General features: G+C 48.6%; 1 protein-coding gene across 3 annotated transcripts; it reads right to left on the bottom strand.

Annotated features, from left to right (window-relative positions):
* Positions 1–841: 841 nt before the first annotated feature.
* On the bottom strand, positions 842–47493 carry vegfab (vascular endothelial growth factor Ab). Of its 3 annotated transcripts, XM_080193011.1 has the most exons (9): positions 46889–47493; positions 46642–46738; positions 43489–43525; positions 28953–29149; positions 25555–25631; positions 24114–24146; positions 21919–21990; positions 14688–14819; positions 842–2099 (listed from the first exon to the last, which is right to left on the bottom strand). In XM_080193011.1, exons 2-9 carry the CDS (start codon positions 46705–46707, stop codon positions 2078–2080), a joined length of 636 nt encoding a protein of 211 aa, XP_080049137.1. In that variant the 5' UTR covers positions 46708–46738; positions 46889–47493; the 3' UTR covers positions 842–2077. The 3 variants fall into 3 exon arrangements, with proteins under 3 accessions (XP_080049137.1, XP_080049138.1, XP_080049140.1); XM_080193012.1 differs by having other exon boundaries at positions 46642–47493; XM_080193014.1 differs by lacking the exon at positions 21919–21990 and having other exon boundaries at positions 46889–47490.
* Positions 47494–61395: the final 13902 nt, after the last annotated feature.

Raw genomic sequence — 61395 nt, 5'->3', positions numbered from 1 at the left:
GGTGAGAGGGGGAGGGGGCAAAGGGCAAGAGAGTGGCGTCGGTGCGTTGAAAAAGGTGGGTTGAGAACTGGGAGCGAGGGGTGGGCCGGACAGCGCCGAAGGAGTCGCAACAGGGAGCGGCCACGCGAATTGTCATGACAACCGTACAACATCAACGTACACTTAACACTGCTTCACGAGATTCACTTCTGCTGCGCTGAAGACTTTTGACACAAATTTACACATTATATTCTTAACGATTTTCGCGCACTGTCCACCCCTCTCTCCCCCTTCCCCCCCACCCCCCAAACGCACATATACACACACACACACACACACACACACACACACACACACAAACAAAAAATCCCAGAGGGATACAGGTTCGGGATTTATGGAGCTCCAGTGACATTATCTTCAGTACGCGGGCACTGCTATTTGGCGCTGGGTCTGGCGCCAGTCTTAGTGTCCGATCGTGTTTGGGTTGCCTTCGCCCACAGCGGGAGGCCCCGTCGTTAGGGATGGACCACAATGGTGGCGTCAAAGGCACTCCCTACCCCCTTACCCCCCTCTCACGCCCTCTCCTTATTTAATGGAATCCACGCCCTTCACAAACGCCATACCCGTGGCGTTCAGTCCGCCGCGAGGGATTTTCGGCTTGCGTGGGCTGTTTGCTGTGACCTAACGGGATCCGCCCAGTTTGGAACGCCGGTGAACTCCAGAGTCAACCGACCGCAAGGTTCTCGTCCCGGGTTCAGCCACGACTCACCGCCTGGTTTGACAAGCTGGGAGTGGACTTGTTCTAACTTTCAGGCGGGATACTGCCCCACGGCAGCGCTACTGCACCCCCACCCTACCCACCCTACCCACCCACCTCGCGACATCCTTACCCATCTATCATTTTTCAACGATAAAGTCAATTGACGTAAGATCACAGCCAGAGGTCACATACTTTGGATATGACACCAATAGGTCGGCGCTGAACAGAATAAAACCATTTACTGCAGTGGGATGGTGAAGGGTGTTTATAATCCCGAATAAATCCAGGCAACCGATTCAGACTGGCTCCCCATACAAGACAGTATCTGGCCTTGAAAAGCAGCCTATGTGGCTAAGCCAGCAGCGAACCACACACGTACAGTCTCCTTTCCCACAGAATCTGCCTGTCCCGCTAACTCCATTGTCGGATCGCAGACCTCCACAGACATTTTTATTTTCTGTCGCATCTCTTGCCCGCTCGACAGGCACCCGGCGCTCTCCTTCGCCAGGACGTCTCAGTGACCAGGGTTTCCGTGACTTCTCATCGGCGACCGAGTTCGGGCAGCTGGAGGGAGTCAGGCTGGGGGAAGGGCCCTCCAAACCAAGAGGAGTTTGACGGGTACATCGGTGGCGCGGGCTGCCAGCGGGGTCCTGTCTCCGCTAAGTTCAGCCCTTCCACGTTTGGTGGCGTGGGAGCCAACAGGCCTCCCCATGGCGCCAAGGGATTGACGCCATTCCAACGGTATTGTCTTCTTAAAGGAAAAGCAGAATCCTGAGGCGTATTTTAGGATTTCATTGCGCATTCTTCTCTGAAGCCCAACCCTTCCAACCGGAACACCTTGTTTATCATTCCCGGGAAAATCTTGGGTCCTACGACACGAAGCTCTAATGCGGTCCGTGTATTAATATATAACATAGATTTTCATTCTTCAAAGAAGTCTCCCACCAGCCTTGTGTTTTTCTGTATATATAGCTTTATATTATATATATATTTATATATATATCTTTTTAAACATGACCCAGAAATCCCAGATTCATCATTTTGCCATCAGTTTTCCAAGTAATTTTCTCAGCTTTGTTTAGCAGCATGTCTTCTGAATAATACTAGGCCTTTCAATAATAATATCGGCACAAATAATCACAGAAGGCCTTCTTCCCAGGAATGACTCTTTTTGTTTATGTTTTCCTCCAGACGTCTTATTGAATTCAAAGTGCTGTGCTCATTCTATCCTTCATGTCTATGTCTTCTTCTTTTATCAAAAAAAAGACGCATTTTTTTCTTAAAAAAAAACAACAATTAGAAACCGACAGAAATTGTATCTTGTTTCGATATTTCCACTCATCTCCTGGGTTTTTCACACCTGCGAGAGAGGAGGAGAAAAAAAAACAGGGGGTCAGTTGGATTTTGACAATAGCGAACCGCTTCCCCAGTACATTGACCGTTTTAGCTGCACTCTTGACAAGATTTGCCTCACGTCTGCCTCTTTCATCTCTATGACGTGGAGATGCCGGCTGGGGTAAACACAGTAAGAAGTCTCACCACGCTAGGTTGAAGTCCAATGCGTCCCTGCCCTTTTCTCGCTAACTGGCCTCTTTCCCGTGGCTTGCGGCCTACTTCTGCAAGCGAGCCTGACCAACAAGGCCGGGTTCGCCCACCGCCACCAGAAAGCAAGCCCAGTGACGCTCCAATGGGCCGCTTTCGTTAGAGAGATTGGAACGTCTGGTTTAAAGTTCAGCCAGCTTTCTTTTAGGGTCTGGAACAAGGTGGGTACAATTTTGTCTTTTAGAACATAAGAAATAGGAGCAGTAGGCCATCTAGCCCTTCGAGCCTGCCCCGCCATTCAATAAGATCATGGCTGATCTGTCGCTGCTCAGTTCCACACTCCCGCCCTCTCCCCATAACCCTTAATCCCCTCTCTTATCAAAAACCCATCAACCCGCTTCTTAAAAATATTTAGCGAGGCAGCCTCCACCACTTCAACGGGCAGAGAATTCCAGAGATTCATCACCCTTTGAGTGAAGAAGTTCCTCCTCAACTCTGTTCTAAACCACCCCCCCCTTTATCTTGAGGCTGTGCCCCCTAGTCCTACTGTCTTTTTTGAGTGGGAAGAGTCTCTCCACCTCTATCCTATCCATCCCATTCATTATCTTATATGTCTCAATGAGATCTCCCCTCATTCTTCTAAACTCTAACAAGTACAAGCCTAGTTTATTCAGCCTCTCCTCATAGCTCAACCCCCTCAACTCCGGTATCAGCCAAGTAAACCTTCTCTGCACTCCCTCCAAGGCCAAAATATCTTTGCGTAAGTACGGCGACCAAAACTGCACACAGTACTCCAGCTGCGGCCTCACCAATGCCCTATACAGCTGCAGCAAGACCTCCCTACTTTTATATTCAATCCCCCTCGCGATGAAGGCCAGCATCCCATTCACCTTCCTGACCACCTGCTGCACCTGCAAGCTGGGTTTTTGCGACTCATGCACAAGGACCCCGAGGTCCCTCTGCACCGTCGCCTGCTGCAGTTTTTCGCCACGTAAGTAATAGTCCTTCCTACCATTCTTCCTACCAAAGTGGACCACCTCACACTTGCCAACATTAAATTCCATTTGCCATTTCCTGGCCCATTTGCCCAGCCTATCTAGATCCTTCTGCAGACTCTCCACACCCTCCGCACAATTTGCCGTTCCCCCAATCTTGGTGTCATCAGCAAATTTCGACACCCTACACTCGGTTCCCTCCTCCAGATCATCTATATAAATGGTAAATAGCTGAGGCCCCAGCACCGACTCCTGGGGCACCCCACTAGTCACCAACCGCCAATCCGAATAGCACCCATTGACCCCCACTCTCTGCCTCCTATTTGACAACCAATCCTCTATCCACGCTAACACCCTACCCCCAACTCCATGTCCCTCGACCTTCTGCAATAACCTTTTAAAAAGCATTTGGACCATTACATGGGTAAGATGGGTATAGAAAGATATGGGCCAAATGTGGGCAATTGGGATTAGTTTAGGGAGTTTGAAAAAAAAGGCACGGACAAGTGGGCCTGTTTGAATGCTGTAAACCTCTATGACTATGAGGGTAGGGCGGGGTGGCAGGGTGAAGTGGTTAGCACTGCTGCCTCATAGCGCCAGGGACCCAGGTTCCATTCCCGGCTTGGCTCACTGTCCTTGTGGAGTCTGCACGTTCTCCCCGTGTCTGCGTGGGTTTCCTCCGGGTGCCCTGGTTTCCTCCAATAGTTCAGAAGACGTGCTGGTTAGGGTGCATTGGCCATGCTAAATTCTCCCTCAGTGTACCCGAACAGGTGCCGGAGGGTGGTGACTCGGGGATTTTCACAGTAACTTCATTGCTGTGTTAATGTAAGCCTATTTACACCAATATAAATAAACTTGGTAGGCGACAAGAGGCTGGAGCTGGGAGAGATATCGGCCGGAATTTGGCCGTTCATGCCAGTGGGATGCTCTGGTCCTGCCAGCTGTGTGCCCCTCTCCGCGGATTCTCCCACTGACAGCGGCGGGGTAGAGTATCCCGGACAACGTTGTCACCTCACAGCGGTGGGAGGCATCTGGATGCCTGGAACTTGTTGCCATGGGAGGTAGTGGATACAGATACGATAGTGACTTTTAAGGGACAAATACATGGGGATAGAGGGATACGGTCCCCGTAAATAGGGTGGGGGGTTTTAGTTAAGAAGGGCAGCATGGTCGGTGCAGGCTTGGAGGGCCGAAGGGCCTGTTCCTGTGCTGTAATGTTCTTTGTTTGTTTATATATGATTAGCAATGGCAAATCTTGTTACTCGATTGTAACCCCTGCCTATTTCTTCCCGTAACACACAATATTTATTTTTGATTGTGACCTCGCAGTCTGTCACTGTGCAGCTAAAAGGGCCACTCTTTTTTTTCCCCGCAGACAAACCTTCACTTAAAGGGACACCATTCTCATGACGAAACACTGGCCAAGAGCTTTGTTTATGTTCCTTGTAAGCTGCAGTTATACACAATAGATTCAATGACGCATTCTGTTGTGATGTGTCTTGCTGAGTTTGCACAGCTGGAATGAACTGGTTTGACATGATCTTTCCCAGAGAACGATGTCCCTTTAAATACCGTCTCATTAGTCAACTGCATCTCACTCGAATACCAGTGTTACTATTGGCTGAAAGCAGTTTGACGGGGTCACCCTGAGGTGGTGGGGGGTGGATTTGTCTGGTCTTGAATAGGAAGGCGTGACTGACTCCGAGCCAGCTGCGAGCAATGGTGTACACCATCTTGCACGCCAAGGTTCAGACGCGAACGACCGCCGACCTTCCTGACCCGTCGCATCACTCCATTGTCACGCGCACCTTGCCCTCACACATGAGATACTGGACGGGATTTTCCAGCCGCGTTTACCTCAAGACCAGAAAATCCCACCCGAGGTCAATGGACCTTTCCAGGGCCCGAGTCCCATCTGCTACAATTCCCGCGGTGGGCGGGACTGGAAAATTCTGCCCGCTTTCTTAAACGCGGGATAAAGGAGGAAGGCAAAGACTAAAAACAAACTAAAATTATTGGAATACATTTTCAACGTAGGTTGTTTCCTTTCATGAACAACAATTGGTGGTTAGACTGTTGCCATGGAAATGAGGGGATACTCTACGCCCTTCCGTGAGGTAAAATATCTACCGCTCCAGACAGGTTAGGAGATCACCATAGAATTATCGAATGATAGGGCACAGAGAGAGGCCATTTAACCCATCACACCCGTACTATCCCTTTGGAAAAGCTTTCCAATTCGTTCCACTCTTCCTGCTCTCCCTCCCTGTCACTTTTCCCCCACCAATTTGAAGTATTTATCCAAATCCCTTTTGAAAGTTAGTACTGAATCTGCTGCCCTTTTCAGAAGGTGCATTCTGGATGAGGGCGACTCTCTGCGCAGAAAATAGAAGCACTTTGAGAAGATACGGCATCTGCTCAGATCCATGGGACAACAGCAATCATTTGTGGTGTAGTTCTGGTGGTGGATAACAGGTTAGCACGCTTATCTAGAACGAGGGGAACCATTTTAGTTCAACACAAGTGGCAAGGGGCATTGTGGGAACAGGATTTCCTGTGGGTGACATGTCTGCTGTTTATGAGTAAACCCAATGAGATAAAGAAAAGGTTTCAGCGATTGTACAGGTCTGCAGTGCGATATTTTTCTAGTGCTTTCACTGGATGTCAAATGGTTATGGGCATCACGTTGGCACAATGGTGAGCACTGTTGCCTCACAGCGCCAAGGACCTGGGCTTTATTCGGTTCCTGGCCTTGGGTGACTGTGCAGAGTCTGCACAGTCTGTCCATGTCTGCGTGGGTTTCCCTCTGGCTGCTCTGGTTTTCTCCCACAGTCTGAAAGAGGCGCACTGGCCACGCTAAATTCTCTCTCAATGTATCTGAACAGGCCTCGGAGACTAGGGGATTTTCACAGTAATTTTAATGTAAATCTACTTTGACGCGAATAAAATCAAGAAAGAAAAGAGGAAAGCGGAAATGAGTTTTTGAGAGCGAGCTGGTCTCCCTCACCTCAACACCGTCCCTCACCCCAATATCCACGGGTCTCAACTCCAGCACCGAAGCGGAACAAAACTGACCACCCACAGTTTTATGGTGACGTCAGCAAATCCCCAGCCACCCTGGCTTGTATAATCTCCTCAAAACCTTCCTCAGGACGTGCAGGTTAAGTCGGCCATGTTGAATTGCCCCGTAGCGTCGGGGGGGGACTATGTGAGGTGAGGGGGATAGGGCTTGGGTGGATTGTGGCCGGTGCAGACTCGATGGGCCGAATGGCCTCATCTGCACTGTAGGGGATTCTATGAAGATCAAAGGACTGCAATGGGAATGTGGATGTGTTAGGAAGGGGGTGAATTATTAAGAAAAACACAGCAGTAATCTAACTGGAGCTGCCCTCGTGGCAATGATCGTCTTCTTGATCCCATCTTCTCATTTTAAGCCTTTCATTCTCCTTTCTACCTCTTCCTCATTCCCTTATCCCTCCCCCCTCCCCCTCCAGTCCTCCGCTCCCTATTACTCGCAATTCCTCCGTATTTTGCTCCCCCACCTTGTTTTTCCCCCTGGAGCGGCAGGCTCCTGGCACGAGGTGCACCCGCCTGTCACAAGGTAACGTTAATGATTGAAAGACAAATAAAAAAAATAATTTCCACTTCCATTAAAACCACTAATGAAGTCCTTCCACTTCATTCCATGTGATTATTTCCAAACATTCTGCCCTTTTGTGTAAACTCTCGTCGCAAATACCTGCGACGGCTATCAAAGAGCTAATAAAGCAGCTTGAAAGAATGTTCGCACATTCCGGCAGTGCCCGAGGCCCGTTTAATCACCCGAGGTCCAAAGGTCTCATGTATATTCCACTTGACAAAGTGGGGCTTGCTCACTCAGAGCTATTAACTGTGATCACCTGCACAAAACAGAGCAGACCAAGCTCCTGTTCTTTGTGACCTCTCAACCACAAATTGCCTTTTAATACATGTGGCAAACCCCTCGGGTTCTTCTTATTGACGTGTGGAACTGGCTTGGCCAGCAGTTATTGCCCATCCCCAGTTGCCCCCTGTGGTGTGGCGGTTGGTTTGGGGTGTTGGGACGAGGGGGGCCGCCGTTTTGGAATGACCTTACATTGGCTTCCCTTACTGGGTGGGAAAGCTTCCCATTTCGGCTGGTCTTTCGCAAGAAATAGGAGCAGGAGTAGGCCATCTAGCCCCTCGAGCCTGCCCCGCCATTCAACAAGATCGTGGCTGATCTGAAGTGGATCAGCTCCACTTTCCTGCTCTCTCCCCATAACCCTTAATTCCCCTGTCTCTCAGAAACCCGTGACTTAAATATATTTAGCGAGGCAGCCTCCACCACTTCAACGGGCAGAGAATTCCAGAGATTCACCACCCTTTGAGTGAAGAAGTTCCTCCTCAACTCTGATCTAAACTGTCCCCCCCCCCCCTTCTCTTGAGGCTGTGCCCTCTAGTCCTGCTGGGAGGTGTCTTGCTGCAATTAAACAGGGCCTTGGCGAGGCCACACCTGGAGCACTGGGTGCAGTTTTGGTCTCCTTATCTGAGGAAGGATGTCCTTGCTCTTGAGGGAGCGCAGAGAAGGTTTTCCAGGCCGATTCCTGAAATGGCGGGACTGGTTAATGAGGCGAGGTCGAACTGGTTAGGATTGTATCCGCTGGATTTTAGAAGAACGAGGGAGGATCTCTTGGAAACCAGTAAAATTCTAACAGGATTCGGCAAGATAGATGTAGGGAGGATGTTCCTGATGATGGGGGGTGCCCAGGACCAGGGGTCACGGTCTGAGAATACAGAGTTGAGACAGAGCGGAGGAGAAATTTCTTCACCCAGAGAGTGGTGAGGCTGTGGAAGTCACAGAAAGTAGCTGAGATCAAAACATTGTATGTTTTCAAGAAGTATATAGCACTTGGGGAGAAGGGGATTGAAGGATATGGGGGTGAAGGCAGGATCAGACGATTGAGTTGGATGAGCAACCATGGTCATAATGAATAGCAGAGCACTCGAAGGCCCGAATGGCCTCCTCCTGCTCCTATCTCTATGATTCTATTTCAAATCGCCTGTCAGGTAAAAGGTAAGTCATGTTTCAGGGAATCGGGACTTGCCTCGTCCTTCCTATTGATTTAATTTGTCATCTTTCAGGCAAAGTGTTCTTCAAGGAGCAAGTTTTATTTTTTGCTCCCCGTACTGGCTCCGATGTTCCTTTCGGCTTTTCTTTCTGCCCCGGGGATAGGTTTGGAGTCAGTGGGATCAGGTCCACTGGGATTCGAATCATAGAGAGAAGCCTTGCCCTCAGTGAGGGAACACACCTATCCTCTTATCTTCACCTCATGTGAGGTGAACGGTTGCTTCAGGCCTCGCTGAGTGTAAAGCTCGGGGCCTGACTGTGTCTCCAGCCTGCAAAACAGAACCACAAGACGTCACTTAGGAGTGAGAATCCCAAGACGTGAAGAGGCCCAGAGGTGACAGAGTCTGGAATTTTATCATCTCACCCACCACGGGAATCGTAATGGACGGGACGCAGACTAAGCCGTGGTCCGTTGACCTAAGATGGGATTTTCCGGTCTTGGGGCGAAGACAGCTGGAAAATCCCCAAACGGGATCTCTTCACGGAGGGAGCTCGCGGATTCCAATCTCAGGATCTCCTCACAGAGAGAGTTCACGGATTCAATTAAACTCCACTTCAAAAGGCAGTCAATGTACAGGCGCTCCGATTCAAGGTGGCGGAGACTCGGGCACTGCGAGGGAACGTCACTCTGTGGTCCTTCACCTGCCGGGTTCTCTGTAGCGGTGGGTGCTTGGGGGTAGGGTGGGAGGGGGGGGGTGGGTGCGGGGGGTGGGGGCAGAATGCCAAACTTTTACCTGCGAGGGGGGTAAAGGGAGAGAATTTCTCTGTCTTCTCCTCGATCCCAGTTTCCGAGTAACATGCTTTGCTGGCCTGGAATTAAACTGACACTGGAAGATCCGCAGCAGGCGGGAAGGATAATATCTGAGACAGCCCCCTGTCTGGACTGGAACAAAGCTGCTATCTCAACATCAAAGTCTCTAATCATCAACCTTCCCATCTAACTCCAAACACACCTTGGAATTACCACTAAAACCAAACCAAGATTTCTTTGTTCTGTCTCCTCTCACCCGCTCTTTCCCAAGATATGACCCTTCCAAGTCTTTCCGCTTTTTAGAGAATGGGATGTACGCCAACTCCATTCCCCCAACTTCCTTCCCTCACTCTATCTCTCCTCCAACAGCTTACGAGCCCTAAGCAGATTTCTCTGAAACCGTGATCAAGGCTTCTCGCGATTGATTAAAATGAGGCCCAAAGTTTTGTCAACAGTGACTGGAAAATGGCTGCCCTACCCACAACCTCGCCTGGCTCATCCAACGCACTAACAGGGCAGCTGGAGGGACAGAGAGCAGGCTGTGCCGGGTTGAGAGGACGCCCGATTTTTGAAGAGTATCACATGCTTTATAAAATGCCAAAAGGAAAAGAAAATAGGTGTTACCCAGGTTGAGGGGGAGAGGGGGGAAGGCAACAACCAGTTAAACAAAATGGCCACCGGGAAGCAACTTATTCACACGCACTTCAGGTAAAGCAACAGAGTAACGGCGAGCATTCCCACATGCTGAATGATTGTTAATGTTGTGTAGAGTTAGGAATCAAGGAGGTGTGTTTTATCAGTCAGTTATTACTTGTTAACGTCAGTAGCGTAGAGGCTGTCAGGTTTATGGCAATATCGTGCCACTCTGTCAGGTGATAGCTGGCACTCCTATTGGCAAGGCCTAACGAATGGCCAATTATCCAAGATAAGCAGACGCATATCTTAATTTGTACTATCTCGGCAGTGTCATTAGTTAAGGCTCTTGGCAATAGGCGCTACCTCAATCTGGAACTGAAATGGGGTGAGCAGCAGAAAGGGCCCCCTGAGGAATTGGGGGGGGTTGTGGGTGTAACCCTGGCATCGCCACATTCGCCCCAGCAAGTGGTTGGGCTGGTGGAGCGGGTGCTAACTACCACTGGCCTCAGTGCCCTCAGCACACCAAGGGAAACATCGGCCCGCCTCCCCGCTCCTGGACTGGACCATGGAGTGCAGCGGTTCAAGAAAGCCAGCTCGGGGTCAATTAGGGAGAGGCAATAAATGCTGGTCTAGCCAGGGATGCCCACATCCCGTGAAAGAATTGTGGAAAAAACAACAGAACGCGGGACCTCCCAGAGGGGGCAGCGGCACAATGGTTGGCACTGCTGCCTCACAGCGTCAGGGACCCAGACTCGATTCCCGGCTTGGGTCACTGTCTGTGCAGAATCTGCACATTCTCCCCGTGTCTGCGTGGGTTTCCCCTGGGTGCCCCAGATTCCTCCCACAGCCCAAAAGATGTGCTGGTTTGGCGTATCGGCTGTGCTAAACTCTCCCTCAGTGTACCCGAACAGGAGTGTGGCGACCAGGGGATTTTCACAGTGATTTCATTGTGGAGTTAACGTGAGCCGACTTGTGACACTAATAAATAAAGCTTAATTTTACGTGGATTTGAATCGAGACCAGCCACAATGACCCCAGGGTCGAGTCACTCAGGGGCAGATCATGTCCAACCAGTCACCTGAGTGAGAAAACCAGGGGTGTCCTGAACATTTAATTTTGTCAATTTTTTCTTTCCCTCCCAACAGTAATTAATGGTCACCTTGGTTTCGACGGCAATAGTTTAGCCTGGGTGCTTTGGCAAGAGGAAACCTCCCCCCACTCCACCCCCACCTCATCCCCACCCCTGACCTTAGAGACCCATCTCCTGGAATAATCCTGTTCGCAGAATCATAGCATCCCGACAGTGCAAAAGGATGCCATTCAGCCCATCAGGTCTGCACCGATCACAATCCCACCCAGAGGCCCCATCCCCATAACCCCGTGTATTTACCCTTAGCGAGTCCCCTCTACATTACAAGGCAATTTAGCATGGCCAATCCACCATGAGCCACACATCTTTGGACACTACGGGGCAAGTTAACACGGCTAATCCAGCTAAGCCGCACATCTTTGAACTGTGGGGAGGAAACCGGAGCACCCGGAGGAAACCCATGGCGGATACAGGGAGACCATATCCGCCCCCCTTCACCCCCCCCCCCCCGCTGACCTAACGGACCTGTCGAAATCACTGCACCATTTGTTAAAGCTCGTTAACCGTGTCCGATTAAGCAGTCGAAGAAAGAGCAAGTTACAAAGTAAAGGTTAATGAGGCTTTCGACTGGGGACTATGGACACCTTCAGCTTTGAAGATTGTGAAAGTGGGCGGGGGGGAGGAAAAGACAAATCTGGTGCGCAGACTGCTGACTGGAAACAGGTTCAAACACCAAGTTAAAAATTAGCCAGTCAGCAGGGAAGAGAGAGAGAGAGAGACGGAATGCTGACAGAACCTTCTAGGCTGAGGTGTCAGGAAAGTGAACAGCAGCAGTGGCCAACTCCAACAGGGAAAGGAGTGCCCCAGGGGGTCAGACAGAAGGTTGGGCCGGGGTCTTGTGAATCACTGGGCTCGAAAAGTCACAAGTTCCCAAGAAAATCTCAAGGGCAAAGACCTCAAGATACGGAGGCCTGAAATTCTCACTGAACAACTTTGAGGCCTAGTCAACGTGAAGCTTTATGTCCTGCCTGCTTCAGAGACAGTGCAGCTGGCAAGGTCCATGCTGAACCTAGATGATCTATCGCCCACAAGGAGTTTGAATGCGGGCAAAATGGCTTCCTCCCACAGTCCAAAGATGTGCGAGTCAGGTGGATTGGCCGTGCTAAATTGCCCCTTAGTGTCGGACGCACTGTTCAGTTTGGGTACACTGAGGGAGAATTTAGCACGGCCAATGCATCTAACCAGCACGTCTTTCAGACTGTGGGAGGAAACTGGAGCACCCGGAGGAAACCCACGCAGACATGGGGAGAATGTGCAGACTTCACACGGACAGTGACCCAAGCCGGGAATCGAATGTAAGGCAGCAGTGCTAACCATCGTGCCACCGTGTTCACGAGTGTCATATAGGAGGGCACTTTTGTGCTACAGCCTGGCACTGTTAGATGGACTGAACCTCCCCTCAGCACCAGACCCAAGACTGGACAGCCTAATGATAAGTGACTTCTTTTGTATCGTGGGGTTAAGGGAACCTGTAATCTGCTTTAAATATTTGCTTTTGGGTCACACTGCAAACCAAAGCTTCTGTTCAAACAAATGGAATGGAATGCTGGCCTTTACAGCGAGGGGGATAGAATATAAAAGCAGGGAGGTCTTGCTGCAACTGTACAGGGCACTGGTGAGGCCGCAACAGGAGTACTGTGTGCAGTTTTGGTCGCCACACTTGCGCAAGGATATATTGGCCTTGGAGGGAGTGCAGAGGAGGTTTACTAGGCTGATATCGGAGATGAGGGGGTTGGCCTATGAAGAGAGACTAAATAGACTGGGTCTGTACTCGTTGGAGTTTAGAAGGATGAGGGGGGGGATCTCTTAGAAATGTATAAGATAATGAAGGGGATGGATAGGGTAGAGGTAGAGAGATTCTTCCCGTTTAGAAAGGACAGCAGGACTAGAGGTCACAGCCTCAAGATAAGGAGGGGGGCAGTTTAGTTCGGAGTTGAGGAGGAACTTCTTCACTCAAAGGGTGGTGAATCTCTGGAATTCTCTGCCCGTTGAAGTGGGGGAGGCTACCTCGTTGAATATATTTAAGTCACGGGTAGATAGGTTTCTGATAGACAAGGGAATTAAGGGTTATGGGGAGAGGGCGGGAAAGTGGAACTGATCCACTTCAGATCAGCCTCTTATTGAATGGCGGGGCAGGCTCGAAGGGCTAGATGGCCTACTCCTGCTCCCATTTCTTATGTTCTTAATGCCTTTAACCTAGGCAAGCGGCCCAGAGTGTTTCACAGGAAGGCTATCAGACACTGATGTCATGGTGACTTGTTGATAGCAGGGAAGGGGATGCAGATTGTGTTCTGTTTCACTGAGTTTTTAACTCAATCACTCACGCACACAACTCCACATGACTCAGCTGTCTGAGTAACCGAGAGATCAGGCACGGAGGCGATGGATGAGCATTTACCAATAACACACACCTCTTTGTATTCAGTTGCTGCTGTTAGATAATGCCCTCCCCTCCCCACCCCGCTGGGCACCATGCCAGTTGAGGAGGAAGAAAAGGGCCAGGGATGGGTCGCGTTAAACATTGCCCATGCCAGGGATTGTAACACAGTGTTGTGTAACAGTTGCTATCCACCACAGAACATCAGGCAAATAAATCGAAGAACAACAATGTTAATACCTTCTAGTAAGACAGCCAGCATGCGGGTAGATATTTCACAGCAAACCCAGGCCATTGGCTCTTACCAAATGGGTTTCCTCTCTCAGTGAGGAAGGTCGAATTGTAATTCGGGAAACTCTTCCTCCACTGAGAAGACCCAAGCATTTCTCCCATTTGGTAAGATACTTATTACATACCCATTATTACAGAGAGCTGGGGGAAGAAGGATTCCATCCCTTGGCCTCTCCAGTGAGTGGTGACCCCCCCCGTCCCCGACCCCTCCGGTGACCCCCGTCCCCGACCCCTCCGGTGGCGACCCCCCCCGTCCCCGACCCCTCCGGTGACCCCCGTCCCCGACCCCTCCGGTGGCGACCCCCCCCGTCCCCGACCCCTCCGGTGACCCCCGTCCCTGACCCCTCCGGTGGCGACCCCCCCCGTCCCCGACCCCTCCGGTGACCCCCGTCCCTGACCCCTCCGGTGGCGACCCCCCCGTCCCCGACCCCTCCGGTGACCCCCCCCCCGTCCCCGACCCCTCCGGTGGCGACCCCCCCCCGTCCCCGACCCCCTCCGGTGGCGACCCCCCCCCGTCCCCGACCCCCTCCAGTGGCGACCCCCCCGTCCCTGACCCCTCCGGTGACCCCCCCCGTCCCTGACCCCCTCCGGTGGCGACCCCCGTGCCTGACCCCCTCCGGTGGCGACCCCCGTCCCGGACCCCCTCCGGTGGTGACCCCCCCGTCCTTGACCCCTCCGGTGGTGACCCCCCCCCCCCCCCCCCCCCCCGTCCTTGACCCCTCCGGCGGTGACCCCCGTCCCTGACCCCTCCGGTGGTGACCCCCCCCGTCCCTGACCCCTCCAGTGGTGACCCCCTCGCCCCTGACCCCTCCAGTGGCGACACCTCTCTGCTCCGACTCCTCCAGTGAGCGGTGAGCCTGCTTTTCCATGACCTCTGCAGTGATTGGTGACCCTTAACCCCGAGGTTAAGGTTCATGCAATTGGCTGGCGCTGAGGCCTGGCAGACAATGGGTATATAATAAAGTTAGTGCCTGACCCACAACCGACGGTAACAGGAGCACACAGCACAGACACTGTCAAAAGTTTAAAAAAAAATAAAAACAAAGCATGAAGCAAGCTTTTTTTTTTGTTTCTGACGAACCTGCAACTGCGTTCATTTAACTCAAGCCTCTTTGACTTGCAACGTAAATGTGTGAATTTACACGAACATCTACAGCTTTCTGGATCCTGTATATACAAGTGCTTTCTCTTCTCTGAGCAAGGCTCACAGTGACTGCAAAAAGGTAACAGAAAAGATCTCTAAATCTACAGCAAAGAAACATTTTGACATGCAAATCTAACAGTCAAGGTGCTCATTTATCAGCAGCGTTACAAAACTTAATCTCTTTGATGCAGTAAGGGGAAGGGGAGATAGATGGAGAGGAAAGGGGAGCATATTACTGTCAGCTTTTCTCTCCTAAGTATGCTCTCTCAAGCAATTGCAGGTTGCACTGAGTATATACCTTTCAAGGGAATGTCCTCGTAAAGCCCTTCATCATATCTCCTTTTTTCCCCGTCACATTTTATCTCTCGCTGTCTTGCAGCTCTTCTCTTTGGACTCTCGAACTCTCACCTCTCAGCCCTCTCCCACTTTCCCTTTCTCCGTCTGTCTCCGTCAGTGTTCCTCTCTCCCGGATTCGGAAACGAGGCACGGTCTTGTAATCCCAAATTCTAGGATTATCCCATTTACAGCGAACAACTTGCCATCCTTAAGGGTGGCACAGTGGTTAGCACTGCTGCCTCACAGCGCCAGAGACCCGGGTTCGATTCCCAGCTTGGGGGGAGTTTGCACATTCTCCCCGTGTCTGCGTGGGTTTCCTCTGGGGACTCCAGTTTCCTCCCACAGTCCAAAGATATGCAGGTTAGATGGATTGGCCATGCTAAATTGACCCAAGTGTTTGGGGGATTAGCAGAGTAAATGTGGGGTTATGGGAATAGGGCCTGGGTGGGATTGGAGTTGGTGCAGACTTGATGGGCCGAATGGCCTCCTTCTGCACAGTAGGGATTCTATGAGGACTCTATCCCCAATCCCACACACAAGGAAGAAAGGTGATGTTTTACCTTTAGGGGGAGATAGCTATTTTATTGGCTTTCATTGAATTCTTTAATCTCATTGGCAGCAATATTACAAGGCAGACATATCTTCACAATAAGACTATTAATAATGCAGGAGTTGGGACGTCTTGTTGAAATTGTACAAGACATTGGTAAGGCCATACTTGGAATACTGCCTGCAATTCTGGTCACCCCCTATTATGGAAAGGATATTATTAAACGAGAAAGAGCGCAGGAAAGATTTACTAGGATGCTACCAGGACTTGCTGGTTTGAGTTATAAGGAGAGGCTGGGACTTCTTTCTCTGGAGTGTAGAAGGCTGAAGGATGATCTTATAGAGGTCTATAAAATAATGAGGGGCACAGATCAGCTAGATACTCAATATCTTTTCCCAAAGGTAGGGGAGTCTAAAACTAGAGGGAATAGGTTTAAGGTGAGAGGGGAGAGATACAAAAAGGTGCAAAGGGGCAATTTTTTCACTCAGAGGGTGGTGAGTATCTGGAATGAGCAGTGGAGACAGGTACGATTTTACCTTCTAAAAAGCATTTAGACAGTTACATGGGTAAGATGGGTACAAAGGGATATGGGCTAAGTGAGGGAAATTAGTGGTAAAAAGTAGGCGGCATGGATAAGTTGGGCTAAAGGGCCTGTTTCCATGCTGTGAACCCCTGTGACTCTCTATAACAACGTTATACTTTAGGCAGCAGTGCTAACCACTGTGCAACGAAATGGCCAAGGTGCATTCAGAACACAGCCAAATAAGTTGGGTTTGGAAACCCATCCAGCAAATGCCAACGGCAGGCGGTGAAAGAGAAACCTAGTTGGCCACGTGATGGAAAAATCTACGGAACCTCTATCACTAACCGTAGCTCCAGACTACAACATATCACCGTGCAGGTTGCCATAGCATCTTGGAAATGCGGAGCGGACTCTCACACTCTATCTCCATCATTAGTCATTCTAGCAATCCAGAATCCTGGACTAATTGTACGCGAGTTCAAATTCCCTCACGGCAGTCTGAAAATATTTAGCTTTGTTCTAAAAAATAGACCTGAAAATTGAAGCTATCAGAAAAACTCAACTTTTTACTCTGTGGAGAACATCAGCACTCAGTCTATACGACAGAGGTGACGAGAACACTCTTTCTTCCAAAAGATTGTCAGTGTGTGGAATTCTCTTTAGCACTAAGTAGCCGAGGCTGGGTCACTGCATTTATGATGTGGAGATGCTGGCGCTGGACTTCTGCTACAAATAAAGCTGTTTGGACTTTAAACTGGTGTTGTGGGATTTCTTTGTTTCACTGAATTTATTCAAGGCAGAAAGAGTTGGGCAGGTTTGTGGGCGAGGGATCCAAGGGTTATTGAGAGGGGGAAAGCAGGAAAATGGGACTGAGGCCATAGCCAGCTCTGCCATGATCTTAGTGCATGATGGACAGGCTTGAAGGGCTAAATACATGTCTTCTAGTCCCACGTTCTCATGATGCATACACACAAGTTGGTTGATTCTTAACTCCCCTTTGAGACAACCTTGCAACCAAACCACTCATTCATGCAAAGAAGAATCATAGAACCCCCACAGTGCAGAAGGCGGCCATTCAGCTCATCAAGTCTGCATCGACCACAATCTCACCTTTCCCCACAACTCCCCTGACACGAAGGGACAACTCAGCATGGCCAGTCCACCTAACCCGCATATCTTTGGACTATGGGAGGAAACTGGAGCACCCAGAGAAAACCCACACAGACATGGGGAGAACGTACAAAATCCACACAGTGACCCAAGCCGGGACTCGAACCCGGGTCCCTGGTGCTGAGGGGCAGCAGTGCGAACCACTATGCCACATTGCTGCCCACTAAAGGCTCACTAAAGTCTTCCAAGGAAGGCTTCCCATCAACACCCCCATTCCAAAAATGAATATTTTGTTTAGAATGAATCCCAATTCCATTTCTTGACGCAACTTCAGTTAGATGGTGATAAACATTGCAAACAGGAGGACTCTCGGGTCAGTGGTCTCCAAGCTTATTGAAGAAGTGAAGCTGGACTGAGAGGCAAGTGGGATTATGGGGGTGGTTCGGTAAACCCAAGGCCATTCCTTCCGGATCAACTTCCTGCTCTTAAAAATCGCTGCTTATTTTTGTCCATAGGGGCAAGGAGTAGCTTTATATGTTGGAAAACGGATGGGAACACTTCCATAACTGGGAGATATCCAATGCAGTTACGAACCAACAAAGGCAAGAGCTTTTCATAAGATGTGAGATATTTATCCTAGACCTTTCTCTTGAAAGGGACTCCTGCAACACGCTACCATTCAAATCATTCTGTGGAAACTGTGCCCGTAAGATGGTCATGGCATGGCCTGGGGCATCAGTTTCCCAATGTTGGGAGTGCCACCAGACAAATTTGACATCTTTTTGTGACAGGCATCACATGCACTCACTTGTGATCACCCGCATTCAAATGTGATCAGTCAGCCATTATTTGACATCTTCAGTAACAAAATAGCGGTCGGCTAACATAAAATGAAATCATACAAAGCTTATTTGTGATCATTTTGTATCATTTCATTGCCTTCAATGCCCTGGAAGCATTCAACTGACATCTTTAGTGATCATCTGACATCAAATGTAATCATATAAAAATTGAACCCCATCATGTAGGGCAGCACGGTGGCACAGTGGTTGGCACTGCTGCCTCACAGTGCCAGGGACTCGGGTTCGATTCCTGGCTTGGGTCACTGTCAGTGCTCCCCGTGTCTGCGTGGGTTTCCTCCCACAATCCGAAAGACGTGCGGGTTAGGTACATTGGCCATGTTAAATCCTCCCTCAGTGTACTTGCGCGAGAGTGTGGCAACTAAGGAATTTTCACAGTAACTTCATTGCAGTGTTAATGTAAGCCAACTTATGACACTAATAAATAAAGTAATGGCCTCTAACATACTAATCTGGAGAAGGAGCAGACCATTCAGCCCTTTGAGTCTGATCTACTGTTTGCTCAGGTCTGATGGTGGTCTCAACGCTACTTTCCTAACTTTTCCCCATAACCTTTCACCCTTATTGCCAAAGATCTAACCCAGCCTTAAAAATATCCAAAGACATTGCTCCCTAGGGAAAGGGAGTTCTCCAGACTGACTACCCTCAGAGAAAAGAAATCCCTTTGATTCCATCTTAAATGGGAATCTCCTTATTTTTTAACCCTAGTCTCTCCCACAAGGAGAAACATCTCAGCATCCACTCTGTTTGGGTCTCCTCAGAATCTGATTCCTCTAAATGCCAATGACTGCAGGTCCAATCCAGCCAGCCTTTGCTCATTAGAAAACTTCTTCATTCTGGGAATCCGTCGAGCTTTTTCTGAACTGCTCCTAACGCAATGATATCCTTTCCGCAGTAAAGAGGCCAAACCTGTACACAGCACCCCATATGCAATCTCACTGAAGCCCTGTATAAGTGTAGCAAGACTTCCTTACTTTCATTGCAAGAGTTTGGGGGGGGGGGGGGGGGGGGGGGTGGAAGCGTATCTAAGAATGTCAACGATTACATTCAAAGAACAAAGACCAGTACAGCACAGGAACAGACTCTTCGGCCCACCAAGTCTGTGCCGACACAGATGCCTCTCTAATCTAATATGGCCTTGCCTCTACATGGTCCATATCCCTCCATTCCCTGCCTATTCATGTATCTATCCAGATGCTTCTTGAACGTTGTTATAGAATTTGTGACACCGTGACAAGCACTGCTGCCTCACAGTGCCAGCGACCTGGGTTCAATTCTGACCTCAGGTCACTGTCTGCGTGGAGTTGGCATGTTCTCCCTGCATGCATTTCCTCTGGGTGCTCCGGTTTCCTCCCACCATCCAAAGATATGCAGGTTAGGTCGATTGGCCATGCTAAGTTGCCCCTCACTGTCAGGGGGATTAGTGTTAGTGGGGTTACGGGGTTAGGGCCTGGATGGGCTGCTCCGGAGCGGGTCCAGACCCAATGGGCTTCCTCTGCACTGTAGGGACTCTATGTTTTCAAGAACATGATTGAGATGTTGAATGGCTCCTGCCGTTCCTACACGATGTGGGACAGCCTTCCCCTCCCATTCCAGAAACCCCTCAGAATGAAGTGAAAACACATTATATCAGGCAAAGAAAATCCATGACATTAAGGTTGATTTGACAGACGTATTATTTCAGCAGAAGCAAAACAAATAGGTCAGAGCTGCTATCTTGATCCCCAACAGATGACTACGAGGTGGCTACTTTCCAAAGCTCCTTTCCGGAAGTTTTGGTTCAAGGAGAAACGTTGGTTCTCCTTGGAAAGCCGTCCTGGAGCAGGGCACGACAATTCTGTTTAAGCTTCCTATGCCTGGGGGCAGTTGCGCCTGCATGAAAATAGGGATGGCACAGTGGTTAGCACTGCTGTCCCACAGCGCCAGGGACCCAGGTTCGATTCCTGGCTTGGGTGACTGTCTGTGCGGAGTCTGCACATTCTCCCCGTGTCTGCGTGGGTTTCCTCCGGGCGTTCCGATTTCCTCCCACAGTCCGAAAGACGTGCTGGTTAGGTGCATCGGCCATGCTAAATTCTCCCTCAGTGTACCCGAACAGGCGCCAGAGTGTGGTGATTAGGGGATTTTCACAGTAACTTCATTGCAGTGTTAATGTAAGCCTACTTGTGACTCTAATAGACAGATAAAAAATTAAAATGAATAGAAGATTCAAGAACCAGTGTAAGAATAAATAAATAAAGAGATAAGTAAACAAATAGCTGAAATAATGTTGGTGTCAAATCTCTGTTAATAAATCAGTGGTGACTAAAGCAGTATATGAGGACTAATTTCAAAATGGCAGCTTAATGCGGCCTAGTCATGGTTAAAGGCCTTACCCCTTATCACCAATTAAATGTTTTAAAGTTGGGGGCAAATTGCTGAAACATGGCTGTTCTTGCAACAGATTTCAGTGGCTCAATGTCACAGTTATCCTTGTGACAGCAATTTGGACCATTTCCGAGGAATCGAAATGGGATGATTAGCACTAACGCCCGGTCGCTGGGAACCCTTGGAACTGTGGGATTGGAATTTCCAGCAGGCTATCGGGGCACCAAATGAAGACAGACAAAGGTGGCTACCCTGCTGAACATCACTGCCAATGTGGGCAGCAATGCTGTCTCACAGCGTCAGGGACCTGGGTTCGATTTCCCGGTTCGGGTCACTGTCTGTGTGGAGTTTGCACATTCTCCCCCAGTCTACATGAGTTTCCTCCAAGTTCTCCGGTTCCCTCCCACAATCCAAAAGATGTGCTGGTTAGGGTGCATTGGCCACGCTAAATTCTCCCTCAGTGTACCCGAACAGAGTGTGGCACTTAGGGGACTTTCACAGTGACTTCATTGCAGTGTTAATCATAAGATCTCTGCAGTGCAGAATGGAGTCATTGGGCCTGCACCAACAACAATCCCATGCAGGCCCTATCCCCGTAACCTCACATATTTACCTCGCTAACCCCTTTAACCTACGCATCCTGGGGCACTAAGAACAATTTAGCATGGCCCTATCCCCATGCATTTACTGTAGTGGGTCCCCCTGGTACTAAGGGGCAATTTAACATGGCCAATTCACCTAACCTGCACATCTTTGGACTGTGGGAGGAAACTGGAGGAAACCAACGCAGACATGGGGAGAACATGCAGACTCAGCACAGACAGTGACCCAAGCCGGGAATCGAACCTGGGTCCCTGGCGCTGTGAGGCGGCGTTGCTAACCACTGTGCCACCGTGCTGCCTAGTAACGCAAGCCTGCTGGTGATACAACGAAAGAAACTTAAATTTGTGACCGGCTGGACGTATCCAGCCGGAGTACTTGGAAAATTAAGCTGGAAAAAGTGGATAGGGGGCGTGATTATTCTTCAGCATTCCACGTTAGCGGTGAGTTAAAGCCACAGCAAACCTCGTGAAGAACGCACCGTTAAAGTGGGAGTTAGTGGTGATTTGATTGTACAAGCCAGCCATGCCTCCGATTGCGAGCAGAGATAATCCACCCCCCCCCTCGGCTCCTGTACGAACCCAGACTGGTGAGAATTATGAGAAAGCGCGGAGAATTGTCATGCTAAATTACGATGAAGCATCATTCCCCCGATCACCATTTCCAATTGCAAACCCCCCACTGTCAACAAACGCTCCCCCACCCCCCCCCCCCCCCCCTCATTGGTAGCCCCTCTCCCAGCCTTTTAAAATTAATAACCAACTTGGGAAGAATTATTTCAGGCCAGGCATGGAACGCTGAATGGGAAGCTAAAAACTGACGTACGGCCTGCTTTGTTTCACTCTGTTTTTCTTTTTCCTTCGCTTTTGACTCTTTCCTTTCCCTGGTTTCGGCTTGCTGTGAAAAGAGCAAAGTTCTTCAGTTAAGCGGCAGGTCCCTCTCAGGTGACTAGCTGGCGCTGGGGGCGGGCATGGGGGAGCAACGGGCAAGCGAGGAAGGAGCAGGTGGGGCTTTGGGACGTCAACCAGTCTGGATTCTGATGTCTCGTTTCCCCGCCCCCCCCCCCGCAACCGTCGCCAGAGGGATGCGAACGGACTGAGGGAGAAGCAAAGGTGCCCTGGGTGCATGGCACACCTCTCGAGAAGCAGAAGACATTTGAATTGCCAACGCGCTGAAGGATAAACAAACGGCGATAAGGATGTGAATTGGCGACTGAAGGAAGAATCGTCAAGAGGATTGGCGTCCAAAATGGAAGCCAGGCGAGGTCCAAAAAGTATCCCTAGGCCTACCTTGCCCAGAGCAAAATAAGAAGCCTCCCTTCTCCGCTTGACTCGGGAAGGAAAAGGTCGAGGTAACTGCCAGGAATTGACTGTAGATGGAAGGATCCAACGTAGCTCGAGGCAATTCAACGCTACTTGGGCTCCATCATACAGGAGAAACAGAACGGTCGCTCGGAATCTTACACGCGTTTCTCTATAGCTGGACTCTCTCTACTTTTCTTCCCCCGACAGCGCAGTACCGAACCGTAGGGGGTTCGGTACTAAACTGAGGCCGTGTCCTTGCAGGTGGATTCCGTTGGCAGCGCTGGAAAAGTGTAGCTATGAGGAGAGATCGGACAGGTTGGGATTATTTTTCTTGGGACAAAGAAGGCTGAGGGGTGACTTGTTTGAGGTGTACAAGATTATGAGGGGAAGAGATAGAGTGGACAGGATAAAATTGTTTCCCTTGGTGAAGAATTCTCGAACCAGGAGACCGAGGTTCAAGATGAGTCGCAGAAGATGTAGAGGGGGCATGAAGAAGTACTTTCTTACACAGAGGGTGTCCGGAACTCGCTGACTAACTTGGTGATGGAGGCAGAGACTCTAAACTCAATTATAAAGTACTTGGGTCTGTACCTTAAGTGCTGTTAGCTGTGTACTGGGTGCAGGAAGGTGGGTTTAGAAAGGGCACCTGGGTATCTTTGGGCTGGCATGGGCAAGACGGGCCAAATGGTCTGCTTCTGTGCTGTAACGTTTCTACGGATTAAGCTGAAGAAGAACAGGGAGCTAACACATCCCTCAAACGACACACAAAGGTCGGAATTTTACCGGCTCGCCCCGCCCTGATCCCGGAGGCGGGAAAGGCTCGGAGAACGACATTTTCCGTTGGCCTCGGGCGGACGTGCCAGTTAAATTCCGCCCAAAAAAGATGATTTGGGCTTTTAATTGCATGTCTGTTTGTGAAATAGCTCCATTATGATCTGCCATGGTAGGATTTGAACTCACGCTCTCTCAATTATTAAGCTCACAACACAAAAGCTACGTTAATTCTCATACATAATTGAATTGCAAAATGACCTTTTTTGTACTAAGTTTGGCTAAGGGACGTTAAATACACCACTGAGAATTCTACTGTCTCACACACAGACTTCTAATTACTTTTTAACTCCTTCCAGGCAAGAATGGGCCAACTGATCTTGGTCAAAAAATACTCACTGAAACCAAAAGCCAATGATTTTTTTACTTTGGGGAAACGAGCAGCAACGCCTTGTGGATTCATTTCTAAAGGTTTGCACTGAAGTGGAGTAAATCCTCGAATCCCTAGCTGGGTACGGGCCTGAGAGGGTACGTCCCCAGGCAAGACTGGCACCTATTTTATCCCAAAGACATTTTGGGTCAATGGTACTTCCCAAAATAGATGGCATGCACTACCATACTGTTTAACTTTTCTTGGGTGGCGGGGGGAAGAGGAGTAAAGGTTAGTGGGATTTAGGCTGGATCTTGAAAAAACACTTGTAGATATTGGTAACACTGGCTTGAAAGCAGTTTTCTAACTTGCCCAATGTACCCTTGCCAAACTTAGATGATGACACCACTGCCACACTTGAGGGCACTGCACTGTTTGGTGAACATTGCCAATAAGTCACAAGTAAAATACAACACTCTCCAGCTATAAGGTTAAAACGAAAACCCATAAAATCCCAGCAATTTTTTGTTTCGCTTTTTCATTCATACTATGTTCTATTTTGTGGCATTTCTTACCTTTTTTCCAGCTCTCTTCTTTCTTTCTTTGGTCTGTAGGAAGAAACAAAATAAAAAAAATACTAAATATTTGAATTCCTCTGGGACTGGGTGTACAGTGGGTCACACACTGTCCTTTCCCCCTCTGGGACTGGGTGTACAGTGGGTCACACACTGTCCTTTCTCCCTCTGGGACTGGGTGATACAGTGAGTCACACACTGTCCTTTCCCCCTCTGGGACTGGGTGTACAGTGGGTCACACACTGTCCTTTCCCCCTCCGGGACTGGGTGTACAGTGGGTCACACACTGTCCTTTCTCCCTCTGGGACTGGGTGATACAGTGAGTCACACACTGTCCTTTCCCCCTCTGGGACTGGGTGTACAGTGGGTCACACACTGTCCTTTCCCCCTCCGGGACTGGGTGTACAGTGGGTCACACACTGTCCTTTCCCCCTCTGGGACTGGGTGTACAGTGGGTCACACACTGTCCTTTCCCCCCTCTGGGACTGGGTGTACAGTGGGTCACACGCTGTCCTTTCCCCCTCTGGGACTGGGTGTACAGTGGGTCACACACTGTCCTTTCCCCCTCTGGGACTGGGTGTACAGTGGGTCACACACTGTCCTTTCCCCTTCTGGGACTGGGTGTACAGTGGGTCACACACTGTCCTTTCCCCCTCCGGGACTGGGTGTACAGTGGGTCACACACTGTCCTTTCCCCCTCTGGGACTGGGTGTACAGTGGGTCACACACTGTCCTTTCCCCCTCTGGGACTGGGTGTACAGTGGGTCACACACTGTCCTTTCCCCCTCCGGGACTGGGTGTACAGTGGGTCACACACTGTCCTTTCCCCCTCCGGGACTGGGTGTACAGTGGGTCACACACTGTCCTTTCCCCCTCTGCGACTGGGTGTACAGTGGGTCACACACTGTCCTTTCCCCTTCTGGGACTGGGTGTACAGTGGGTCACACACTGTCCTTTCCCCCTCCGGGACTGGGTGTACAGTGGGTCACACACTGTCCTTTCCCCCTCTGCGACTGGGTGTACAGTGGGTCACACACTGTCCTTTCCCCCTCTGGGACTGGGTGTACAGTGGGTCACACACTGTCCTTTCCCCCCTCTGGGACTGGGTGATACAATGGGTCATGCACAATATTTGCATGAAGGCAATACAGTACAGATGTAACTCTGCTGCCAGATTACATTCACACCATAGTTGATGGGAGTGAGGCCTATGCAGAAAGGGTGGGTCTATAGCAACTGTTGCTGGGGAAGTCAACACATTTTACCCCACCCCTGCCCCACAGCACGTAGCAATGTGATCAGTTCCATTGAGAAAGTTTGACAAATAGTGCCTTAGGATCACCTGTGTGCACCTGAGCAGCGAGTCAATATTTAAGATCTCAAACAAAGGATGGTCTCCCGTGTGTAACCACGAGGCAAAAACGTTAAAAGAATCTCTCACCTGCAGGTACATTTACTGTGCTGTACAAAGTTCAACTGAGTTAAATGGTCCCCTTGGTGGGGCTTGATTTTCATTACCTGAAGGGGGAAGAAATAAACAGGTGCACATTAGTAATAGGTTTATCCCGGCAGTGACTGCTTCCCCCTTAAAACGAACACACTTCTTTCCGGTCGCCTCCGAGTGATTTAGTGTGTTGCTGCTTGTACCTACAGGTTGGCGCTGGGCCACAATTCTCTTCTGAACATGGCTGAAGGAACGGGAACACAAGGATTGCACACGTTCGCCACACTCCTGCGTGTTCTCGGGGTAACTAGGGACGGCCGATAGCAATGCCCACCCCTCAAGAACAGAAGTCAGTCAGCGTACAGCAGCGTTTCACTGTATATGACCAGATGGCGCAAACTGTCAACCGGGATGGTGTTTTGAACGCTGGCTAAGACAATTTAGGAAGGACTTCCGGGCCTTGCAAAGGTCATATCGGAGATTGACACCAACAGTAAGGGGCAATGGTTTGCAGAGAGACTGCAGGAGTTAGCATTGTTCTCTTCAGAGAATCCCGAGAGTGCAGGGTGAGGCCATTCAGCCCATCGAGTCCACCCCAACCCTTTGACAGGCCATCCCACCCAGGCCTGAACTCCTTAACCCCATGTATTTACTCCATTAATCTCTCTAACCTCCACATCTTTGTACACCAAGGAGCAATTCAGCATGGTCAACTCACTCAACCTACACTTCTTTGGACACTAAGAGACATTATTACCATGGCTAATCCCCTAACCTGTACATCTCAGGACACTAAGGGGCAATTTAGCATGGCCAATCCATCTAATCTGCACATCTTTGGCCTGAGAGGGGAAACTGGAGCACTCAGAGGAAGCCCACACAGACACGGGGAGAACATACAAACTCTACACAGAGGCCGGAATTCTACCTCCTCGCCCACTATGGAATCAGAGTGACGGAAATCTCCATTGACCTTGGACAGGAATTTCCGATATTGCCCAAGCGAGACTGGAAAATCCTGCCCAATGGACAGCGCTTTCAAAGGACCAGCACGGAGATGAGCTGCCAAATGGCCTCCCCACTGTATTATAAGATAGTTTGGAAGCGGGACGCCCCTTTAGAATGAGGTGAGGACGAATTTCTGGAGCCAGAAGGTGGTGCATCTATGGAGCTCATTGCCACAGAGGGCTGTGGAGGCCTAGTCACTGAGTGTCTTTAAGACAGAGATAGATAGATTCTTGATTGGGGATTAAAGGCTCCAGGGAGAAGGGGCATCTGCGTGAATAGGATGGGCATGGAGGAACGTGTTTCCTGGAAGGGTAGGAGGCTTTAGTTAAGTCGGGCAGTATGGTCGGAGGGCCGAAGGGCCTGTTCCTGTGCTGTAATTTTCTTTGTGCTTTGAGAATCAGCCGTGATAGGAGGAGGGTGCAGCCACGGTGGGCCGAATGGCCTCGTTCTGCTCCTCCTGGGAAGGGGAACGGATTTGCTTCCTCGTCCCTCAGCCTGAAGCAGACAAGGTCAATTGTGCCCCTCCTATTATCATTCCCTGGGATGAAAGGGTCGGCTTTCCGAGCCCGTCTCCTACATTACAGCACTCTGAAAGCACTTCATTGGCTGTCAAGTGCTCTGGGGCTGCCCTGAGAGCCTATAAATATAGGGGAGTCTATATATTTAGAAGGAGTGAGTGCTTCTGTCAAACTGTGATGTCTGAATGTTGTGAGGGGTAGCCATTTTGTGCTGATTTAATCGGAGTTGGCTAGGTCACTTACACACTGTCCTGGAACCAGCAAGTTAAGCACCTGGCATTTGGCAATCTTCGCTTGTGAGCAGTAATTGACCTTGAGGCCTATTTAGATCACTACAGCCAGGCAGAGCCTCAACGATAGTCTTAAAGCCACAGGCCAGCCCCGCAGCCTGGCAACGGAGGTGCGTTCTGGACCCCAGATCAGCTGCTGGCATCGAGGTTTTCTGGTGTGTGCCAAATCACGGGGCAACCATGACTCTCTCACTGGAGGCGGCCCCCCGGGGCCTTCCTTCAAGGATGCATCTCCCTCTACCTCACCCCAGTCACGCTCCTCCCCACCAAGAAACCCCAACACGCCTCAAATCCACTTTGCACACAGAAGAATGGCGCCTCCAACAGTGTTGCATTCCTGCTGCGCTGAATTCTCAGCTATGGTGTTCCCCACCCCAGCAATATTTCACACCCCCTCCCCAACCCATCATCGGCGCACAGTGGCTGCACTGTGTCCCGTCCACAAGATGCACTGCAGCAACTCACCAAGGCTGAGCAGTGGCACAGTGGTTAGCACAGCTGCCTCACAGCGCCAGGGGCCCGGGTTCGATTCCCGGCTTGGATCACTGTGTGTGTGTGTGTGTGTGTGTGGAGTTTACATGTTCTCCCCATGTCTGCGTGGGTTTCCTCCCACAGTCAGAAAGATGTGGCGGCTGGGCACATTGACCTGAACGGGGCGTCAGAGTATGGCGACTAGGAAATATCACAGTAACTTCAGTGCAACGTTAATGTAAGCCTTACTTGAGACACTAACAAAATAAACTTTATCACTTTTCCTTTAATTTACTCGTGTCACAAGTCAGCTCACACTGCAATGAAGTTACTGTGAAAATCCCCAAGTTGCCACACTCTGCCACCTCTTATGGGTGGCACAGTGGTTAGCACTGCTGCCTCACAGTGCCAGGGACCCAGGTTTGATTCCTGGCTTGGGTTACTGCCTGTGCCAAGTCTGTACATTCTCCCCATGTCTGCGTGGGTTTCCTCCCACAGTCCGAAAGACATGCCGGTTAGGTGCATTGGCCATGCTAAATTCTCCCTCAGTGCACCCAAAAAACAGGCACCGGAGTGTGGCAACCAGGGGATTTTCACAGTAACTTCACTGCAACGTTAATGTAAGCCGTCTTGTGACATTAATAAACAAACTGTTCGGGTACATACATTGAAGGAGAATTTAGCATGGCCAATCCACCTAACCAGTATGTCATTTTTGGCAGCACCTTCCAATCCTAGGACCCCCTCCCCACCCAGTAGAACGGCAGACCACCTCCTTCCAGCTCCCGTCCAAGTCACTCACCATCCTGAGCGGGGACCAGAATCCCCATTCCTTCACTGGTTCAAAACCCTGTCTGACAGCACAGTGGGTGTACCTACATCTCAGGGACCGCTGCGGTTCGCGGAGGCAGCTCACTGCTCGGGGGGGGAGTGGTGGGGGGGAGTGGTGGGGGGGTTAGAGATGGGAATCAAATGGCCCCGGGGGACGCCCGAGGGCTGAATAGACAACACTGGTGGGGGAGAGGTAACAGCACCCTCACTCAGCCAAGTCAACCCCACGGGTGTAGCTTAGCCCACTTTACCTCTAAGTACCGAAGCTTGCTTTTACCTCCATCGTCACTTCGTGAATCTCGGTGGGGACGCATTCTAAACCTTCGTCATTGCAGCAGCCGCCACATCTCATCACAAGCACACAGGAAGGCTTGAAGATGTGCTCCAACTCCGTCGGATGTTCCCGTAAAATGTCGACTAGCGTCTCTATTGGCCGACAGTAGCTCTTGTTCCACACCTCCAAGAACCTGATGACTGAAATGCGAGGGAAACGGAGACCATTAGTGAAATTGGGCAATCTGCCCGAGATTCCCTGTCCCTCACACACACACACACACACACACCCCCAACCCGTGCCCTCTGACTCTCACTGGTGCCTGTTCCAGCAAGGTCTCCATTTTCATATTCTCATCCCAGTTTTCAAATCCCGGCATGGGATCCCCACATCCCTCCCTATCTCTGAAATCTCCTCCAATCCCCACATCCCTCCCTATCTCTGAAATCTCCCCCAATCCCCACATCCCTCCCTATCTCTGTAATCTCCCCCAATCCCCACATCCCTCCCTATCTCTGTAATCTCCCCCAATCCCCACATCCCTCCCTATCTCTGTAATCTCCCCCAATCCCCACATCCCTCCCTATCTCTGTAATCTCCCCCAATCCCCACATCCCTCCCTATCTCTGTAATCTCCCCAATCCCCACATCCCTCCCTATCTCTGAAATCTCCTCCAATCCCCACATCCCTCCCTATCTCTAATCTCCTCCAGCTCCACATCCCTCGGAATTCTCTGTGTTCATTAATTTAGGCCTTTTGCACATCCCAAACTGATTCACTCCTTCACTGGGGTGGGGGGAGCTGTACTTCAGCTGGCTGGCCCTACACATCAGGAATTCCTCCTCTGTTACACGACCCGCCTTTCTGCCTCCAACACTGAACTCAAAGTTCATTTATTGCTGTCACAGATCGGCTTACATTAACACTGCAATGAAGTTACTATGAAAATCCCCCAGTCGCCACACTCCAGCACTTGTTGGGGTACACTGAGGAGAATTTAGCACGGCCAATGCACCTAACCAGCACGTTTTTCGGACTTAGGGAGAAAAGCGGAGGAAACCACGCAGACATGGGGAGAATGTGCAGACTCCACACAGACAGTGACCCAAGCTGGGAATCAGACCTGGATCCCTGGTGCTGTGAAGCAGGAGCGCTAACCACTGTGACACTGTGCTGCCCCTCGGGATGTTTTACTCTACGAGAGGCACTACAGAAATACAAGTTGTTGTTGTTGAGCAGTTGGAGGGAAAGCACGCCCAAGCTGTAACTGGCTATTGTGGCGTTATTGTCAATAGGATAAGCCAATTTACCACAAGCTGGGTGATCAGAGCTTCCCGCTTTAGAAGCCTCGGAACCACGGTTCTCTCCGAGTTGGTCAGGAAAGTGGTGGGGTGCTGATAACGGGATCACTCCCCGACACATTCCCACCTCTGGGGAAGTTTCCCAGGAAAGGGCTAAGAACCGGATCCATAACACACCACCCAGAACCCATTAAGTTGACCGATTAGTGGAGGTTGCCCCTCTGTGGAAGGCTCGGTTAGAAAGTACAATTGGAGCCAGGAGCACCATAGAAAGCATTCTTTCTGGTTGTATCACAGCTTGGTATGGGCTCCTGCTCTGCCCAAGACTGCAAGGAACTACAGAAGGTCCTGAATGTGGCCCAATCCACCATTCAAACCAGCCTCCCAACCATCGACTCTGTCTACACTCCCTGCTGCCTCGGAAAAGCAACCAGCATAATTAAGGACCCCACGCACCCTGGATACTCTCTCTCCCACCTTCTTCCATTGGGAAAACTGTGGAAAATCATCGGGCAACAAATCCCCAGACTAATTTGCACCATTCCAGGGAAATGCAGCCTGCTCCCAAACTGGGAACAGTTTGCTGGCTACGAACCAATTGAATTTCTGGTCTTTGATTTGATTTGATTTGATTTATTATTCTCATATGTATTAACGTACAGTGAAAAGTATTGTTTCTTGCGCCCTATACAGGCAAAGCATACCATTCATAGAGAAGGAAAGGAGAGAGTGCAGAATGTAGTGTTACAGTCATAGCTAGGGTGTAGAGAAAGATCAACTTAATGCAAGGTGGGTCCATTCAAAAGTCTGACAGCAGCAGGGGAGAAGCTGTGCTTGAGTTGGTTGGTACGTGACCTCAGATTTTTGTATCTTTTTCCCCCGACGGAAGAAGGTGGAAAAGAGAATGTTCGGGATGCGTGGGTTCTTGATTTTGCTGGTTGCTTTGCCAAGGCAGCGGGGCGCGTAGACAGAGTCAGTGGATGGGAGGCTGGTTGTAGCTTTCAGCGTCTGTCAGCGGTGATCAGCTGCCATGGGGAAAGTGGTGTGTCTGCGCAGTGCCTCTGCTCGACTGGAGACAGCCACTTGGTGGCATTGGTGGAGATTAGAGTGAGTCGCGTGTGCGATAAGAGCGGCGATTAGGCTGATAATGAAATGTCTCAATATCGGACTGTGTCAACTCTCCAACTGCCAGGAGAATGGCGCGGCTTCCTCGCACAAGATGTGCTGGTTAGATACACTGACCCAAACAGGCGCTGGAATGTGGAATGACGAGGGGAATTTCACAGTAACTTCATTGCAGTGTTAATGTAAGCCTTACTCCTGATTAATAAGGGGGATCAGGGGTTATGGGGAAAAGGCAGGAGAATGGGGATGAGAAAAATATCAGCCATAATTGAATGGCGGAGCAGACTCGATGAGCCGAGTGGCCTCATTCTGCTCCTGTATGACGAATAAATAAACTTGAAACTTTAAGCGTGTTCTGTTTGCTGAGGTTCTGAGCAAGTCTGCCACGCTCAATCGCAAACAGCCTTGTATCTTATTTTTATGAGGGAGAGGTGGTGTTGGGGGTGGCAGGGGGTGTGGGGTGTGGGGGGGGAGGGGAGGTCAAATTGCAAGGAGTTAAAACTAAACATTGTGAAAACAGAGGTCTTTTTCTTCCTGACGCTGACTTGTTTTAAGTTTAAAAGTTTGTTTCGTGTCACAAGTAGGCTTACATTAACACTGCAATGAAGTTACTGTGCAAATCCCCCAGTTGCCACACTCCGGCGCCTGTTCGGGTACACTGAGGAAGAATTTAGCATGGCCGATGCATCTAATCAGTACGTCTTTCAGATTGTGGGAGGGAACTGGAGCACCCTGAGGAAACCCACATAGACACGGGGAGAATGTACACAGACTCCACGCAGACTGCGACGCAAGCTGGGAATCGAACCCGGGTCTCTGGCGCTGTGAAACAGCAGTGTAACCACTATGCTGCCCTCAATCCACTCCCACCCTCGACAATGTTTCATGGTCATCATTAGACTATTCATTCCAGATTTTTACCAAGTTCAGTTTCACCACGGTGGGATTCGAACGCTGGTCTCCAACACATTACCTTGGGTCTCTGGATTGCTAGTCCAGTTGGCCTGCCCATTGTTCCCATGTTGTGGGGTCCCGGCCCAGAGGAAACAAAAGGCAATGAAGCCCTTGCGTGCCCTGGCATGTGCCTGTCCCAAAATGAATCCCCCTTTCGCGTGGCGCGCCCAATTTCTGGGCCAGCCCCACACGGACCCCAACCCCCACCAAACCCGACCTCAGCGACTGCGCCAACGGCACAGCCAACGGGAACCTAAAGCTGGCAGCGACCTTTAACCTCTGTCACCAGGAATGCGCCGCCCCAGAAGCAGGTCACTTCCTGTCTGACCAATAAAAACCGGGATTGCGTTGGCCGTCAGCAACTACCCCAATGCCTCTCTTGTCTCCACGAAATATCACTTACCAAATATATCTGCAATAACTTGTCTTCAGCAGGGGTTATAAAGGGAAGAAGGAAAATATGAACTAGGAGGAGACCATTCGGCCCCTCCAGCCTGATCTGCCACTCGACAAGGTGGTGACTGACCTTTTGCCCTCGACTGCACTTCCTCACCTGCTCTCCACATCCCTTCATTCCCCCAACAGCCTAAAATTCGATCGATTTCAGCCTTAAAAATACTCAATGCCGGAGCCTCTGGAACAGAGAATTCCAAAGGTTCACAACCCTCTGAGTGAAGAAGTTCCTCCTCAACTCAGTCCAGCATTACTGTTCCAGTATTCCCGGTATCCCAGCAGCACAGTCACCATCACTTGCTGAGATCTCATCAGCGATGGCCCACTTAGCCTGTGGGCACCCACCAAGCGTTACCACCGACCCATCGTTACTCTGGCTTATAGTCTTTGACTGGGACCATTGACCACACTCAGAACGGGGCTAAATGGTATCATAGACCAGCACAGCACCATTCGGCCCATCGGGATTGTACCTAGTCATTGAAAGAACCACCCTCTTAGCTCCAGTCCCCAGTTTATCCCTATATCCTTCCATTTACTTTCTCTCCATCAAGTCCTTATCCAATTTCTTTCTGAATTCTACACTTAATCCAGACATCACTCAGGGAGTGCAATGCCGAAACTGAAGGTATTTCTTCGGTTCCCCTTCTGTTCTCCTGCCCCCGTCACCCAATGTCTGTGCCCCCTGGGTAGCCAGGAGAAACAACTGCTCTTTACTTCATAGAATTATACAGCGCAGAAGAGGCCTTTCGGCCCATCAAGTCTGCACTGACACATTAGAAACACCTGAACTCCTGCTTAATCCCATCTGCCAGCACTTGACCATAGCCCTGAATGTTACGATGTGCCAAGTGCTCATCCAGGGATTTTCCAAAGGATGTGAGGCATCCCCCCTCCACCACCCTCCCAGGCAGCGCATTCCAGACCGTCACCATCCTCTGGGTAAAAAGATTTTTCCTCATATCCCCACTAAGCCTCCTGCCCCTTCACCTTGAACTAAGGGGGAATCATAGAATCCCTACAGTGCCAAAAGAGGCCATGTGGCCCATCGAGTCAGCACTGACCGCAGTAGCCCTATCCCTGTAGCCCCACATATTTACCCTGCTAATCCCTCTGAAACTAAGGGGCAATTTAGCATGGCCAATCCACCTAACCCGCATGTCTTTGGAGTGTGGGAGGAAACTGGAGCACTGGGAGGAAACCCACGCAGACATGGGGAGAATGTGCAAAGTCCACACTCAAGAATTGTGTGCGACTCAAGCTGGGAATTGAACCCAGGTCCCTGGCGCTGTGAGGCAACAGTGCTAACCCACAGTGCCACCGTGCTGCCCATATTCCTTCTCCACTCCTTCCCAAGTTAATCAAATAGTCATAGAGGTTTACAGCTGTTCGGCCCAACTTGTTCATGCTGTCTTTTTTGTTTAAACCACTAACCTAGTCCCAATTGCCGGCATTTTGCCCATATCCCTCTCTATACGTCTTACCCACGTAACTGTCTAAATGCTTTTTAAAAGATAAAATTGTACCCGCCTCTACTACTACCTCTGGCAGCTTGTTCCAGACACTCACCACCATCTGGTGGTGAAAAAATTGCACCCCCTGGATGCTTTTGTATCTCTCTCCTCTCACCTTAAACCTTTGCCCTCTAGTTTTAGACTCCCCTACCTTTGGGAAAAGATATTGATGATCTAGCTGATCTCGTTATTTTATAGACCGCTATAAGCTCACCCCTCAGCCTCCTACGCATCAGGGAAAAAAGTCCCAATCTGTCCAGCCTCTCCTTATAACTCAAACCATCAAGTCCTGCTAGCATCCTAGTAAATCTTTCTAGTTTAATAATATCCTTTCTATAATAGGGTGACCAGAACTGTACACAGTATTCCAAATGTGGCCTTATCAATGTCTTGTACAACAAGACTTCCCAACTCCTGTATTCAATGTTCTGATCGATGAAACCAAGCATGCCGAATGCCTTCTTCACCGCTCTGTCCACCTGTGACTCCACTTTCAAGGAGCTATGAACATGTACCCCTAGATCTCTTTTTTTTGTAACTCTCCCAAATGCCTTACCATTAACTGGATAAGTCCTGCCCTGGTTTGATCTACCAAAATGTATCATCTCGCATTTACCTAAATTAAACTTCATCTGCCATTCGTCAGCCCACTGGCCCAATTGATCAAGATCCCATTGCAATTGGAGATAACTTTCTTCACTGTCCTCCATGCCACTAATCTTGGTGTCATCTGCAAACTTACTAACCGTGCTTCCTATACTTTCATCCAAATTATTAAAATATATGACAAATAACAGTGGGCCCAGCACTGATCCCTGAGGCACACCGCTGCTCACAGGCCTCCAGTTTGAAAAACAACTCTCCGCAACCACACTCTGGCTTCTGTTGTTAAATCTGAACATGTTGAATGAGCTACGCATGCCTCGATCCCTGGGGAGCTCAGCGTTTCCGAAGAAGCTTTCTCAATTTGTAACAAGCTGTTAGTGTTGGGGTGGGTCACAGCAACCACGATCTGGGGCAAAGGCTGTTACTGGCAGCCACAAGGGTCTAGTTTTGTGTCACTTTGAGGGCAACATGCTGGGATATTCTGCCCCTGAATTTACAAGCAACTGCCAACCCACGAAGAAACAATTAACTTCGAGATCTACCTCAGAGGGGCTACAGGCTCAAAGTGCCTTTGGGATGTCCGTACTCACAGTAATTAGCTCTAGGGGACACGGAGAGGCACATTACCTCAGGGCAGTTACCACTAGCTCAAGGCCAGCATCACTGGCCTGGGGACTGGAGTCACCATTAGGAACGATTGAGAAAGGAGCTATAGGTTTTCTTCCTGAACGGAAACTGTGATTCGGTGGGCACTGTCAACACTAGCCAATATTCATCCCTCAAACCCCAGATTATCTGGTCACGATCACATCGCTGTTTGTGGGATCTTGCTGTGCACAAAATTGGCCGCTATGTTTCTGACAGTGTACTTGATTGGCTGTAAAGCACTTGAAGGTTGCCACAGAAACGCCATGTTAACCTGCCACGCCAACACCCCTGCAGTTGGACACCTCTGCCACAGTTCAACAGGGATCACACTCTGACCTACGCTAACAGCATTACTCAGGACAACCGAACTGACAAGAACTGCACAGGGATCAACTGTGACAGCCGATTGTGATGGGAAAACTGTCTGAGCCAAATCAAGGGGTTGGCCCTTACAATGATGTGTTTGACCTTCAGTATCGTCCTTCAGCTGTTCCAGTCATGGAACCGGAGAATACCAACAGCTCACTCTCTCCCTCTCACACACACACACAGACAGATGGACACAAACACACGGACACAAACACACACATACATAGGCGCAAACACGCAAGCGCAAACACGCAGATACACAGACACAAGCTGACCCACTTCACTATTTAATAGAACTTGGAATTTTTTAAATCTCCCTCTCTTCCACTCCCCCTCCCACCCCCACCCATCATCAGTTCCCCCACCAACCTCTCTCCTGAAGCTACTGGCTGTTGTGGGTGTGGTGGGCTGGGCTACACCTTCACAGGCATTTCAGCATCTCACACAGACAGTTACCCCCCACCCCACTCCCCCGGCTCCGAGTCTAGCCCATCAGCACCTGCTTGGCTGTTCGGCTGCGGGGGGTTTTTGTGGGTGAGGCCAGCTCCAGGCTGCCCCTCTGGGTGGGGTGGGTATGTGGGTGGGGGACACTGCCCAGTCTGGGCAGTGCCAATCCTGACCGGGACGCCGGTTGGCTTTTTTCCAATTCCTTAGGTTGGGAGCGCTGAAGGGAATTGTCGCACCCGCTGCCCTGACATCCCTCCCCAATCTCCCCTCTCCTCTCCTCTCCCTCATGAGGAATATCCTTCACTCAGCAAGGGATTTGGAAGCATGGAACAGGAGGCCCTCAACCAACAACAAGGGTGGGTGCCCAAAGATGGCCAGGAATCAAGTCTAGAACCTTCCGGGACTTCAAGCTGTATGAGGTGGTGGCGCAGTGGTATTGCTGCTGGACTAGTACTCCAGAAACCCAGGGTCGTGTTCTGGGGACCCGGATTCGAATCCCACCACAGCAGATGGTGAAATGTAGATCATTTGGAATGAAAATGGTGACCATGAAACCATTGTCAGTTAGTTAGCGCTGCTGCCTGCCAGCACCTGGGACACAAGTTCAATTCCAGTCTCGCGTCACTGTCTGCGTGGAGTTTGCACATTCTCCCCGTGTCTGCGTGGGTTTCCTCCCGCAGTCCAGAGATGTGTGGCTTAGGTGGATTGGCCACGCTAAAATGCTCTTAGTATCCGAAGATGCGCAGGTTAAGTGGATTGGCCATTATAAAATACTCCTTAGTGTCAGGGGAATAGAAAAAAAATGTGGGTTTACGGGGATAACAAGGGATTGCTGTCAATGCAGGCTCGATGGGCTCAATGGCCTCCTTCTGCACTGTAAGGATTCTATCATTGTCATGAAAACCCAACTGGCTCAATAAGGTTTAAAGTTTATTTATTAGTGTCGCAAGCAGCTTACATTAACACTGCAACAAAGTTCAATAAGGGGAAGGGAATCTGGTCTGACCTACAATGGGAGGGGGGCGATGGGCGAGTGGTATTTTCACGGAACTGTTAATCCACTAACTCCCCGTCTGGCCCCGGAGCCACGGCAATGGGGCTGAGTCTTAAAATACCCCCTGTAACGGCCTCGCGCTTTTTTCACTTGTTTAAAAAAAGGGGTCACCTTCCGCAGGGCAGCAAATTCTGGCCTAGCCAATTTACACAGGGCCATCCAAACCCACACACTGGCCCTACCCATCCCCCACCTGTCCAAACCCAAAACCCAGACAAAAAGACACTTTGAAAAGGTGAGGGACAATTTTAAGAATAAGCTGGGGCTAACAAACAGCAGGGCGGTGAAGGGGTTAAACTGGGCTAATAAACAGCAGGGCGGTGAAGGGGTTAAACTGGGCTAACACACAGCAGGGGGGTGAAGGGGTTAAACTGGGGGCTAACACACAGCAGGGGGGTGAAGGGGTTAAACTGGGAGCTAACACACAGCAGGGCGGTGAAGGGGTTAAGATGGGGGCTAACACACAGCTGGGCGGTGAAGGGGTTAAACTGGGGCTAACAAACAGCAGGGCGGTGAAGGGGTTAAACTGGGGCTAACAAACAGCAGGGCAGTGAAGGGGTTAAACCGGGGCTAACAAACAGCAGGGCAGTGAAGGGGTTAAACCGGGGCTAACAAACAGCAGGGCAGTGAAGGGGTTAAACCGGGGCTAACAAACAGCAGGGCAGTGAAGGGGTTAAGCTGCACTCTGAAGCAAGACACTGTGACTACGAGTTGGCAGAAAGCAGGTCAATGAAGGACAAGCCTCTACTGTATGACCTTGTCTGATATTGTTGCTGCTCATTTGGATTATAACGATGGCCTTTACAAGCAGGTCTGCGGTTATCTTATCTCGTATTCCTGTTCTAAACTGTACACCGAGCTGTTTGTTCAGTTTTCTATCTCTCAGCAGCCCCCCCCTCCACAGCTGCCCGAACCCCTTCTCCCTCCCGCCAGCACTGAAATCAAGCCCACCCTGATCTGTGATCGAGTGTGGAGCAATAGCGGCAAGGTAGCACAGTGGTTAGCACTACTGCTGCTCAGCTCCAGGGTCCTGGGTTCGATTCCTGGCTCGGGTCACTGTCTGTGTGGAGTTTGCATGTTCTCCTTGTGTCTGCATGGGTTTCCTCCCACAGTCTGAAAGACGTGCTGGTTAAGTGAATTGGCCGTGCTAAGTTCTCCGTCAGTGCACCCGAACAGGTGCCGGAGTGTGGCAACTAGGGGATTTTCAGAGTAACTTCACTGCAGTGTTAATGTCAGCCTCCTTGCGACACTGATAAACAAACTTTAAAATCTGAAAGGACTCTTATTCCTGTACGTTTCGCAGTTAGGACATATTTAGTCTTGGCCCCTGAGACCAGTAGCATCCATTTGCAGTCTGTAGCACCTTGAGTTCCCCTACAAGGCAGCAGTTAGGCAATGGCCTAGTGGTATAATCAATAGCCTACTAATCCAGAAGCTCAGCTAATGGAACCAGGTTCAAATCCTGCCATGGCAGATGGTGGAATTTGACTTCAATAAAAACTATCTGGAATTAAGAATCTCCTGATGACCCTGAAACCATTGACAGAAAAATCTATCTGGTTCAACTAATGTCCTTTAGGGGAAGGGCCTAGGGAACGGTCTGGCCTATGTGTGAGCCACAGCAAGGTGGGTGACTCTCGAGTGCCCTCCAAGGGCAATAAATGCTGGCCAGCCAGCGACACACATGTCCCATGAATGAGTAAAGGAAAAACTCTCACTCTCAGGGTCAGAGGAGAACAGACAGCACTGTTCATGTCTCAACACACTGCAGCAGCCAACCAAGGTCCTTTGTAATGAAACATCAGTAAAGAGAACAACTCCCAGAATATAACCAGTGCCATTCAATCACGGTGCTATGCAAGGTTTCCAGACTTCAGAGCTGGACACATAAAGTGCAGCAGCTACACTCACTGACTGGCAGTCCCTATTCTGATGGATTGTACTATGTATTGGTCTTCTGTGCCCTATTTCTGGTGTTGTCAGACTTTTTACTGTGTTTACCCCAGTCCAACGCCAGCATATCCACATCACCCTATTTCTGGAACAGCCCGTGTCGGACTGAATCTCCGCTCAGTGCTTAGAGCGAGTAAGCTGGCCAGTCGGCAGACAATAATGTTGTGGCTCGAGGATAAGTTGTACCTTTACTGCGGGAGGAAGCCGGAGCACCCGGAGGAAACCCACGCCGACACGGGGAGAACGTGCACGCTCCACACGGACAGCGACCCAAGCTGGGTATCGAACCCAGGCGCCGTGAGGCAGCGGTGCCGTGCCAAAGCCTTCCTTATGTGGAGTGCCATAAGCGTAGACAAGGGCCATGGGTGGAAGAGGGAACTCACAATGTTAAAATGGCGGCGCGGGCTCGTTGGGCCGAAGGGCCTGTTTCCCGTGCTGTGCTGTTCTTTGTTTTGTCTCAGAGCTGCACAGTGCGATCATCTTTGCAACAGCACATGCTGTTTGCAGTGCCCACTCGATGCCACATCAAACACAAACCTGTCAAGTCTAGCTGTTCTACTTTCTCCTGCAAACACACACCGTGTACAATCCCCTCTCTGAAAGAGCGGTCACAGACATTACCGGAGGTATTCTTTGCTCTTCAGAGCCCGAGATTCACATGTCTCTATGTGCCTCGCACACAAAGCTCACAAGCCCGTAGGACATCAGAACGTGATCTCTCTTAAAACCTGCATCCCTAAGGGAGGGCAGGGAATCAGGGCCAGAGGCTGAGTTGTACATGTGCAGGGATACCAAATCTATAGATTAGCTCCATCTAAAGGGCTAACTCTGACAGGGAGTAAGAACAGAGGTTTGAAGACCTTGCCAGAAGCGATGGTCACACGATATAAAATCCATTAAAGACTGGGACCTTCACATGTAGGTTATTATAGAATCTCTACAATGCAGAAGAGGACATTTAGCTCATTGATCCTGCACCAATTTCATCGGCAAATTATAGAAGGAGGCCATTTGGCCCATCACATCTACACCAACCACAATCCCTAACCCGTAACCCTTTTTACCCTGCTGGGTCCTCCTGAGACTAAGGGGCAATTTAGCATGGCCAGTCAACCTAACCTGCCCGGAGGAAACCAGAGCACTCAGAGGAAACCCATGCAGACATGGGGAGAACGTGCAAACTCCACACAGCCGGTGATCCATAGCCAGGAATTGAACCCGGTTCCTTGGCAAGCTGTGAGACAGCAGTGCTAAACACTGTGCCATCGTGCCATCCCAGGTCCTATCCTCGTAACCCCACACTTACCATGGCTAATTCCATCTAACCTACACATCATGGGATACCAGAGGGGCAATTTAGCATGGCCAATCCACCTAACCCACACATCTTTGGAATGTGGGAGGAAACTGGAGCACCCAGAGGAAACCCACACAGACACGGGGAGAATGTGCAATCTCCGCACAGACAGTGACCCAAGCTGGGAATTGAACCCGGGTCCCTGACGTTGTGTGGCAGCAGTGCTAACCACTGCGCCACCGCGCCAACCCCAAACTCAGGGAATGAGTGTGCGGATAGCAATACAATCATCTAATTATTAATTTTGAGTGTAATGACATGCTTGGTGCACTGGTTGTGACAGTGACAGGGTCACTGTGCCTGCGCTGAACCTCAGATTCACAATCTAAACACTGAGTTAATCTTAACAGTCAGGACACAGCGAAGAGGCTTCACACGGATACAGGATCCGGTGGTCACAGTCTCAAAGCCGACTGAAATCAGATGGTGCCCATGTGATCTACAATCCCAGATAGACATCAAGTGCTCATATCCCCCTGCTCCAATCAATCATCCCCTCACACAGCCAGTTCCACTCTATCTACTCCAACAGAACCCTCAATCCCAAACACCGCGCTCAACCTCTCCTTAGCCTTCTCTTCATACAATCCCTACTGTACAGAAGGAGGCCATTCGGACTATCGAATCTGTGCCTACCACAATCCCACCCAGGCCCTATTCCCGTAACCCCACATATGTACCCTGCTAAGCCCCCTGACACTAAGCTCAATTTAGCATGGCCAATCAACCTAACCACCAAATTTTTCAGGCTGTGGGAGGAAACCAGAGCACCTGGAGGAAACCCACTCAGACATGGGGAGAACATGCAAACTCCACACAGACCTGTGGTCCCTGGCGCTGTGAGACATCAATGCTAACCACTGTGCTGCCCCCTTCTGCACATTCCTGTTGTGAAATGATAAACACAAGGGGGCAGTGATGAGGCCAGTGGGAGTGATGCTGCGCTAGTAATCCAGCACATAGTGTTGCTTTAGTGACAAGGGTTCAAACCCCACCATGGGTGATGAGTGGAATCTAGATTCCATTTATAATATGTTATTATTATTTATATTCCAAATCCTGTTATCAAGTGCCCTTCAGGGAAGAAAATCAGCCTGTTTGGAAATCTGGTCTACACGTGACTCCACATTCACTCTGAAAGGGGTTAGGTCACCAACACTCACAACCCATGAAAAATAATCTTCACAGCTACTGGTGCCCAAGTAAAAACAGTGCTGAATTTGCACTAGGGAAATGATGAATAACTTCTTCCGGGGCCAGGAAGGGGCAAACAGCCCTAAGTTTAAAGTTTATTTATTACAAAGAGCAAAGAACGTCACAGCACAGGTGCAGGGGCAGGGGCAGCACGGTGGCGCAGTCGTTAGCACTGCTGCCTCACAGGAACCAGGTTCGATTCCCGGCTTGGGTCACTGTCTGTGTGGAGGCCGCACGTTCTCCCTGTCTCTGTGTGGGTTTCCTCCAGTTCCCCCCCCCCACACTCCAAAAATGTGCGGGATTGGTAGTGTTAAATTTTCCCTTAGGGGGACTAGCTAGGGTAATTGTATGAGGATAGGGCCTGGGTGGGATTGTGGTCGGTGCAGTCTCGATGGGCCAAACGGTAGGGATTCTATGATTCAGGCCACAAAGTCTGTGGCAACGCAGGCGCCTCTCTATTCTAATATTTTCTTGCCTTTATGTGGTCCATAATCGTTCTACTCTCTGCCTATTCATGTATGTAATCAGATTTTTAATGCTTAATAGTGTCACAAGTAGATTTACATTAACACTGCGATGAAGTTACTGTGAAAATCCCCTACTCACCACACTCTGGCGCCTGTTGGGGTACACTGAAGGAGAATTTAGCACGGCCAATGCACCCTAACTAGCACATCTCTCGAACTGTCAGTTATCCTGCCGCAACACACAAAAATATGGACTACGCGCAGGGGTAGTAGGCCACTCCGCACTTCAATAAGATCATGGCTGATCTGATTATAACCTCAACCCACATTGCTGCCTAACCCCAATATCCTTTCACCCTCTTATTAATCAAGAATCTATCCAGCTGTGGCTTAAAAAATATTTAGAGATTCTGCTTCCACTGCCTGTGGAAGAAGAGTTCCAAAGACTCACAACCCTTCCCAAGAAATAAATTCTCATGTGGCACAGTGGTTAGCACTGCTACCTCACAACTCCAGGGATCTGGGTTTGATTCCCACGTAGGTCACTATCTGTGTGGAGTCTACACGTTCTCCCCATGTCTGTGTGGGTTTCCTTCCACAGTCCAAGATGTGCGGATTAGCCATGGTAAATTGCCCATTAGTGTCAAGGGGATGAGGTAGGATAAATGTTTAGATTTATGGGAATAGGGTCTGAGTGGGATCCTAGTCGGTGCAGACTCGATGGGCCAAATGGTCTCCTTCTGCCCCGTTTGTCGTAACTGAGACCTTACAGCCAATTTGTCTGGAGAAAATGCATGCAAATTGTAACTATTTTAAAATAAATCAATCACTCCAGCTCCCAAACCCCCTACCACCTTCCCTCCTGGAATCCCAATTACATGGAAAAGCATTGGGGTGGAGAAAAGATTAACATAGGCAGACCGGGCACTTCTGCCAGCGGCCAGCAGGTGGCAATCTAAGCCTATTCTGAGCAATCTGCAAAAGCAGCTAAGGGATTTGCGACATGAAATGTGTCCAATTCCAAACAAGCTGGAAATATATATATATATATATAAAACCCATCTGCTTCTGAAACGATCGTAACACTTGAGCTTACCGTCGCTCCTCCGACTCTCCATGGGGATGTGAGCCGCCTGGTACAGCCAAACAAAGGGGAAGGAAGGGGAGAGAGAAGGGAAAAGATTAGCAACAGTTTTTATCTTTTCTTCCCCAAAAAATAGATTGGTTCTCACCCTAAACAGTCATTTGTTAAAACAAGGTAGCCCCCAAAATAAAGCAACAATATAAAAAGGGAGGTATTGCATTACACACTTGTACAAACAGCCTGCAATAAATTTACAAATAAGGGTAAATTATTGTGATTTTTTAACATTGCTATTTTTAAACATCGAGAATAAAAAGATTGAGGGAAATCTAACAGCCTGCGGGCGGCCATTCAGCCCATCTATGGGGGGGGGCTAGGATGTGTGTTGATTCGATTTATTATTGTCACAGGTACAGTGGAAAGTGTTGTTTCTTGCGCGGTAACGCATACTGTTCATGGAGAAAGAAGCGAGAGCGTGCAGTGTGACAGTCACAGCTAGGGTGCAGAGAAAGATCAAATTCATGCGGGGTAGGATCCATTCAAAAGTCTGCCGGCAGCAGGGGGAGAAGCTGTTCTTGGGTCGGTCGGCGTTCACACAATTCGCTTTTTTTTAAAAAAATAAAAAAAAATTCTTTTTTTTAAAAAAAAACTTTCCTTCTGGGCAGGAGGGAGAAGGAACCCTGGGTCAAGAGGGGATCTGTTTGTTTATTTGGAAATCTGAACCGCTGGCTTCACATTGCCACATCGTTTGGACTTTATACATCAATATGGATTCACTCGCATGAATAATCGCTGGAAACGGAGAGGGGGAAAATATTTAGGCAGGGGGGAAAGCACAAAGCTGTGGAATGCCTCCTCAGTTCAACATTAACCTTCCCCCTACACAGCGGCACCTGCTGTACTGACAGCGTTTGTGTCGGAATTTGGGAAAGCGACGGGAATGTTTCTAGGATTGTGTGGGAGACTGGAAGCTTTTGCCAATAAGTGTGGAGGGAGAGAGAATGGATAGAGGGAGAAAGAGAGAGAGAGAGAGAGAGGGTTCAATAGACTGGGCAGGAGAGGGAGGCGTGTAAAGAAGGAGATCCTGCAGGCTGGACACCTTTAAACTCTTATTTTCTCTCTCTCTCTCCTGTTGCCCGCCGGACCCAGTGATTTACGTTTTGGTGATCAGCTCAGTGGGATTGGGGATGGAAAAATATTATGAAACAGACCGAGAGATCGACGGAAAGAAAGATAGAGGGAGAAGGCGATAGAAGAGATGGACAGAATGGGGCGAAGGAGCGGGGGGGCGGGTGGTGAGTGGACGGAACATTTTGTGAATGGTTGCCCAGCCCTCCTCTATCGCTTCAGTGTGTGTTTCTCAGACTGTGTGTGAGGGAGAGAGTGTGTTGGAGGCAGTGTGTGTGAATGTTTCTGGGACTGTGAGGGAGAGAGACGGTATATTGGAGACAGCCTTTCTCTCCCTGTTTCTCTCTGTCTCGGTGTGTGAGGGAGGGAGACAGTGTGTTGGAGTCTGTCTCTCGCTGTCTGTGTGTGTTTCTGGGACTGTGTGCATGGGGAGACAGTCTCTCTCCCTCCCTAGCTCTGTCTCCGTGTGTTTCTGGGACTGTGTGCGTAGGGAGACAGTCTCTGTCTGTGTGTGTGTTTCTGGAACTGTGTGTATGGGGAGACAGTCTCTCTCTCTCTGTCTGTGTGTGTGTGTTTCTGGAACTGTGTGTATGGACAGACAGTCTCTCTCTCTGTCTGTGTGTGTGTTTCTGGGACTGTGTGCAGGGGGAGACACACTTTCTGTATGTGTGTGTGTGTTTGTGGGACTGTGTGCATGGGGAGACAGTCTCTCTCTGTCTCCGTGTGTGTTTCTGGGACTCTGTGCATGGGGAGACAGTCTCTCTCTGTCCCGGTGTGTGTTTCTGGGACTGTGTGCATGGGGAGACACACTGTGTGTGTGTGTGTTTGTGGGACTGTGTGCAGGGGGAGACACACTTTCTGTATGTGTGTGTGTTTGTGCATGGGGAGACAGTCTCTCTCTCTGTCTCCATGTGTGTTTCTGGGACTCTGTGCATGGGGAGACAGTCTCTCTCTCTGTCCCGGTGTGTGTGCCTGGCTGGCGGGATCCACTCGGTCTGATAGCATTGGGAGCTGAGACGGCCGCTGTGTGGGGAATGAACTCATTACAGATCTGAAAGGCTCACTCTCCTCTCAGTCACTAGCCTCTCACAGAAATGACAGCGATGCCTGCCTTCCAAATCCCAGCCCCCCTTGAGCACAGCAGCCTGAGGGAGAAAGATCCCATCACGAATAAACTGCCGTCTCTTCCAGTCTAACTCAATCAACTGGGCAGTGCGGAACTGTCAGTTTCCCATCCTAGATTTCTGCGTTTCAATTTAATACTTTCTCAGGAGGCGCGAATATTGCCCTTTTAAATAGATGGGCGTCATATAGATGTCACTTAATTTTCTTACAAGTCTTGGGGGGGGCGGTGGGTTCTGTAACTGGGAGCACAGAAACCTATCCTAGCCGAGCTGGGAAGCCGCAACCCGGGCTTTGAGTCAAACCGCAACTCGCCAGGCCAGCTCCAGTCTTGCTGTGTGTAGAGAGAGAGAGAGGGAGAATTAGGGGGAGAGCGAGAGGTTGAGAAGGACGGGAGAGAGAAGCAGGGACAGGGTTAGAGGCAGCGAAAAGAGAAACAGAGAGAGAGTTGGAGAGGGAGAGAGAGATGGACAGAGGCAAAACATAGGCAGAGAGAGAGGCAAAGACAGGGAGAGGAGGAGAGGCAGGGAGAGACGGGATGAGTGAACGAGAGAGAGCAGCAAAAACAGACAGAGGGAGAGACAGCGAGGAAGAGACAGAGGGACACAGGCAGAGAGAGAGAAAGAGAGAGGGACACAGGCAGAGAAGGCGGAGAGAGGCAGGCAGAGAGAGGGACACAGACGGAGAGAGGCAGAGTTAAAGTTAAAATGAACACTATCATCAATTTCACAATGACTTTCTCTTGTTACACTGTCAGTCCGGTTCTGCAGCTAACACGTGCTGCTGTGCAGAGTTATATAAAAACACACAAGAGACATGAACAGATTCGGCGATTAACAATCGGGGTGATTAATGAAACATGAAGATTTTGGCCGGCAGCACAGTGAGAGACACACACACACAGAGGTGACTTACCTTGGTCATGTCAAAGTACAGCAAGGCGACTAGTAGGCAGTGCAGTAAACTCAGCAGTGAGTTCATGGTTGCTGCAGATTATATCCCGGCTGAAAAACTGCGAGAGAGAAAAAAAATAAACCTCTGCAAATAGTTGCCTCCGAATTGAAATATTGAACAAGAGTCTCTCTCTGAAGTGTGTGTGTGTGTGTGTGTGCGCGCGTCTCGGTGCAATCTCCTTCAATCTTCAATTCTCAATGTAACATACCTCCGGTGTAGCACAGAAACCATCTATTTTCCCCTAATGTTCAGTTTGTATATATATGTGTGAGTCTCCACGTCTTGTTCGTCTTTCTACCCCAGCGGCGAGCAGTTCGTCCGGTAGACCAAAAGGCAGCAGTAAAGTTGATCGCGACAGACTTTCTTACACACACACACACAGCACCAGAGCGATTCCCTAACAGCTGCTGGCTCCCTCCCTCTCTCTGAAAGGGGAGAGAGCTGGTGGTGATTGGGGAAGGGAAGGGGGGAAAGAGTTTCTTTTTTTCTTCTTGCTTGAATCCCTCAAACTTTGTCTTCAACGAGAGAGAAAAAAAATTCAGAAGCTACATATGTCCATAAAAATCCAGAATCTTGCAGCAGTTTTCTCAAACCCAGTTTTTACAAAAAAAATCCAGCAGAGAAAATTAATCGAGGGCACAAAAAATAATTAATCTGTATTTAGAGAACTCAGCGGACGGAAAGAAGTGGGTAGAGAAAAAAAAAGAAGGTACAGGCTTGGAAGTGCGAGCGCTTTGTGCTTGTTGTAATCCTCCTGACAGCACGGCACAGTTCCACTGCACTCGCTCTAACTCTCAGATTCGCTCTGTATCAACTGAGCCCGCCTGTTAGCGATTCCCCTCCCCATTGTGGGCAGGCCGAACTCACCGTAATACACCGTGTACTGCCCTCAGTTCCAAGGGAAAAAGGAGAAGACAAATCTCAGCAATTGACAGCATCAGTGCTGGAGAGAATAGAGCTGGGGCCCCAGCTATTCACCATTTATACAGATGATCTGGAGGAGGGAACCGAATGTAGGGTGTCGCAATTTGCTGATGACACCAAGATTGATGGAATGGCAAATTGCGCGGAGGGTGTGGAGAGTCTGCAGAAGGATCTAGATAGGCTGGGCGAATGGGCTGGGAACTGGCGAATGGAATTCAATGTTGGCAAGCGCGAGGTGGTCCACTTTGGTAGGAATAATGGTAGGAAGGACTATTACTCACATGGTGAAAAACTGCAGCACGCGACGGTGCAGAGGGACCTCGGGGTCCTTGTGCATGAGTGGCAAAAACCCAGCCTGCAGGTGGTCAGGAAGGCGAATGGGATGCTGGCCTTCATAGCGAGGGGGATTGAATATAAAAGTAAGGAGGTCTTGCTGCAACTGTATAGGGCATTGGTGAGGCTGCAGCTGGAGTACTGTGTGCAGTTTTGGTCGCCGCGCTTACGTAAGGATATTTTGGCTTTGGAGGGAGTGCAGAGGAGGTTTACTAGGCTGATACCGGAGTTGAGGGGGTTGAGCTATGAGGAGAGGCGGAATAAATTAGGCTTGTACTCGTTAGAGTTTAGAAGAATGAAGGGAGATCTCATTGAGACGTATAAGATGATGAATGGGATAGCTAGGATAGAGGTGGAGAGGCTCTTCCCGCTCAGAAAGGATAGTAGGACTAGGGGGCACAGCCTCAAGATAAAGGGGGGGCGGTTTAGAACGGAGTTGAGGAGGAACTTCTTCACTCAAAGGGTGGTGAATCTCTGGAATTCTCTGCCCGTTGAAGTGGTGGAGCCTGCCTCGCTAAATATTTTTAAGACGCGGGTTGATGGGTTTTTGATAGGAGAGGGGATTAAGGGTTATGGGGAGAGGGTGGGAATGTGGAACTGAGCCACGACAGATCAGCCATGATCTTACTGAATGGTGGGGCAGGCGCGAAGGGGTAGATGGCCTACTCCTCCTCCTATTTCTTATGTTCTTATGACTCGAAACTCTGTCTACATCAATGGGGATCAAGTAGGAATGGAGAGTTTCAAGTGTAGAGATCCCCCTCAAGCCCACACTATAGTTGAGAAAGCCCACCAACGCCTCTACTTTCTGATTCGATTGACTTTTGTCACATGTAATAGTGCACAGTGAAAAGTAATGTTTTTTACATGCTATACAGACTGTATTAACGTACAGTGAAAAGTATTGTTTCTTGTGCGCTATCCAGGTTGTATTAACATACAGTGAAAAGTATTGTTTCTTGCACGTATACAGACTGTATTAATGTACAGTGAAAAGTTTTTTTTGCACTCTACACAGACTGTATTAACATACAGTGAAAAGTATTGTTTCTTGCACGTATACAGACTGTATTAACGTACAGTGAAAAGTATTGTTTCTTGAGTGCTATACAGACTGTATTAACATAGTGAAAAGTATTGCTTTTTTGCATGTATACAGACTGTATTAATATACACTGAAAAGTTTTGTTTCTTGCACGCTACACAGACTGTATTAACATACAGTGAAAAGTATTGTTTCTTGAGTGCTATACAGACTGTATTGACATAGTGAAAAGTATTGCTTTTTTGCATGTATACAGACTGTATTAATATACACTGAAAAGTATTGTTTCTTGAGTGCTATACAGACTGTATTAACATAGTGAAAAGTATTGCTTTTTTGCATGTATACAGACTGTATTAATATACACTGAAAAGTATTGTTTCTTGCACGCTACACAGACTGTATTAACATACAGTGAAAAGTATTGTTTCTTGAGTGCTATACAGACTGTATTGACATAGTGAAAAGTATTGCTTTTTTGCATGTATACAGACTGTATTAATATACACTGAAAAGTATTGTTTCTTGCATGCTACACAGACTGTATTAACATACAGTGAAAAGTATTGTTTCTTGAGTGCTATACAGACTGTATTAACATAGTGAAAAGTATTGCTTTTTTGCATGTATACAGACTGTATTAATATACACTGAAAAGTATTGTTTCTTGCACGCTACACAGACTGTATTAACATACAGTGAAAAGTATTGTTTCTTGAGTGCTATACAGACTGTATTGACATAGTGAAAAGTATTGCTTTTTTGCATGTATACAGACTGTATTAATATACACTGAAAAGTTTTGTTTCTTGCACGCTACACAGACTGTATTAACATACAGTGAAAAGTATTGTTTCTTGAGTGCTATACAGACTGTATTAACATAGTGAAAAGTATTGCTTTTTTGCATGTATACAGACTGTATTAATATACACTGAAAAGTTTTGTTTCTTGCACGCTACACAGACTGTATTAACATACAGTGAAAAGTATTGTTTCTTGAGTGCTATACAGACTGTATTAACATAGTGAAAAGTATTGCTTTTTTGCATGTATACAGACTGTATTAATATACACTGAAAAGTATTGTTTCTTGCACGCTACACAGACTGTATTAATGTACAGTGAAAAGTTTTGTTTCTTGCACGCTACACAGACTGTATTAACGTACAGTGAAAAGTATTGTTTCTTGCACAACAGAGCATACCGTTCATAGTGAAGGAAAGGAGAGAGTGTAGAACATAGTGTTACAGTCATAGCTAGGGTGTAGAGAAAGATCAACTTAATATGAAGTAGGCCCATTCAAAAGTCTAATGGCAGCAGGGAAGAAGCTGCTCTTGAGTCAGTTGGTACGTGACCTCAGACTTTGTATCTTTTTCCCCATAGAAGAAGGTGGAAGAGAGAATGTCTGGGGTGTGTGGGGTCCTTAATTTTCTCTGCTTTTCCTAGGCAATGGGAAGTATAGACAGAGTCAATGGATGAGATCAGCAACAGTCTGTCCTGGTCCCCGCTGTGCTGATAATATAATTGAGAAAGCCCACCACTTTCTCAGAAACCTAAGGAAATTTATTCATTTTGACTGCAACTCTCACCAACTTTTACAAAGTCATGATGTGGAGATGCCGGTATTGGGTTGGGACGAGGAAGTAAGAAGTCTCGCAACACCAGGTTAAAGTTCAACAGGTTTATTTGAAATCACGAGCACTGCTCCTTCATCAGGTAAGTCACCTTTTATAGATGCACCACAGAAAGCATTCTTTCTAGTTATATCGTAACTTGGTATGGCTCCTGCTCTGCTCAAGACCACAAGAAACTACAGAGGGTCGTGAGTACAGCCCAGTCTATCACACAAACCAGCCTCCCATCCATTGACTCTGTCTACACTTCCCGCTGCCTCGGCAAAGCAACCAGCAAAATCAAGGACCCCACGCATCCCAGATATTCTCTCTTCCACTTTCTTCTATCAGAAAAAAGATACAAAAGTCTGAGGACATGTACCGACTGACTCAAGAACAGTTTATTTCCTGCTGCTGCCTTAGGCTTTTAAATGTGCCGACCTCGCATTAAGCTGACCTTTCTCTGCACCCTAGCTATGACTATAATACTACATTCTGCACTCTCTCCTATGTACTCTCTGAACGGTATGCTTTGTCTGTATAGCACGCAAGTAACAATACTTTTCACTGTACACTAATGCATGTGACAATAATAAACCAAATCAAAAACACCAGTAAAAAATACCTGTTCAATTCATCTGCTATTTCCTTATTTTCATTATAAACTCCCTTGAATTATTTTCCATCGGACCAATGCTCACTTTGTTAACTTTTTAAATATCTGTAGCAGGTTTTACTAACTGTCCTTATATTTCCAGCTATCTTTCTCTTGTGCTCTAATTTTCCCTCCTTATGAATATTTAAGTCATTCTTTGCTATTTTCATATGCTGTCCAATCCTTTGACTTGCCAACCATCTTTACACAATTATGTTTTTTTCTTTACGTTTGATACTAGCTTTAATTCTTTTTATTTCACCACAGATTGTGGGTCCTCTCCTTGGAAATGTTCTTCCTCACTGGAATATATCAATGTTTTCTGAAATATCCTCTTAAACATCTGACACAGCATCTCTATTTCTTCATCTAATTTGCTAGTTTATATTAGCCACCTTTTTTTCATGCCCGTACAACTGACCTTATTTAAGTTTAAAATACTGGTCTTAGACCCACTTTTCTCACCCTCAAACTGAATGTTAAATTCAATCATGGAGTGCCTTCATTATAAGGCTTTTAATTAATCATATCTTATTTCACAATGCCAAGCCTTGTATAGTATGTTCTCAGGTTGTTACCAGAACATGCTAGTCTATGAAACTATCCCAAAAACATTACATTAATTCCTCATCTAGGCCACTTTTGCCCAGATGATTTTTCCAGTATAAATGTAGAATAAGACTGCATGATTACCTTTCTTTATACCCTGTCCTACCTAGTTCTTTTTTGTAACCACTAGCCTTATCAGCTGACTTACTCTTAAATTTGCACTGTGTACTTTGCTGTCATGGTCTGTTTATCATTTCCCATATAATAATACTTTTCTCTCTTGCTTTACTTCTGCACTGATTTGTAAAATTTTTCCAAATTTGATCCCTTATCCCACCATTTAGGACAAGTCCCTGGATCTGATGGATCCTAGGGTCTCACAAGTGGTGAGATAGTTGATGCATTGATTTTAATTTTCTAAGATTCCCTAGATTCGGGGACAATTCCTTTGGATTTTAAAATAGGGAATGTAACTCCGTTATTCAGAAAGGGAGGGAGACAGAAACCTGGAAACAATAGCAAAGTTAGCTCAACATTTGCCAAATGGAAAATGCTAGAAGTTATTCTTTAAGTTGTTTCGTAGATAAATTCAAGGTAATCAGGTGGAGTCAACATGGTTTTGTGAAAGGGAAATCATGTCTAACCAATTTATTGGAGTTCTCGGAAGAAGTGATATGTTCTGTGGATAAAGAGGAACTGGTGGAAGCATTGTACTTAGATTTCCAGAAGACATTTGATAAGTTGCCTCATCAAAGCTTATTGGGGAAAATGAAAGCTCATGGTGTAGGGAGTCAGAAAGTAACATGGATATAAGATTGGAAGCAAAGAATAGGCAATAATGCATCATTTTTGGTTGGCAATATATAATGAGTGGTGTGCTACAAGACCCTCAGCTTCTAACAATTTATACCCATGACTTAGAGGAAGGGATTAAAGATGTGCAGAATTTGCTGCTAACACAAAGAGAGGTAGGAAATGAAGTTCTTCTGTCGGGAAAAAGATACAAAAGTCTGAGGTCATGTACCAACCGACTCAAGAACAGCTTCTTTCCTGCTGCCAACAGACTTTTGAATGGACCTAACCTGCATTATGTCGATCTTTCTCTACACCCTAACTATAACTGCAACATTACATTCTGTACTCCTTCTCTATGAACAGTATGCTTTGTCTATATATCGCGCAAGAAGTAATACTTCTCACTGTGTTAATGCATGTGCCAATAAGAAATCAAGTTGAATCAAAGAGGGCATAAGGAGGCTGCAAAGGGTTTTAGGTAGGTTAAGTGAGTGGGCAAAGATCTGGCAAATTGCGTACAAAGTGGGCAAGTGTGAAATTGTCCATTTTGGTGAGAAAATGAAAGAAGCTTGACTATCTCAATGGTGAGAGACTACAGAGTTCTGAGGTGCAGAGGGATCTGGGTGTCCTTGAGCATGAATCACAAAAGGCTAGTAATTAACAAACAGAATGCTCTGCTTATTGTGAGGGGGATTTAATGTATTAATTAGCATTATTTAACTTTATATCAGCTATATCACTTAAGATCACCTTCACCTGTTAGATGACGTGGTGTGGGTGAGTTTGGAGAAGGGTGGGCTGTCCCCATTCACATCTTGTACTTGGGAACAATAATTATTTATAGCAGCTAAGAGGTATTCATATATAGTTAGTATTGTTGCTGGCCATATAGTGCTAGAGCTAGTAAACTGGCCATGTAGCATTGATGAAGGCCGCAAGTGTTGATTTTCTGCAGAAAATCCTGTTCAAAAAAAGCATACGTTTAATGTTACAGTTGATGGAATATCTCCATCGGAAAAGTTCAAACAAAAATCTTCAGGCACTCATGGGGAATTTTTAAGTAACCTAAAAGATTTTTCAGGTTAAAAATATATTGATGCATGGCAAACGTCGGAGGATGAGTGAAGATATCAAGATAGTAATGATGTTAATGGCTGCCAGTTGCTGGTTAGCTCAGTTGGCTGGACAGCTGGTTTGTTAATGCAGAGTGATGCCAACAGCATGGGTTCAATTCCTGTCCAAGCTGAGATTATTCATGAAGGCCCTGCCTTCCCAGTCTGGTCTCTCACCTGAGCTGGGGTGACCCTCAGGTTAAATCACCTCCAGCCAGCTCTCCCCCTCAATGTTAGAGAACAGCCTATGGTCATCTGGGACAAGAATGACTCCCACTTTTGCTGTGTCAAGTAGAAGTTGCAAATGGTAAGGTGTAAAGTGCCCAATTTAAGCTGTTAGATTTATGAATGCTAACAAGTTGCAGGATGTTACGCCAAATCCATGGGTTTAAGCTTATTTATTCTTGTCACAAGCAGGCTTACGTTAACACTGCAATGAAGTTACTGTGAAAATCCCCTAGTTGCTACACTCCGGCGCCTGTTCAGATACACTGAGGGAGAATTTAGCACGGCCAATGCACCTAATCAGCACGCCTTTCAGACTGTGGGAGGAAACCAGAGCACCCGGAGGAAACCCACGCAGATACGGGGAGAAAATGCAGACTCTGCACAGATGGTGACCCAAGCCGGGAATCGAGCCTGGGCCCCTGGTGCTGTGAGGCAGCAGTGCTAACCAGTTGTTGCCTTTGATCTAACTTTGGTTTTTCTTTTTCTTTCTCTCTCGGCCTCTTTTAAGGTCAAACCTAATAAGCAAACTTCTCTCTTGGGTAAAGGGTAATAACTGACATTCTCTTTTTCCTTTCTTTTATTTTATCATCATGGAAAAACATCTTAAAAAGCTCTGAAAATCTCATTTACAATAATGTATTTACTCGCATGTCTGCTGGGATTTGTTTTTTTTTTCATTTATCTGCAATAAATTCTTTATTGCCATATCTGCAGTTTTTTTGTCATTATGAGGTACATAGGAAAATGACAGTAAATCTACAGGGCGCTGAAATTCAATTTGCCTGGGGCACTACCAAATCTTACGCCTGATTCACATTTGCCCAGTGGCAACAGTGGTCACAGCGCCAGGGACCCGGGTTCGATTCCCGGCTCGGGTCACTGTGCGGAGTCTGCATGTTCTCCCCGTGTCTGCGTGGGTTTCCTTCGGTGGAGCAACGCTGTGCTCTCAGAAGTGGTGAAGCTGGATTTATGAAGGAAGACTTCGGAACTAACACCTAACCTGCAACCCTACTAATCCAGGAAAATGGAACAGTCAGGATATTTATAATGGGAGCTCAGTGATTATACGTGGCGAAAAACTGCAGCAGGCGACGGTGCAGAGGGACCTCGGGGTCCTTGTGCATGAGTCGCAAAAACCCAGCCTGCAGGTGCAGCAGGTGGTCAGGAAGGCGAATGGGATGCTGGCCTTCATCGCGAGGGGGATTGAATATAAAAGTAGGGAGGTCTTGCTGCAGCTGTATAGGGCATTGGTGAGGCCGCAGCTGGAGTACTGTGTGCAGTTTTGGGCGCCGCACCTGCGCAAGGATATTTTGGCCTTGGAGGGAGTGCAGAGGAGGTTTACTAGGCTGATACCGGAGTTGAGGGGGTTGAGCTATGAGGAGAGGCTGAATAAACTAGGCTTGTACTCGTTAGAGTTTAGAAGAATGAGGGGAGATCTCATTGAGACGTATAAGATGATGAATGGGATGGATAGGATAGAGGTGGAGAGACTCTTCCCGCTCAAAAAAGACAGTAGGACTAGGGGGCACAGCCTCAAGATAAAGGGGGGGCGGTTTAGAACGGAGTTGAGGAGGAACTTCTGCACTCAAAGGGTGGTGAATATCTGGAATTCGCTGCCCGTTGAAGTGGTGGAGGCTGCCTCGCTAAATATTTTTAAGAAGCGGGTTGATGGGTTTTTGATAAGAGAGGGGATTAAGGGTTATGGGGAGAGGGCGGGAAAGTGGAACTGAGCCACGACAGATCAGCCATGATCTTATTGAATGGCGGGGCAGGCTCGAAGGGCCAGATGGCCTACTCCTGCTCCTATTTCTTATGTTCTTATGTTCACCACTGAGAAACTGGTGCTAAAGAAGCTTCATGGAGGCCACTGCAGAGCCACGCATGAAGGAAATAGCAAGAGATTATCTCTGGTGACCTCAACTTGATGCAGGGATGGGGAAAAAGTTAGAAGGGCATTCAAATGGTCAGTGGATAGGCATATGGATAATATTGGAATAGTTTAGGTTAGAGATTGGTTCCACTGGTCAGTGCAACATTGAGGGCTGAAGGGCCCTGTACTGTGCTATAACGTTCTATGTTCTATTGCTCCAATTTCCTCCCACAGTCTGAAAGACACACTGGTTAGGTGCATTGGCCATGCTGTCTGAGTCCTGGTTAGTTAGGTAAAGACAGCCTGTCTAATGCCCCTGCATTTTGGCCCATCCAGTGCATCTGGCAGCACACCTTGCTTTGGTTAAAAACAGATGCAATCGTACCTCACTTTCTACCCTGCTCCTTCATGTACTAAACCTGCCTTTGTGTCCCTAATCGAGCCCAGTCCTCATCTTACCTCCTCTTATTTGCCTACAAATGACTTCTGCATTCTCTTTTATCTTAGCTGCTAGTCTCTCCTCATATTCAGACAATAGCGTTTTGAGATACAGCATGTACGTAATTTGAGATCTGCGAGTGTAGCATGTTCAGGAGGAAGAGGTGAATTTGGATTTATAGCTCCCACAGCAGCCCTGCACTCGGGGAAGTTCCCCTGCTTCACATCTGCCTCAGTCGCTAGTAATTGATAGAGATTCTTGTCATAAACTGGACGAATCCATTGTATCATGAAATCAGCCGGAGGGTAAATTAAGTGAGCCTTGGTCCACAAATCTTCATTTCCCCCCACTATTGGGTAGCTAGGATGATGGAAGGTATCACCTGGGGGGGGGGAACAGGCCTGTCAAACTTGCCTTCTTCTGAAACTAATCCCAGCAGGTGGAAGTTAGATTTGAAAAGAGTAAATTGAGCTGATTGCTTATTCCTGAAAGGGCAATGCTCATTTACAGGCCTTAGTGCTAGACTTGGGCCCAAGGTAAAGTCTATTCAGAATTTGGTTCGATGCTGTTGGAGTGAAACGTTTCTTTATTTGTCACAAGTAGGCTTACATTAACACTGCAGTGATTTTACTATGAAATTCCCCTGGTCGCCAGCGCCTGTTCGGGTACGCTGAGGGGGAATTTAGCATGGCCAATGCACCGAACCAGCACGTCTTTTGGACTGTGGGAGGTAACCGGAGCATCGAGTTACACAGGGGGATCCTCCCTCACATTATCTCTTCCACAAAAGCGAGGCATCAATGCAACACCAGCCTGTATCGAGGGAAGATTAAGACCAATGTCTCCACAATTTGCTTTCTTCCTGTGTCGGTGGTGCTGCTGCCTCGCGGCGCCAGGTACCCAGGTTTGATTCCGGCCTCAGGTCACTGTCTGTGTGGAGTTTGCATGTTGTCCCCGTGTCAGAGTGGGATTGCCCCGGGTGCTCCGGTTTCCTCCCACAGCCCAAAATGTGTGGGTTAGGTGGATTGTTAAATTGCCCCTTAGTGTCCAAAGATGTGCAGCTTAGGTGAATGTGTGGAGCCATGGGGATAGGGTGGGGTGGGGGGGTGGGGGGGGGGTGGGGCGTTGCTGGGTGAGATGCTTTTTCAGGCAGTTGATGCAGACTCGATGGGCCAAATGGCCACATCCTGCACTGTCGAGATGATGCAAAATCTACAGACTCTGAATTTCTCTCTGCAGCTAAGGGATCTTTCTTGCTGTCTCTTTATCAGTCTGGCTGTTTGACTGTCTATCCCCCTGCATCTGCTATCTCTCTTTCTCCCTACTTCTTATCCCTGTGTCTATCTCTCGTCTCTATTTTTCTGTGGCTAATATGAATGTCTCACTGTACATTTTGAGTCTAACTTCATTTATTAGTGCCACAAGTAGGCTTACATTAACACGGCAATGAAGTTACTCTGAAAATCCCCTAGTCGCCACACTGTTTGGGTACACTGAGGGAGAATCTGGTATGGTCAATGCACCTAAACCAGTATGTCATTTGGACTGTGGGAGGGAACCGGAGTACCCGGAGGAAACCCACACAGACACGGGGGAAATGTGCAAACCCCATACAGACCCATGCCAGGAATCGAACCCTGGACCCTGGTGCTGTGAGGCAGCGGCGCTAACCACTGGGCTACCGTGCTGTCCAATTGTGGGCGAAAGCCATAGTAGGGAACGCATTGAGATTTGGATATTACTGACAGCAATTTCTACCCTCCTCACTCACAGTCTGTGTTAACCTCCTGGTGTTGCGCCAGAATTGGACTTGTCACATCTGTCCATCTTTCTGTGTCTCATCCCCTTTGCTCTCTGTATTTGTCTCCCCTCTTATTTTACCCCGCCCCCTCCCCCCAAACCACCCACAGCCTTGTAGTGCTTTTTGGCTGCCTCAATATATCCCTGCTGTGCTCATTTCTAGATTTCGTGCTGTAAGGGGAAAAAAAAACTCTTGGATAAACTTTGGAAAGAGTCCAGCGGCGAACAATAATCCTGAGCGTCGCAGTGTATGAACATCGAGGAAGAGTGGGGGTGGGGTTGAGACAGTGACTAAAGTCCAAAAAACACTCTGCACCCCATCTTAAGCAGTTCAAAATAAAACAAAAAAAAGTGATACTAAACTGTAGGGGGAGAACATAACTCTGACGAAAACTGTCGCACTTAAAATTCTGGTTTGATATTTGAAAAAAAAGCAGGAACATATTTCAGATTGTACAAATGCAACACTTGGCCTCTCCTAGCCTTTGATGTTTTGTCAATTAATGCTCTCTGATTTCCTCTTGCCTTTCTCTCTGTGCAACACTCACGCTGTCCCTTCTCGTCAAATGAAATGCCCTCTCAGTCTGACTCCCGTGTATATGGAGGCAGTTCCCTTATCCATTGGCCAGCCTGGCAGAGGCGGTGCCCTGGGATCTGCCTACTTGCTTGGGAAAGCTCGGGACCTAGGAGATCTCCGCCCCTCCATTTAAAACAGTCCGAACTGTTTGATTCAGCAGATGTCCCTGGCTGGTCTAAAAGCGGGGGGGGGGGGGGGCCCACAGACTGTGAATGGGCCCAGACAGTAGCCACGGACTCACACAGCAACTGGGGCACAGGGACGAAAGTGCCCCTTTGATTTTCTTTTCACTGGGAAGGGCTTGGAACAATGTGGGAGCAAACTCTTCCTAAAATGGGCGTGTGTCCGCTTTTCTGCTGTGTCATTCTATTGTTTAGACGGGAGATTACCGATCTAGTCTGATTTCCATGGGTTTGATTTCTTGGATGCTGCCTGTAACTCAATGAATTTGTAACCTTGATGGTGTGGCACACTGCTGCCTCGCAGCGCCAGGGTTCGATTCCCGGCTCGGGTCACTGTCTGTGCGGAGTCTGCACATTCTGCCCGTGTCTGCGTGGGTTTCCTCCGGGTGCTCCGGTTTCCTCCCACAGTCCAAAAATGTGCAGGATTAGGTGGATTGGCCGTGCTAAATTCCCCCTTAGTGTCAGGGGCACCAGCTAGGATATATGCATGGGGCCACGGGGATGGCGCCTGGGTGGGATTGTGGTGGGTGCAGACTCAATGGGCCGAATGGCCTCCTTCTGCACTGTAGGGATTCTGTGATACTACAGAAGGCGAAAAGGGACACTGAAGAGTGAAAAAAAAAACCACAAGTAAAATTAACTTGGCAATTCAGCAGAAGTCCGACCTTTTTTTTTACATGAGGCACGTGATTGTGGAGAGGCACGGGGCACACGGTATTCAGGAAGATAATGACAACTTGTGATTCAGTGAAATATTCCAAGGTGCGTTTACAGTAGCATGATCAAACAAACCGTGACATTGAATCACATCAGCAGAGCTGTTGACAAAAGTTGGTGAAAGGATTTGGTTTTAAAGGGTGTCTTAATGGAAGAGAGGAATGGGGAAAGGGGGTTTGAGGCCTAGGCAACTGAAGATAAGGCTGCCAACATGGAGGTCTCAGACAATTGTAGGAGGCTAGAGGTTGTAGGCAGCATGATGGCATAGGTGGCATGCTGGCACATTGATTAGCACTGCTGCCTCACAACGCCAGGGTCCCAGGTTCAATTCTGGCCTTGGGTGACTATTAGAACATAGAAAAACCGCAGCACAAACAGGCCCTTCGGCCCACAAGTTGCGCCGATCATATCCCTACCTACTAGGCTTACCTATAACCCTCAATCCTACTAAGTCCCATGTGCTCATCCAGAAGTCCCTTATAAGACCCTATCAAATCCGCCTCCACCACCACTGACGGCAGCCGATTATCTGCGTGGAGTTTGCATGTTCTCCCCATGTCTGCGTGGGTTTCCTCTGGATGCTCTGGTTTCCTCCCACACTCCAAAGGCGTGAATGGACCTGCCTCGCATCCGTCAGCACTTGCTGCTCATCCCTAATTGTCCTGGAGCAGAGTGGCTTGCTGGCCCATTTCAGAGTTAACCACGCTACTGTGGGACTGGAGTCACATTTCGGCCAGACCAGGTGAGGACGGCAGATTTCCTTCCCTAAAAGGACATTAGGGAACCAGATGGGTTTTCCCGACAATCAATGATTTCATGGTCATCGTGGATTCTTAATTCCAGATCTTTATTGAACTAAAATTTCACCATCGGCTGTGTTAGGATTCGAACCAGTGTCCCCAGAACATTACCCTGGGTTACTAATCCCGTTGCAATAAGCCAACACCGCTGGGCCACCTAAAAGGAACCTTCAGCGCAAGTGGCGGGTTTGAGAGAGGGCTGTAGATGTCTCAATGGACGATGTGGAAGGTGGTGGGGGAAGGGGGGGAGGAACTGGGGGCGGGAACATTCCTGAGATGTTGTTAAAATAACTGCAAGAATTAGCTTCTCAAACCTGGGGAGGGGGTTACTGGAGAAGTGGGGGGTGGGGAGGAAGCTAGATCAAATGATTCTGTGCAAATATATCAGAAATCATACGGTGACACGTAAGATGCATTGCCCTTTTAATTTCATCTGTTTCCTCCATGCTGGAGTTGTGAGAGCAGTGCAGGCTGTATTGTACATGCAGTTGTACACGTCCGTTTCTCTGCCATTGTTAAAATGTAAAGCTGGGAAAGAAACTGCTTTATGAATGGTGGGTCCCACCAAAAGAGAGAGAAGTGGGGTGGGGGGGGGGGGTAGAAAAAACACTCTCCCAGATACAACGTGGACATAAATATCTTCCCGTTGGTGCGAATTACCCTTGTGTGAGGCATAAAAGAAAGTAACAATTTGTACCGAAAAAAAAGGGGTTGAGCCTCATTGCCTCTTTGAGACGGGTGCAAGTGACATTCACAAGTCTGTGGCCAGACGCTTTGGAAGCAGAACCGTCTGTAACGGCACTTGGCTTGGGGATATGGGGAGGAGGCGTTAAATTAACTCCTGGCCGCTTTCGAAACTCACTGTTAATTTTTTTAAAAAAAGATATTATGCCTGGTGATTGTACACAGTTTCTCCAGAGTGAAACCTCTCTCTGCACCCCCCCCCCCCCGCTCCCTCTGTGCAATTGGGATCAACGGGTTCATTGAACTTTGGTGAAACCGCAATCTATTTCACACACACACACAAATGGGGAATTCTCTTTTTAAAAAGGATGTTAACTTCTCCTACACCA

Source organism: Carcharhinus amblyrhynchos, chromosome 7 (assembly GCF_965287045.1).
Source record: "Carcharhinus amblyrhynchos chromosome 7, sCarAmb.v2.hapA, whole genome shotgun sequence".
NCBI classification, from domain to species: Eukaryota; Metazoa; Chordata; class Chondrichthyes; order Carcharhiniformes; family Carcharhinidae; genus Carcharhinus; species Carcharhinus amblyrhynchos.
This window is presented reverse-complemented; position numbering and strand designations above follow the sequence as displayed.

Coding starts and splice junctions, on each gene's coding strand:
- vegfab (XM_080193012.1), bottom strand. CDS start 46,707: ATGAACTCACTGCTGAGTTTACTGCACTGCCTACTAGTCGCCTTGCTG. Junction 43,526..46,641: donor TGTACTTTGACATGACCAAG/GTAAGTCACCTC, acceptor TGGCTGTACCAG/GCGGCTCACATCCCCATGGA. Junction 25,632..28,952: donor TTCACGAAGTGACGATGGAG/GTAAAAGCAAGC, acceptor TTCCCCCTTCAG/GTAATGAAAATCAAGCCCCA.